The sequence below is a fragment of the Amblyomma mixtum genome, chromosome 1 (assembly GCF_055824585.1).
Source record: "Amblyomma mixtum isolate Tamu chromosome 1, ASM5582458v1, whole genome shotgun sequence".
NCBI lineage: Eukaryota > Metazoa > Arthropoda > Arachnida > Ixodida > Ixodidae > Amblyomma > Amblyomma mixtum.
Window position 1 is genome coordinate 217,336,740 of NC_143012.1, and position 71,529 is coordinate 217,408,268.

General features: G+C 48.8%; 2 protein-coding genes across 4 annotated transcripts; one reads left to right on the forward strand and one right to left on the reverse strand.

The window, feature by feature from the left end:
- Positions 1-1,853: 1,853 nt before the first annotated feature.
- Positions 1,854-35,384, reverse strand: LOC149370897 (uncharacterized). Of its 3 annotated transcripts, XM_089584201.1 has the most exons (7): positions 35,249-35,384; positions 31,830-31,979; positions 21,008-21,265; positions 19,496-19,777; positions 14,986-15,273; positions 4,325-4,633; positions 1,854-2,094 (listed from the first exon to the last, which is right to left on the reverse strand). In XM_089584201.1, exons 1-7 carry the CDS (start codon positions 35,372-35,374, stop codon positions 1,882-1,884), a joined length of 1,626 nt encoding a protein of 541 aa, XP_089440327.1. In that variant the 5' UTR covers positions 35,375-35,384; the 3' UTR covers positions 1,854-1,881. The 3 variants fall into 3 exon arrangements, with proteins under 3 accessions (XP_089440327.1, XP_089440333.1, XP_089440341.1); XM_089584207.1 differs by lacking the exon at positions 21,008-21,265; XM_089584215.1 differs by lacking the exon at positions 14,986-15,273.
- On the forward strand, positions 8,162-14,852 carry LOC149370898 (uncharacterized). Its single transcript, XM_089567846.1, has 2 exons — positions 8,162-9,107; positions 14,838-14,852. The coding sequence occupies exons 1-2, from the start codon at positions 8,259-8,261 to the stop codon at positions 14,850-14,852; spliced, it is 864 nt and encodes a 287-aa protein (XP_089423972.1). The 5' UTR covers positions 8,162-8,258.
- Positions 35,385-71,529: the final 36,145 nt, after the last annotated feature.

Genomic DNA, 71,529 nt, shown 5'->3' on the forward strand with positions numbered 1-71,529 from the left:
TGCATATATTCTTCATAAAAATTCCTACATTTCAAGGCAATTACACAAATTATATCGCCTCTTCACATGTACACAACTCTGCTCCAAGGTTCCCTACCACGTCTGTTTGATGTCATTATAGTACGTATTCAAAAAATTAGAATTTGCAGTTTTTAAAGCGCTCATGCTTTTTTATAACCTTAAAACACGAAAGCGTCTGCTTTGGCAACCAGTTTCTTCGCCTATTCGACATGCACGGATTCAAAGGGCGCCATGAGGCTGTCGCGAAATGTTTCAAATATAAAGAAGTCATTCGCGGCACATTACATGACAGCGATAGTCGGGACCGAAATATAAACAAGTTGAGCGTACACCATGAGCGGAGCCGATAAGCCAGTCAAAATCTTCTAGCCGGCTATAGTTTTGAAAAATAGGGGGATCCAATGTACAGCCACAAAGTTTGAAGAGACGCGAGAACCTTCTGGGTACATGGCTCGAAATGAAGCTACACCTTGGTTTATTGTAGCTGAACGATAGGCGACTACTGTCGCACCATCATCAATGACGCCGCGGACATGTCGAACACACTTCCCCGCATAACAGTGCTCAACGCAGAACCAGCTTTATAAAGCGTACGCAAGAAACAACCACACTGCGACCACTTCGATGCGCGATCAGAAGCAACGACACAACAGCATTGTCCAAAGCCGCCATTTATAAGGCATGCACAAAAATAGTCCCTTGAGACCACTATCATTGTTCCGTGAGACTCTCGTGGTCATTGCCGAACTGCGGGTCAAGAACAGACCGACGAACTCCACGATGTACCAGTGTGCACTCTGAGCAATCACTACCAAAATGTGAGGGTCAGCGCACAGTACACTCTCACAAATGTCGAAAGAATCCAGCTGTGAAGTTTTCCGGACAAAGTGTCCAAGATGAGCAGCCAAGCGGTTCCTTTCGAGTCCTTGTCCAATGAATTCACCGCTTTGCGATAGACCCCGGTCCGGACAACAAGATGCACCTCAGTTTTCCACATAGTCCGCTTTGTAGCAGGCATAGCAATAGCCTTTCGATTATTTATAGGGGCGGTGACCTTACAGAACTCCACACGTCACGTACAAACGGTAAAATTGTGGACGACAAAATAAACTCAGTATAATTGCAGTGTTACCTTATAGCGTAAGACCGGGCACAACCGCTCTGAGCAAGCCAAGGGCACACACAAAGGCCCGAGCCGCAGGGAAAATGACGTTACGCACAAGATTACGATAGACACATGGGCGCAATCCCGGGTACTACTATATGGCGAAAATTTAGACTGCAATAGGCTAATCATCTTCTTTCAATTGTATTTAAACTCGGTGTAATTAGTAAATATTATCTCAATAAACCCAGCAAATACACAGCAGTTCTGCTCCGAAAATAATTCAAATAACAAAAATAGGCGCAGACAACACGGGCGTTATTTTTCATGCATCCTGTGGCCTCTTCATCCCCCATATTCGTGTCACTGCAGGTTAAGGTGTGATAAATTGGAGATTCATGCCTTGGGATTTGTGTATCCTAGTGTATCATCGTGCAAATCTGTGGCTCTTCAAAGTACTTATAATGTGGGGCAGTGTGGTTCTGTGTGGTGCGTTTTGACCAGCTTCGTATATCTCGGTCAAGTACAGTGTTGTGTAGCGCTGCAGCTTATCGGAGTGTAGTGTGGTGCAGTTCAATCCAGTGTATTGAGTGCTGTTTGCGGCAGTGCAAGGAACAATATCTCGATGGCTTGGTGTAGTGTAGTGCGCTGAAGAGCAGAAAAGTGTGCAGTGTAGTCCATCTGAGGTGCGATGCGGTGTATGTTTCAAAATGTCCACTGGTGTAGTGCAGCTCCGGAGCCGGGCGAACACGGCACTACATCGGGCAGACGGCGCCACCTGTGGAGTTGGCATCGCAGTTGTAGAACTCGGCGAACTCCTCCATGTTGTAGAGCGGTAGCACGCACTTCTCGCGCGGCGTGAGCGGGTCGCCCGCCTGGCTTCCGCTGCACCAGAGCAGGCAGAAGCGAGAGAAGAACACACGCAGTGCCTCGGGCCAATAGTCGTTGAACACCTTGACTGTGCGGGACTGCGAGCAAACGCGCACAGAGACGCAATCGGTGGTGACGAGGAGCGGCAAGGAGATATTAACGGGATATGTTAACACGATAGCACCAGGGGTCCCGTGACAGTCGCTTGACTTTGGGACCCTCGCCTGTATACTGAATTTATGTAACCGATTTGTACACAATAAATTCTTATCTTATCGTAAGGCTACGCCAGCCATGTGAGAAAATCGAATTGGTTGTAAAGACAGTGACATCACATGTGAAGCGCCGGATTTGAAAAGGTACTCAAGCATCACATAAACTCTAAATATAAGGACGCAATATGAACAAAACGTCATTATGAGATGACGTCAAAACGTCTTACTACTGTTTGTGAGCAAGACGCGCGCCGACATCCATAGTGGTGTGAACGCGCGGAAGAGGTAGAGCCTGTGCAAGAGCTTCGACTGCTTCTACCGCAAGCCTAAAAATTTGTAGTTGTGGGAATATTTCGACTAAAGTTGATTTCGGAATATCTGAGCGATCCCAGTAGAATGCTGTATTTTATGGTTGATTTCTTTTGCGGCCTTAATTAGCGACACAGTTTCCTGCACTCTCGCACTTCGATATAATTCGAAAATATCCGAAGTTTCAGAACTTCAGTTTCAGTTTCAGGAAAACGAACGTTTCGGAGTAGTGTCGACTTCAGTGTATTGTGAACGCATTTTGGGAAGTATGCACCGACGTCGAAGGGGCGGCCATTTTGTGATGCATGTAGCACAGCGAAACGCTGCAAGCATATCTAATCAGCTTATCCCCATCTGCTCCGGTTTGCAGCACTGAAGATGCGCGCTGCGCCACAAAATAATACCCTTGACGTCACACGAATACCTCGGATAGTACGGCACTGAACGCGAACTCGAGGGAAGCGTTATGAGGACATCTGAATGCCTCGGGCTATACTAACCCTGACCATGGCAGGACAGTTGAAGTTCTCGTCATAATTAGGAATTAATCAACCAAGATCTATCTATTCGCAATATGCAAATGTAAACTAAATGCGGCAAAAGCAGCGTAGACGCGCTTTGATACAATGCGCTACTTTTCTGCTACACTCGAGTTCTTGTTTCAGTTTCCGGCATTTAAGCCGTTGCGCAACCTTCGCTTTCTTAAGCAAAGGTCAACGCACGAAGAAGATTCAGAAGGAAGCCGCGGTGATGGGAACGTTTCCGAGCAGCATAACTACTGGTCATTGCGGTTGCAAGCCATCCACTTGCTAGTTTATTATTAGAGTAATTTAGCACCTTTGAGCTTTCAGTCACGCTTTGGTACAAAGTTTACAAATGGGGCATTTCTCTACCTTAGAGTCTCGCAACAAGCACAAATGTGATGAAGCCGCCCGTGGACGTCCTAGAGAGTGCCCTTTGTACCCCTCTCGTCTTTAGCGTCTTTAATCGCTGCCATCATGGCGCTTCCTTCTTGCCTTAATAGCACCAACATATTGATCAATCAGTCACTCTAATAATCGATCGATAAAGGAATCAAGCAATCACTTAATAAATAAGTGAACCGATCTATGAATCAGTAAATCGATCGAACAATTTGTGGGTCGAGGAATCAAGCAGTCGATCAATACAGGGTTTGAGGAACACGAGATGCGCTAAGCACGGATTTCTTTTGAGGGCTAAGTCCGAAATGTCGCCGCTGCAATATTGGGAGAACACTTTGCGCCTTCTAAACAAGTCCAGGATTCTTGGACATATACTTAAATTATGAGGCGACTGTGGAATATTGCGAGGTGCTGGTACAAAAATGGTAATGATCCATTCTTCTTATGCGTAGCTAAATCTTTTTTTCAAAGTTTGTCCATTGCTGGCATCGAGTAGTTAAGACTGCCACAGAAAACCAATCGGGAACGTTCGTTTTTGACGATAGCAAAATAGTTAATATCGAAAAAAAAATGTTAAAGCCTGCCGAGGGGTAATCTGTGGATTATTAGTTGTTATAGTGGAATCTTACGACATATGAAAAAGTTGCGTTCGTGAGGAGCAAAACCTCAAAACAGGACGGGACAGAGACAGGCTACAACGCAGGCCTCTATCCCGTCCTGCTTTGCGGCTTTGCTCCTCACGATGCCCTACCTATTGGGATACAACCACGTCGTTGGAAGTTGCGTTAATAAAAAGTTTCCGTTAAAAAATGCGTTTGTCGAAAAATTTTAGGGTATGCGAATGTTAGCGCACTCCCATACGGTCTCGATAAGACACTGACCTTCTTGCGGAAGACCCTCCTCAGGCCAGAGTAGGCGAGCCGCGCACTGATCGAGAGGGTCACCATCTGCGTCTGCTGCTTGTCGGCCGTGCTGGGTTCGAAGTCGGGGAACCCCAAGCGCCGGCGCCGCTCCGTGAGGCAGCGCAGCAGCTCGCCGTGCTTGCTGACCGTCGAGGGATCCCAGGCGGATTGGCGCTCGTCCTTGACCCCGACGCCCACGGTCTCGACTAGATGGGATCCGAGCAAACCACCCATGGTGCCGTAGTTGAAGTAGTCCGGCACGAGGTAGTTGTACAGGTACGGGTCGCGCTGGACGCCAGAAATGTCGATTCAGGCATATGGCCCGTTGTGGCACTCTTAAAAAAATTCTCTAGATGACCTTTCCTTCTCACCCATGACTACGCGATGCGTGAATATCAGCTTTCAAATTTTTCTTGACGCCGTAAGCATAAGTATGGTTGAAAATTTCAAAACATGCCAGAAATGCTGGAACCGTGTTTTATAGTGCAATCACAAAATGGGAAGTTAATTATTCGAGTACTAAACAAAGCCAGGGCATGATTGTCCGTAAGAATTTGCAAAAAGGTTAGACAGTCTGCCGACGCTATTCATGAATAAACGCATGTCATGTGCTCGATCTTCGCAATCAAGATTAAGCAATTACCGAATATGCTGCTGTGAAAAATGGTGGTGAGGTATAAGATGCAGTTATGCTTATGCGTGCAGGACTTAGTACCGGCACAAGTAAATATTAATAGGACGCTGAGAACAAATTGAACTAAGCCTGTATCAATACACTGTAGCATTCTAACATCAAAGACGCCACTCTCACAGAAAACACCAAAAAGGCCGAAAACGAAGAACAGGTGTCGCCAACACCTGTGACTTTCTCATGTAAACTGCGTTCGTTGGCGCCGAATTTTCAAAAGTGGTGTAGACGGGCTATGCTACGCCACCTTTCATTCGAAAAACGTGGCAACCAGTCCTCCTTTGTGTGGACGTCTCGAGTAAAGATCGAGGGATGTCGTAATTTTAAAATTCAATTTTCTGACCGATAAATGGGATTTTTTTCTGCTGCACGAACGCTAACATAGCAAAGAAGCATTAGAGAATCAGTTTTTACTGGGAACAATAATTGCATGGAGTTGTTTTTTTATTGAGAAGTTTCCTTCAGTGTTCTTTTAAGCCCTTTGAAGGAGCGCTTGTGCCTGGTGCAAGCACTGGTGAAACTATTCTTTAATTACAGGCACCGTTGCTTATATTTGGGAGACGCTGGTGTAGCCCCCAAATGGTCGCTGCTTTACCTTGTGGTGCAACGAAGTGATCTAAGACAAGCTTATGACGCAACCGAGAAAATTTTGTGCTGCATTTTTGCCCGCATAGCCAAACGTGGCGCTTCTTGCTCTTGGTGTAGCCGTGTTTTCGAACCCAATGAAGATGGTGCCAGCAGGGTGAGCGGCGAGGTCGTGTGTCTAGTGGTGCTACACATCCAAATTTTGAAACATAACGACGTTGACTCGCAAGGATCACGGCAGTCTTCGAAGAGTGGCGCAGGTGGTTGAAAAAAAAAAAAGTGAGAGACGATTACGATAGTCGGTTATGCGAAAGTTGGGCGCAGCTGTTCAGCCGTGGCAACTACTTCCTGCCAGAGCTGGCAGTGTTGGCTTGAGTTTTCGGAGTGACGTAGCGATACAAGGCGTAGGAATTTCCTCACGTTTGCTGAACGATTGTGGATAGACCAACACCTTATGTAGTTGGCTTACCACATGACCGAGCTTGAAGCAGCCAACTGCTTTTGTCTCAGTAGTTCCTACTGAAAACTCTTTCATGAGGGCTTTGCAGTGGCGACATGGATGATTTCGACAGTCACGCTATGAGAGCGGGAAAAGAATTTGAGTCACACATCTAATCGTGCGTGCAGGACATGCTTGAACACGGGGATCATAAAGAGCATCTTGAGAAGGTGTAAAATCCACTTTCTGGTGGCAAAATTATGTTGTATGGAACGGACTACAGTGTGCTTTAAGAAGCAGGAGACATTAAGGAGATAATGCAAGAGTGCGTGACTGTGGCGCAGTTTACCGTAGAGTCAGTGGAAAGGTTTCAGAGTACCGCATTGCCTCTCTCTATATTGCCGGACAGAGCAATGAGTATTGTTTTCTCCACCAAGTAATTGCCTATGACAAACACCTTCGCAGTATTTTGTGCGCGCTCACAACGCTGTTATCAGAGTATAATTAATGATGCTGTCAGTTGATAAACCTGTACAAAAATTGAAAGCAGAAAATGTCTTTCGGCACAGAGGTTCAAAAGAAAGTGATTAAAAAATTTTCCAAATCCCTCTAAAGAGCAGGTTCTGCAGCAAAGCGCATTTGCAGTTCAACAAAAGCGAATTCATTGAAAAGCCTCGGCTACGTGAAAATATACAAGGAAGTCTGAGCTAGTTATGATAGAACATTATGCGGTGGTACCATATTGATTTCAAGACTGACGGCGAGTAGAAAAGGAATGCCACATACTGAAGAATTTCACAGTCACCGCACACTTTAAGCCGAAACGGTAAAACTTGTGGGGATCCACGTTGCCCCTCGCCCGCCGGGTGCACCCTTCTCTCTCTCGTGGCCTACCGCGGCTCTTCCTCTGGCGGCCCCCGACCTGGCCCCCGACTAGGCGCAGCGGTGGAGGGAGCGGAGGGGAGGTGCCCGCGACTACGCGTCGTCACGTGGGCAGCCCTCCTTACCCACCCCTCTCGGTTTCGGCGGCCGCGCGGGCCGCGCCCACGAGACAGTCGGATGGAGAGTTGACAGCGAGCCTTGAGAGAGAGCGGACGCGACATCAGCGGCGGCCCAGGTGACCCGAACTGTTATGTGCCTGTCTCCTGTGCCTGTGTCCTTGTGCCTGTTGCCTGCCGCTGCTGCCTGCGCGCGACCGAGGAAATACATTGGGAGATCCCAATTAAAGGTTTTGCCTGCGGGCTTATTCCTCGGAGGTGTGTTCTTCGCGGCCACAGGTGTGGTCGAGCTAGCGGAGTGGCGTTGGCCCTGAGTTCAGGGTCCGAACCGTGCCAGTAACCCCACATTTTGGCGCCCAACGTGGGGCCCCTCTGGAGTTCCAGGTGGGGTGCTAGCTCACGAAGAACAGCATGACCAGCCCGCGCTACGGGCTGCCGGACCTAATGATGTTGGCCGATGTATGCGGCGAAGCACGGGAGATCTCGAGCATCTTTTCCGTGGCCACATCTAAACCGACCGCGGATGCGGTAGCGCAAGGTCCGTCGGCCGCTATGCATGAAGCCGCAGGCGCGGCTGGCGTCCGAAATATTGCGCCAGGAGGTCCTGGTGAATACTCCGAGCTGGAGCAGCCAGATGGCTGTGGCTACAGGAGTTCCGTTCTGCTGAACGTGTCCCCAGGCGCTCCCGCAGATGCGGGTCGCGCAACTGGTTGCGCGCTGGGAGATCCCGGCCAGCAAGGAAAGCCAAAGTCAGGTGTCAGTGGCTTCCAAACGCTCCGCTATGTCTCAGGCGCGTCCGCAGATGCGGTTCGCAAACCGAGTTTCCACCCAGGAGATCCTGGACTGCTCGTTGAGCCATTGCCAGTTGGCGTCGGCTACTCGCTCCTTTCAACTCCTGCGCACGCATTCAGACCAGGTGGTCTAACTGCGTCGACGCCCGCAGATGCGGGCAGCGCTCCCCACCAGATGGCAGAGGGTGACGCAGCGCACCTTGCTCCGGGAGGTCCCGAGCACCACTACAAGCCACCGCCAGTTGGCGAAGGCAACCCTTTTCCCGCCTCAGACAAAAGCTGGCCAGTTGGCCCCGCTCTAACTACGCGCGCAAATGTGGGACGCGCACCCAGCCAGGTGGCTGAAGAGCGCGCAGTGTGTCCGGCGGAAGGAGAGAACATCGCAAACGTCCTCGCAAACGCTTTGCAGCAGATGTTGCAATTAGCGCGCTCGCCCGGCCCTCGGATCGGAGTGCCGATACCGAATTACAGTGGCTACAGCGACAAGCAAAGTGCGAATGACTTTCTGCTGGCCCTGCGCCGGTACGAGCTAGCGAGTGACCTGAGCGAGAGCGAGATTCTGAGACGAGTTCTCCCCGTCGCACTCGTTGATCAAGCCGCCCGGTGGTACCAGTTGGTTGACCACACAGCAGGCAACATGGCTGACTTTCGACGCTTGTTCAGGGAGGAGTTCCTTCCATACGATTACAAGCTGCGTATGCGACGAGAGCTTGAACTGCGGACACAGGCCCCGGATGAATCGCTGGTCGAGTTCGTACGAGCGATGCAAGAGCTGTATGAATATGCAGACCCAGGAGCTCCGAGTTCGGAGCGAGTGGAACGTGTCATCCGGCAGAGCCATCCGACATTTTCCCTCTACTTGAGGGGCTGCAGATGCAGCGATATGAACGAGCTTGCCATTGAAGCGCGCCGAATCCAGGCTCAAATTTCAGCGGCCCGTAAATACCGGCCCCCACCGCCGGCTGAGGAGTGCCTCGAGCCAAGGTGTGCCTGGAGCGGCGTTGCAGCGGTAAGGGGTGAGATCACTCCCACGGCAGGTGCGTTCACGAACGAGCGGATGCCGTTCGAAATATCGGATCGTGCTCTGGATCCCTACAGGTACGGGCTGCGGAGTGCTGATACACAACCCCCGGAGATCTGCGGGGTACCGCGACAAAAGCCCACACCTGCTCAGAAAGCACCCACGGAGATCCGTGTACGGCTGGATGGCCGAGGTGCCACTGAGACCCCCCGAGCGTCGCAGCGAGAAGCATGGAGATCTGTGCGCTGCTTTAATTGTGGCCAGAATGGTCACATAGCCAGACACTGCCCCTCGAGATCGGGAAACGAGGCAGGCCGCCGGTAGCAGCACCGGCGGAGGCTACCAACGCTCGGGAGCCCATCCCCGTCACGTCCGTATTCAAAGTTGGAGAACCAACTAACACGCCTGCTCCTTTCATGGACCTCGCAGTTGCGGGGAGAACCTTTAAGGCGTTGCTGGACACGGGGGCAAGCATCTCGCTAATAGGAGACGAGGTCGTTTCCCAGCTCCGGCGGAGATCCGTTCGGTTGCGACATCGAAGGACGCCACTCCAGCTAGCTAGCGGAGAAGTGCGGTCCTGCGGTGACGTTCGCCTCGCAGTGCGCTGGAATCAGCTTGTGCGCAGAATGCGTTTCGTTCACCTGCCTGGTCTCACAGTGCCAGTTATTCTAGGCCGAGAGTTCTTGGCGAAAACTGGACTGGTTGTAGACATCGCCCGTGGCGGATATCGGGAGAGCCCGTGCGCCCCACTGAGGCCCTTTGTCGACCCGCCGACTGCAACGAGATCGTTGTCAGAACGCACGGCCGACACGCCCGCGGAGGAGCGAAATACCTCCCACGAGTAAAGCCCGCACCGCCAAATGCCGGGATCGGCAGCAGCGGCCCGCTTCAATGCGCCCTCTCCGAGGTCGGAGAAGGGAAAGCAGGCTGTACCGACAGATGTCGGCGAGCTAAGAGACAGCGGGTTTCCCCGCCCAATGCCGAGATCGGCAGCGGCGGCCTGTCAGCACGGTTTTCCTCCGAGATCGGGGGAGAAAATGCACAACTTACTGGCAGATGCCGGTGCGCTGACACAGCTCGAACGTGACCGCCTCTTGTCGTTGTTGGATGACTTTGACGAGATATTCACGGACCAGCCGGGATGCACTAGTTTGGTGCAGCACCGCATAGATACGAGTGACGCGCTGCCCTGGAAATGTAACCCAAGGCCCGTCAGTGCTGCCAGACGGCAAGCTATCGACGAGGCGCTCCAGGAGTTGCTCGATGCTGGTCTCATATGCCGCTCTTCCAGTCCCTGGGGGTTCCCAGTGGTTCTTGTGCCGAAGAAAGATCGCACGTGGCGCTTGTGCGTTGACTATCGGCGGCTGAATGCGGTCACAAAGAAAGATGCGTACCCCTTCCCGAGAATAGACGAGATCGTCTCAAATCTCGGCGGCGCTAAGTTCTTCTCGATTCTTGACGCAAGCAAGGGGTACCTGCAGGTCGAAATGCGACCGGGCGATGAGTGCAAAACGGCCTTCACGTGTCACAGAGGTCTGTTTCACTTCACGAGAATGCCTTTCGGTTTGTCCGGAGCTCCGAGAACATTCCAAAGGCTGATGGACCGTGTACTCGGAGACGCCAGATGGCATCACGCTCTCGCATACCTGGACGATGTGATCGTCTACTCTCAAACTTTCGAGGAGCACCTCGATCACCTGAGAGATGTCCTGGGAAATCTCAGGGCGGCTGGCATCACGCTCAATCCCGCAAAGGTGCAAATCTGCCAGGCTCAGGTGAGCTTGCTTGGATATCGAGTAAAACGGGGACAGGTGTCTCCTGATCCAGAGAAGCTTCGGGGGATCCTGGAGTTTCCTGCGCCTAAAGATGTGAGCGGTGTTCGCCGTTATCTTGGCATGGTGGGATACTATCGCCATTTCATTCCTAACTGTGTGCGACTGCAAGCGCCCTTGGCAAGATTGCTAAGAAAGTCTTCTCCGTGGATATGGGGAGACGAGCAGGAAAAGAGCTTTCATCAGCTCTCGCGCGCTATCGCTGAGACGGCGGCTTTGAAGCTGCCCGACCTGAACCGCCCATTTGTTATCCAGACAGATGCCTGTGATATCGGGGTGGGAGCAGTACTCCTTCAGATGGAGGGGCATGAACTCCTACCTGTGGCATTTGCGAGCCGTGCCCTGACGCCGGCAGAACGCAATTACTCAGCGACAGAAAAGGAATGCCTGGCCATCATCTACGCACTTCGAAGGTTCGAGATGTACGTAGAGGGAACAAAGTTCACGGTCGAGACCGACCATATGGCCTTAACCTGGCTGAAACGCCTGCGTGAGCCCAGCGGGAGGCTTGCGCGATGGGCCCTGACACTGCAACGCTTCGAGTTCGAAGTGCGTTACCGCAAAGGCACTGCAAATGTAGTCGCCGATGCGCTGTCACGGGCGCCGGTCACTGACACCCAACCGGCCGGCCAGGACGAGGAGGAGGCAGAGTGGCAACTGTCTCCCCCTCTGCGGAAGGAGCTCGTTGCGGGGAGTGCCCCGTTTTCGAAGCCCCGAGAGCACGTGCACCTCGTTGGAGCGGGGATCCCTCTCGAGGTTGCGTTCAGCAGAGAAGAGCTTGTCAAGGCTCAGCAGGAAGACTCATTCTGTCAGGAGTTGATCAATAGTCTTAGTGAAGAGACAGACACTCCGACGAGTCAGGCCAAATTGCGCTGTGAAGCCACTGGTAGTGTGGTTGGCGCTAACTCTAGTGTCGCTGGTATTGCGGCGAGTGAGTTGGAGAACTTCCTGCTGGACCGTGATGGAGCTTTGCTAAAATACGTGCCAGGCAAAGAGGCCTCGGATGAGAGTTTCAAAGCCGGTATTCCGCGCAAACTGCGGCGCGCCGCTATGCGGCACTATCACGACGCAGACGGTCACGGGAGCGCTCCAAAGACATGGCAGAAGCTTTGTCGGTTTGCTACCTGGCCGGGAATGAAGGCTGACGTATGTAGATATGTACGAACATGCCACGTATGCCAAGAGAGAAAGCCTAGAGGTGGAAAGGCACCCGGCTTACTCCAACCCGTCATAAGCACCAAACCCTGGGAGATCCTGGCGTGCGATTTGATGGGGCCGCTGCCGCGCAGCAAACGAGGGTACAAATACGTGCTGGTAGTCACGTGTCACTTCAGTGGGATCGCTGAATTGTACCCGCTGCGAAAAGCGACTGCCCGGGAGATCCTGGCAAAGCTGTGTGAAGTGTTTTGCCGCTACGGCTTCCCAAAGCGGCTGATCACTGACAATGCCACGTATTTCACATCGAAAGTTTTCCGTGATACGTGTGCAGCAATGGGTGTCCGGCAGCAGAAAACCACGTGCTACCATCCCCAGTCCAATGTGAGCGAGCGCCGAAATCGAGATATCAAGCCGCTCCTGGGCGCATATGCGAGATCGCACAATGATTGGGACGAGCACTTGGACGCCATCTCCTTCGCTCTGCGCACGAGCACAAATCGCTCGAACGGCTTCACGCCGGCTTTTCTCATGTTTGGCAGAGAGCTGAACACGCCTATGGACACAATTCTCATGGAAGGGTCGGAGAGTGTCCGCGAAGTCACGGCAGATGTTGACGACTACGCAAGGCGATTGCGCGAGCGTTTGGCAAATGCCATTAAGGAGGCGAACCGCAGCCGCGCGAAGGCCAGGGCAAGTCAAAAGGCCACTTATGATCGCGCACACAGAGACGTGGACTTTCAGATGGGAGACCTCGTTCTCAAGCGCAATCACGCACTCAGTGATGCAGCCGCAGGTTTCGCGGCCAGTCTAGCGCCCAAATGGGTGGGACCCTTCCTGATCGCTGAGAAGCTTTCGCGGCTCAACTACCGGCTGAAAGACCCGAGATCGGGCCGAATCAGCGGACCCATTCACGTGGGAGAGCTGAAACAGTACTTCCAGAGGGAGGTTGCTGTGGAAGCAGAAACGCCACCCGCGCAAGATTGCGCCGAGGCGAGCGAAGCCCAGAGAGATCTCTACAGGCATCGCTATAATACCCGAAGCCAGCGAGCTCGCTGGGGCAACGGGAGAATGCCGAAAGCGTGAGATCACGCACATGGCGGCGTCGGTTGCCAAAACAGCTCGAGATCGAGCAAACGGCGAAGGAACGCCAGACGCGCGAGATCGCGCACGGTGGACCTCATGCAAGGAGATCCTTGCCCCCGACGTCACAATATCCGAACTGGGCGAGATCGCCGAATGTGACCCATGCCGACCACGGCAAAGCCTGGTGCGAGGGGTCTCGTGCCCACCCTGCCTGTGTGGATACACAAGCCGGTGTAGTTCCTGTGCCCGGAACCGTGCAAGACGCCCGCTCGGAGGAGCCGAGCCCCCTCCGGCTGCCCTGATTTACGGCCCTGGCTTCAGCGACGGCACGGAGAGCGGCGCGCGGCCGGGGTCGAGCCGCCGAACTTCGCCCCCACACCATCGCACGGGGCATCGGCGGCGGTTCCGGAGCAGCACGGGGCGAGCTGACGACGGGCGGCCTGAACGCGGAGCAGGCCGGCTTTCGCGGGCGCCATCCTGGTCTGGCCCGCGCCCCAGGCGCAGAGCTACCATCCCGGGGCCCAGTCTCCGGAAAGGCGGCATGGACCTGCTGATCCGCCGAGTTCGCTTCAGCGGGTGGAGGTCACTATTGAGAGAGGGAGGGTGTGGGGATCCACGTTGCCCCTCGCCCGCCGGGTGCACCCTTCTCTCTCTCGTGGCCTACCGCGGCTCTTCCTCTGGCGGCCCCCGACCTGGCCCCCGACTAGGCGCAGCGGTGGAGGGAGCGGAGGGGAGGCGCCCGCGACTACGCGTCGTCACGTGGGCAGCCCTCCTTACCCACCCCTCTCGGTTTCGGCGGCCTCGCGGGCCGCGCCCACGAGACAGTCGGATGGAGAGTTGACAGCGAGCCTTGAGAGAGAGCGGACGCGACATCAGCGGCGGCCCAGGTGACCCGAACTGTTATGTGCCTGTCTCCTGTGCCTGTGTCCTTGTGCCTGTTGCCTGCCGCTGCTGCCTGCGCGCGACCGAGGAAATACATTGGGAGATCCCAATTAAAGGTTTTGCCTGCGGGCTTATTCCTCGGAGGTGTGTTCTTCGCGGCCACAGGTGTGGTCGAGCTAGCGGAGTGGCGTTGGCCCTGAGTTCAGGGTCCGAACCGTGCCAGTAACCCCACAAACTGCGCTAGCTGCGCAACTTACACTCCTTGTGACGAAAGCTTAGTTCGTGCGAAGAACTGCGCTGGCATCCCTTTGCAGTTAATCTCTAAAGGAGTGATGGCTTCTCTTTATGGGAATAATTGCTGTGGAAACTGTCTTTAAAGGAGTAATGATTTATCCTTCACGGACAATATGTTCAGTGGTGTCTAGTAAAGGTCTTCTTTCTCTTATGTGTTCCTTCTATTTTGCGCTGTTTTTCATCATGCTCATCCATCAAGTTGTCCAATCTTCTGCTTTGCTGTGTATTCAGTCTATGAAACGGGACCTTCTTTCGCAGTTCTTTTTACGAGATTAATAATTTTGTGGTGTATGGGGTTTAATGTCCCAAAGCGCCTCAGGCTACGAGGGCTGCCGTAGTGGAGGGCTCCGGATGATATTGCCACGTTTCCACAAGCTGCCGTTGGGAGGCTGCTCTTCGCAAGTCGCGTGCACCGGCGAGTGAAAGAAGAAGATCGGTTCCGGCCTCCTCTGGGTGCTCTTGGCTTGCTCTCCGGTGCCGTCCACGTCAACACCCCATTAAAGCCTTTCGGTTACGAGCCCCAACGGCTACGTAACAATATCGACCACCTGGGGTTCTTTAACCTGTACCGACAAGGCACAGTACACAAGCCTCTTGCATAATAATTTTGGCAACGTTGTAGGTATCGAAGTGGATGATAGGTTCTATTTAAATGGCTAATGGGGGTGGGAACACAACAAATTCAAGAGACTAATGAGTTCTCGACAAAGGACTAATGCAGTTTCTGGCAGCGTAGCCCTCAAAGAGAATACAGATTACTCTTTTAGGGGCGATAGACTCCAGCAGCGTACTGAGTTCCCGAAAGACTGCTATGGTGTAGTACTTAGTCTATTCTTGTTACGAGCGCTTTCTGAGCGCTCCCAACGCACCTGGTAGAGCGTGGGCACCACAATGTATTCCATGGTGGGGATGAGGGAGAGAGCGCCTTTAAACTCGAGCTCCGAGACAAGCATCTCAACTCGTGTGGGTGGCTTGGCGGCCATGACGCTGTGGTGCAGCTTAAGTGCCGTCACGAGGACCTTGAGGAAACTATTGTCCATGTCCACGTTCACGTCTGGCTTATTGTAGTCGACGCTGGTCACGTTGAAGGCCCTGCCCGCGATTACGTGCACAGACAGCTTCGACAGCGCCGCCGCAGTCTTGTTCCGGGTGACCTCCTGCGCATGAACAAACCAAGGCAACCACAGCAAGCTGGTGCCACTTTTTAAGACCAGCCTGTACACAGCACAAAAAGATCAGGGGGAATATCCAATAAGTGTGAAAACATTGATAACTGGTTCGATTCAACACGGACGCCTGTGAAGATACTTTTAACAATTGTGCCGCCGCGGTGGCTCAGTGCTTATGGTGCTCGGCTGCTGACCCAAAAGACGCGGGTTTGATCCCAGCCGCGGCGGCTGGAATTTCTTTGGAGGAGAAATTCTAGAGGCCCGTGTACTGTGCGATGTCAGTGCACGTTAAAGAACCCCAGGTGGTCGAAATTTCCGGAGCCCTTCACTACGGCGTCTCGCATAGCCTTAGTCACTTTGGGACCTTAAACCCCATAAAACCAAAACCAACTTTTAACAATTGTAGGCAAAACGCAATATATCGGCAGCGCTGCGCAATAAACTAGAAAAATGCTGCAATTTCGTAAACCTGAATATAAATTACCTTTTTCCTTTTGGTGCGGACTGTGCACACTTGACCAATCTAAGCAAAAATGATGCAGCGTTGTTAAAATCAATAGCGGCTCTGCGCAGGGACGAGAACACGCACAAACAAGGAGGCGATATATCCTTTGCTCTCCTACCCATGTTTCTCTAGTTACATAAGCTTTTGCAGTACGTGTGCACGTTTTACAGCGTGAGTCGTTATCGGGAGCCAACCACCAAACCGTCGCGTGGATGAAGCCCGTCCAAGGTCATCGATTGGAGAGGCCAGGAGAGAAAGGTGAGATAATGAACTAAGGGGCGACGGTCGGAGAAAGGGGGGAAGAAATATGGGACGGAAATCGAGGGGCCCTGCTGCAGGCAGAGAGAGTGAAAGAAGAGAGAAGTGTAGCGATAGCTATCGGAGCCGCGATAACCACCTGCTATGTGAGCCGATGTAATCGATTCGGTGTTTCTCTCTGTCTCCGGTCGACTGCAGCTCGGAAGCGAAGTGCTCGGCGAGAGGGTGCTCTGCCCAAGATTCCCTCTGCGGACGACCGGAGAAATAAAATAACAAGCGGGAACACCAGCGAGACTCACGGTCGACAAAACCCAGTTGTACTAGCTGCTGAGCGAGCAGCAGATCGGTGGCGTAGCTAGACCGAGGCACGCCGGGCGACGATGACCTCGCAGCAGCGCGAGCGAAACTTGAACTTCCAGAAGTGCTGTTTTGGACGAGGTTCGTTCTAGGAGGGCTGCGCTGGAGCGATAACTCAGGAAGCGTCACCTCAAAGCGGTCGCCGCCGCCGCTGCCGCGGCATCTGCTCTAGGAAGGAGAGTCGTATTTCGTTTCCGTCACTGCCGGAGTGAGCTGGAACCCATAGCAGTCTAACTGATCCTGAATTTTGTGGCGGTAATTTGGGTAGAATTTTGAATGTGTATTCCTTACGGGGCCTTTCGCAAAGCTCCGTATTTAAGTTTTAGAGTCGCTTATTATAGTTTTGGAATTGGCTGCAGCAATAGCCGTAGCTATGGCAGATTGTTCTACTTCTGATGGGTGGGTCATATTTCTAATTCAGGCGCCACTGAGCAGTTTTCTCGTGTGATCGACTAGCACTATAGAAAAAGTATTTTGGCTGGAGTATGCCGGTTCTCAGGTAGAGGTTTGACTTGTAGCTGTTTGCGCATGTGATCTGGAATGTTTCGATAGAGCTGATGTGTATTCTGATATCCTCTGCAGGCTTTTTCTAACGTAAATCGACCTGTCGGCGTTGAGGGAAGCCTTTTGTACTGGGATGTTATATGAGCTTCTATTAGCTCTTGAATAATATTGCGGATTTCTAGCTGCAGATGCTTGTCTCTGCTAGTCTAGTGGGGAAGGTTTATTGACATTTTCATTGCCCTTTTACAGGCTTCAAGGATCAATATGTTTATGTCCTCTAGTTCCTTAGTTATGAGCGGCAGGTAAGGGGCCGAGTATATAATTCTGCTATGCAATTCTGCGGGAAGCTATGTAAGAGTCTTCTAGTGTTTTCCTAGGAGTGCTTTCTTTACAAGTGCTTTAGAAGTGTAAGTGCTTCTAATGCTTCCTTTCATTTCCGTTTTTCGATTCGGTATTGTTAGGATTAGGAATGCTACTTGGTTTAAGATGGATTATAAGTTGTCTAGGGTGGTGAGGTGTTTCCCATCCGCTTGGATGATTGATCATCCCCGAGATTCTGACGTGTTTAACTTCTAGAACCGCGTGGGAGTCGGTCTTAATTCTGACTGAGGTTCCCGTTTTCTTGCTTTTGGCGGGTCGAATCTTGAGCTGCTGCGACTTTTCTGACTAAATCTGTAAGCGTCCTCTAGCCCTATGAAAGTAGCTTTTTGGAGGTTTTATTAGCATGCTTAGCATGGAAAATCACGTGCTAAGTATGAAAAGCGCAATGGACCTAATATATCAAACACTCAATCAAATAAACACAAGTCTAAACCGTACAACTCCCAGACAACACCACTATGGCAGAAGGCAGCCAAATAACAATTGGCAATGAAACAGCAGGGTGTTTCGTCACGAAAAAGCAGACCTTCAACTACATCTCACAAAACACGTCACACATTCCTTCTTTTATAGCGATTTAGGAACCGCGAGGGAGGTTAAAAATGCTAGGTTACATAACGATAGTCCCTCCCAATAATGATAAACACTAGGTTGCCACACATGCACAGAAACTGCTTTTTCCTACAATACGACCTGGGAGACAGAGATCTAGACATAGACATAGACATAGACATAGAGATCTTTATCGAACGCCCTACTCTCTGAACCAAGACTTCTCTATATGTACTTAACCTCTCAAGCAACCACAAAGCAAAATACCCAACTACAGTAGAAGTTATTTTCAAAGACAAAACACATAGAAAACCAACACTCCCTCTTTGTTAGAAGATGGTTTCAAGCTCAACGTTCAATGGGGATACAAGTACACGCAAGTCAAGGGAAGGAAATTTGTAGAATATTGCCAACAGAATTACATAACCATCTACATCGATGGGGATTACCCAACTAAAGTCAAAAATAGTGTGGAGAACAACACATGCGCCGACTTAAAACATTGCGAATCAGTATTGCAGACCTCAAGTGCCACAACACGGGTCAATATCTAGGAAATAACGATTACAGCATAGAAACCTAACGAGAGAAATATTTTTTTTTGGTACATTAAATCTAGGCTGACGGCAGATGTACTGTTCTTGCTTCAACTTATGACGGCGACGGAAACTCTATCAGCTCGAAAGGAGACGGAAGGCTTGCAGGTTGTGAGAGTGACCGCTCTTTGACTGGCTGGAAATTGCCCCGTCAGCTTCACCATGAAACTTCATACCTGGCCGCGAAGAAGGGAATTAGGCAGCTTAGTTAAGGTAAGATGGTGTTATTAGTTAAGGTAGTATCCGGAGGGCCATATGTGTGCTCATTGTGTGCATAAAGATACTGGAAATTCCAATGAAGCAAGAATTCTTAAATGCCGGTTTAAATTGCAAGCAAAACTACAAAAAAAAATGCTCCGAGATTTCTAGGCAGCTACCGAGAGGAAGAAATGAGAGCTTCTGGATTTGACTTTCATCTACTTTCTCCTGAGAATGCCTACTCCCAAGCACAGGGGGTTATGCTGCCACAGATTAGCCGTCAGGTGTGAGCGATCTGAAGGCGACCGCATTTTCCCAATAAACCATAGGCAACGATGGCTACTCGCAGTTTTGCTTGGGATAGGCAAGCATTCGCTGCGTCCACGAACGCTGCATGGCTAACTAGGATTATTAGGAGGCCTTAACACAAAACGCATTGATTAGTAAGTAACGAGTCACCCACTCCCCCATCCCTCACCTTCACATATTACACACCCTCCGGACCATCCCACTGAACACATTCATGAGTTAGCGCGCCTACACCTCTACCACTATACCACAATTGATCTGATCCGTCTGCACCAACTACACTTCGCCATATGCAAATTTGGAGCACAATCTTTTTTACTATTTTCAAGCCGTAATCTCCTCATAACCATAACATCGTCTCCCCAATTTGTGGGAGTGGTTGTCGCTGTTTACCACCGCCGACCATAACCCTCGCCGTGGCCCTCATTGAGCATAATTTCGGCGTGGTTCTTTTGGCAGAGGAACACCTACAAACTTCTTATCGCACCCGCCCATGAAGTATTCTTCTCTCTCTCTCATGTCTGCTCCATACAGTACCACGCTGGCGCACCTCCATCCAGACAAACGCATCCCGGTCCTCGCTGACGGACTCCTGCATGGCACCAAGGATGTCCTGGAGTACGCCGACGCTCCGAGGCTCGGCGAGGTGTCGTGCTGCCATGAAGGCCCACGTGAGCGTCAGACACTTGTACGTGAAGCCGAGGCAGTACATAGCCTTGTACACTTCGCTCTGAGCTATCGTGTCCTTCATGGACAGGATGTACACCACGTCTGCCTCCAGGCTGGTGGCAAGGTAGAAGGCCGCTTTGCGCAAGCCGCGTTTAACCACCATCTGCGTGAGTTCACAGAGCAGGAGAAACAGATATATGGTGTGGAACGTTCACAGTATCTAAATTTTGAGGTTAAGTATGCAAAGTATGTAAAGGGTATAGTAACCAATAGAAAGTGTGTAAACCGCACAAAAAGAGGTTTGTAATAAGGGAGTAATTACTCATTGGCATCCACCCGAGCGCAGCCATACGGCTACAAAGGAAAGCTATACAGCTTCCTCAGAAACTTCGTAGTTAAAGAAAAATTCGTCCTGGTCCGGGGTCCTGGTCTTTAACTACGAAGTTTCTGAGAAAGCTGTTTAGCTTTCCTTTGTAGCCGTATAGCTGCGCTCGGGTGGATGCCAATGAGTAATTACTCCCTTATTACAAATCTACTCCACCTTCGGGGATTCCCCTAAACATTTGACTAAAAAGAGGTTTCACCAGCAGTCTGTGAAACGAAGTTTTTTTTCCCGGAATTTTCATTATGCACTGTAAAGCGTTTTACATAAATGAAAATTCATTTCAAATAAAACGTCCGCAAGGTGCATGTGCCGGAGTGATGACCTCTGGACTAACTTCGAACACATGGGGCTCTTCGACTTGCACTGATGTCACGCAGGACACGAGTGTTTTTGCATTTCGCCTCCACCAAAACGCGGTTGCCGCTCCCTGAGATCGTTCAGACGACGTTTCGCTCTCTTTTCAGAAGCTTTAGGCTCAAGAGCCGAACATCGACCCCGTGTAGCGGGTGCCGAGGAGACCACAATTCGTGACATCACAAATTTCACTGCTGAGGAAAGATAGCCTCCTGGCACATTGATGGAAAGCGCATGTGCGCACAGAACATATCAGAAAGACTGTCTGCTTTATGCACGCGGTAGCAACACGAAATGTGTAGCAGTCGTTTGGTGTGTCTGTGATGCATTGCAATTACCATAATACATATTTTTACGGTAGCAGCACCTTGGTTCGTAATAAGCGAACGTTCGTTATATCTGCTCCCGTTATGAGTGGGCTCGACTGTGCTGCACTTAGGTCTGTTCCAGCAAGAAAAGAACTGTAGTGCAACCAAGACGTACACAATAGAAGACCACACAGGACTAGCGTTAGTCCTGTGTGGTCCTCTCTTGTGTACGTCTTGGTGGCGCTACAGTTGTTTTCTTACAACATGCACCATCTAGCCCAACAGAAAGTTCTTCTAAACCGTCTGTTCGAGTGGCCGCAGTGTCGGACATCTGCGTGCACTTCACCTGCATAGCCTTTTTGAAGAGTTCGCTTCCCTGCGTGATGATCTCGTCCCCGGGCTCAAGTACGGTGACCTCTCGCTGCGAGCTCTTGAAGGCGAGCACCCACTGTTCGGGCGACACACCAGACACCATGCGGGCCACGACATTCCGCAGGGGAAGCTGCTCCTCTTTCATCGGAAGGCTGCCGAAGATGTCGGCCACCTTGGCGTCGATTTCCGACAGCAGTTTGAGGTCGGCCGCTACATCCTTGCGGCCCCCGAACTTTCATGGTGCAGAAGGAGGTCAAGCAAACAGTGAGAATCTAAGAGATGCTGGGCTCTTGTCGCTTCACAAGCAGATCTGCCACTGCTCGTTAAAATGGAAATTGATGTTGTACCTTTACGAGTTCCTTTCATGACGAAATGACCCGCCGCGGTGGCTTAGCGGTTACGGCGCTCGGCTGCTGACCCGAAAGACGCGGGTTCGATCCCGGCCGTGGCGGCTGAGTTTCGATGAAGGCGAAATTCTAGAAGCCCGTGTACTGTGCGATGTCAGTGCACGTTAAAGAACCCCAGGTGGTCGAAATTTCCGGAGCCCTTCACTACGGCGTCCCTCATAGCCGGAGTTGTTTCGGGACGTTAAACCACAATAAACCAATAAACCAAACCAATCATGACGAAATGAATAAGAAAAAAAGTATGTCAAAGAATTTGATTTGATTTATTGGGGTTTAACGTCCCGAAGCGACTCAGGCTATGAGGGACGCCGTAGTGAAGGGCTCCGGAAATTTCGACCACCTGCAGTTTTTTAACGTGCACTGACGTCGCACAGCACACGGGCCTTTAGAATTTCGCCTCCATCGAAATTCAGCCGCCGCGGCCGGGATCGAACCCGCGTTTTTCGGGCCAGCAGCCCAGCGTCGTAACCACTGAGCCACCGCGGCGGGTCATATGTCGAAGAAGTTCCGGTAGTTGTCGTCAGTGCGGCTGTATTTCTCTTGTTACCACGGAACAAAAAACTACGGCAGGAATTTCTGCGTAACAACATGTAATTCTGTCGTAACACGTTTTGAAGAAAAAAACAAGCAGAATAAGTTCTCCATTCATGATAGGTGAAAAACAACCTTACTTTGTGACTAGCTTTATGACGGCATAAAGGTACATTCTGCGTTTGTAGTACTATCTTAGGGTCATTCCATGCCAAACGAACGCGAGTCTGCGCTCGGCCCCACTCAATCTTTTGCGTAAAATAGGTGGCTCTTTATTGAACCGTCTGAAGTAATTACCCTGAATAAGTTTGGGGAAAAAAGTTTCTTGGCCATGTGACAGTCCTTTGAATTTCTCAGACGAGTTGAAAAGTTTCTCAGGTATTTTACTTCTGCGCTCGAAAAGTTTTTATAGAAAATGCACATGCATTCGAGTTTTTTATCAGAAAGCTCGGAGTTTTCAGCATGAGGTTTTTTGCGTTGTTTTAATTCATTACTTTACCCCAATAAGCAGAATTTATGCTGTTTATGAGAAAATCTTTTGCGACATTCGTGGGAAACATTTTGTTATTCAGCGGCTTTCTGCTGCATGTACGACCTCATGAAATGGTTTAAACTATATTACAGCTCAATAAAGTTAAGAAAAAATGTTGAACTTTCGTACAGAGGCGTTCCTAGTAAAAATATCGAATGTACCCCGACTGGCAGCTGGTTTCATTGTAGTTTTGCTCAATGAATTTTATCCGAGCCATTTTTGTTTTAAGCGAGAAAAAATATTGAAGTCCAGCGCCGCACCTCAAGCCGTGATTTCCCCGTACTGCCGCTCAATTGCAGAACACGGCCATGGCGCCACTCAGAATTCCATGTTGGTTTTAATTCCATGTTGGTTGAGTGAATATGATTACCTCAGGAAGCAGACGTTTCGTATTCACCTGCTGCCAACCACCTTTCAGCCAGAACTGACGCAATTATCTTTGCTCTCAAGTTTTGTAACTGTAGTTGTTCACCTAATAAGGAATATGCAATTTTAAAGTAGAAATGTTATAGCGCAAACAATGACACGGACAAGACAGACGAGGATAAGGACAAATTATGGTCGTCAAGCACTGTCTTTTCAAGTTAGCAGAATTCTCAATAGAAGAGATATAAATATGAATTACAGTAAACCCTTCACCACTTTCAAAAATGAATGTTTGGTTTCGTTTGGTTTATGGGGTTTAACGTCCCAAAGCGACTAAGGCTATGAGAGACGCCGTAGTGGAGGGCTCGGGAAATTTCGACCAGGGAGCTCTTCTCTGTAGCGATGTCACCTATAGCAATCGCTAAAATTTCTCATGCAAGCATGTTGTAGTCCATTTTTTTTTGTTCGCAGTTACTGATTCGGTATTCGCATCTCTGTACTCTTGTTTGTGCTTATATGTCCATAATGCCTAGTTTTTCAGTAGGCTAGAATAAGCCTTAAGTAGAACTTTGTTATTTGATGTAGTGTTTCATGTATGTCTTGGTCTTTGTTTCTTATCTATATACTCATCGTACATTTATGATGCAAATTTTTTTCAAGCGCTTCTGTCTTTTTTTGCTGAGTGTGTATGTATTTTCCTCTGTATGTATTTTCTTCCGTATGTATTTCCTCTATATAACGCTTACTTTTGTGCCTACTTTTCTTTGATTTTGTTTTTTTTTCATCCTTATCAACGATACTATTTTGTACCGGCCCGCCGGACTTTATAATTTGTAATTTGTGTGTTTGTTTGTCATGTATTAGGGGGCTGAGACGCTGTCAGGCAACACTGTGCCTTTAGCCTCAGCCCCTTCTTAGGCAAACGTCTAAGCAACAAATAAAAAGAAAGAAAGAAAGAAAGGAAGAAAGAAAGAAAGAAAGAAAGAGAGAAAGAAAGAGAGAAAGAAAGAAAGGAAGAAAGAAAGAAAGAAAGAAAGAAAGAAAGAAAGAAAGAAAGAAAGAAAGAAAGAAAGAAAGAAAGAAAGAAAGGAAGAAACACACACAAGCACTAATGTGTGTGTGTTTCGTCTCTCTCGTTCGTGTCTTTGTTCGCGCTACAACATTTCTACTTCAAGATGAACTACCAACACGCCCAACAGGAAGTTTTAACGAAGTTTATTTCTTATCAGTGGGCCCATCTTTCTGTGTTTCTTCACCTTCTTCCATCTCTGACCTTCTACTGAGTCACATCGTGGACGCTACATGCCGGGCAAAACGTTACGTCTTTTGCATTCGGAAGGGGCTTGTTCCTGATGACTTAAGTGCGATCATAGCGCTTGTGTGTGTGTTTCGTCTCTCTTGACCGTGTCTTTGTTTGCGCTATAACATTTCTACTTCAAGATGAACTACCAACTCGCCCAACAGGAAGTTTTAAGGAATATGCAATGTAGTTATTATTCCAAAAAACAGAATAAATGCGTTTTGCCCTCTCAGTGGAGCAAGCAGTGAAATCAAGTGCTTTATTCCAGTGCTTTCCCATTTAATAAGGAGCAGTCTTATCTCTCTAAAGTTTGCTCCAGCGCACTTCCCGACCAGCGTGTGAGTCTCGGGAAGAGGCGAAGACTCGCAAAGGAGTGCAGTGACAACGAGGCAACCGTGGCTAGAGGTGTGGCTTTAAACTTCAATTTTTTTCCTAGGGTAAAACAAAAAAGGCTCCGATAAAAATCTCTGAGAAACATTACTATGAAACTACCTATCAATCGAGTCACATTTCATATATTTTTTAGGAACGCGTCTACGAAATTTGTGGCCTAAAGCGCGGCACAATACACTTTTTTCGAAGTTAAACATTCTTTTATGAAACATATTGTGTTGTATTCCCACGTATCACTGTAATGTCCGTTCGTTCGCGCAAGGCCGCACGAAAGGGCTGTTATCATTTTTGTTAGTGACGCGAGAAGCGACCGGACTGATCTCGATTGATCACAGCCACGAAGAGCGGCATCTACGTGTTTCCAGATTACTCTAGATGATCTCGACCTGTTATCTCGAAGTTTCCTTGCCGGCTTTAAATTGAACGATGTCGCGAGCAGCGGGCATTCGTAGTTCGACGACCGACGAGTACGTTTGTTGCTTACGCCGCCGCCGAGTGATTCAGTTTTTTTGCGGACGCAAGCCAGTCCAAATAAAGAGCTTCGTTTCCAAGACTGGTTGGTGTCTTCCTGACCGTTGGACTGCCGTCACTACAACGTGACATCTGGTGGAGCCCCTGGGCAGCACCAGTCGTCCTAGTGAAAAAGAAAGACGGCACCCTTCGCTTTTGCGTCGATTACCGCCGCTTGAACAGCATTACGAAGAAGGATGTCTACCCCCTACCCCGCATCGACGACAGATTGGATCGGCTATGCAACGCTAAGTACTTCTCATCGATGGACCTGAAGAGCGGCTACTGGCAAATTGAAGTCGACGAAAGAGATCGCGAGAAGACTGCGTTCATCACGCCAGACGGACTCTTCGAGTTCAAGGTGATGCCATTCGGCCTCTGCTCTGCCCCAGCGACGTTCCAGTGAGTAATGGATACGGTGCTCGCAGGCTTGAAGTGGCAGATGTGCCTAGTCTACTTAGATGACGTTGTTGTCTTCTCCTCAAGCTTTGAAGACCACCTCAGAGGGCTTCGAATAGTGCTGGAAACGATCAAGTCTTCAGGCCTGACACTGAAACCAGAGAAGTGCCACTTCGCCTACGAGGTTCCTTGGTCACGTCGTAAGCGAGGATGGAGTTCGGCCAGACCCCCAGAAGACGGCTGCGATCACAGAGTTTCCACAGCCAAATGACAAGAAAGCTATACGCAGATTCCTTGGATTGTGCGCTTATTACCGGCGATTCGTCAAGAACTTTTCGCGCATCGCTGAGCCTTTCCCAACTTACCAAGGCTGACGTGCCTTTTAAATGGGAAAGGCCGCAAGAGGAAGCTTTCAACGAGTGAAGCGCCGCTTACAGTCCCCTCCTGTGCTCGGGCACTTTGATGAAAACGCCGAAACCGAAGTCCATACCGATGCAAGCAGTGTGTGCTTAGGAGCGGTCCTCGTTCAGAAAAATGGCAGACAGGAGAAAGTTATCGCGTACGCTAGCCGTTCACTGTCGAGAGCCGAAGCTAACTATTCGACGACAGAGAAAGAATGTCTCGCCATTATTTGGGCCACGTCCAAATTTCGCCCCTACGTATACGGACTTCCATTCAAGGTTGTGAGCGATCAGCATGCTCTGTGCTGGCTGGCCAATTTGAAAGATCCCTCCGGCCGCCTTGCTCGTTGGTGCCTGCGTCTCCAAGAATTCGACATAACTGTATTCTACAAATCTGGCCGCAAGCATTCCGATACAGACTGCTTATCGCGAGCCCCCGTAGACGCAGCACCGGAAGAGGAAGACGACGACGCTTTCTTAAGGCCGAGTCACACTGCGGAAACAGTCAGCCAACCCGTCCGACAAAACAGTGTTTTCGTCGGGTTGGCGATCCTGTCACACCGCGTCAACACGAACAGTAGGTAAACATGTCGCAGTCTCCTGCCAGCCTGTGTTGGCCACATGTGCGCCGCTTGTTCAGAAACACCCTGCCACACCAGAAAAACCACTTCAATCGCGTTCCCCGGCGATTATCTGCCTTCGTTCGCGCGCTCTCCTCCGTGCGTGCGCACGACCGCGGAAACTGGAGACACCTTGCGCTGTCGTAGCTACTGGTGGTTTTTCAGAATATCGGACGAACCATGATCGTGCGCGGCGGCTGAGGTGCAGCCTTGCTCGATTCTTACCCGGACGACCAGCCGCCACCGCAGAGAAACCGCGCTGGATGATCGACAGGGTGAGAAAGGCGCCTGAGCGAGGCGTTTTCGAAAAGTTTATGCGAAAGAATTAAACACGGTCTACACGCGTCTACTTTCTGTGCCCTGTGTCTACTTCTACACATTTTGTGTTTTGCGCTGCTGTTCCACAATGCATTATCAACCCGGCCGGTCACTATAAATCACGCCACAATCTCGGCAGATTCATCGAGTTTGTTCCAAGCTGTCAGAGTACTAAAAAAAGGGTATAATTATACGCATCATTCTTGCAATGAAATTGGAACCCTGTAAAGTTATTCTGATTGCTATCTCAAAGCAAAAAATGCAGCACTGCTTCCTTCTTCATCTCAAGTTCAAAAATAGCAGGACAGGTAACTGGTAACTCGCTCTCACCTGTGAAATACAGTCCCAACTAGCGATCTCTTGAAACACAGATTCCTTCAGACAACACCGTTGATATTTTGGGTCTGTTATATTCCATGGAAAACGCCTCTCTTCAATAATCGCGATCAGGTCACTTTCCTGGCGGCACGAGTACGACAGCGGCATGTTCACGCGAGCAACTGGCACACTCATATGCCGGCTCCTGCTCGGGTGGTTCTCGCGCACAGACCCGTCAAGAAACTGCTGGAGCTCGCGGCCGAGGCAGTCCCTAGAACAGGACATTCCTTTTGGCTCCCTACAGAACCGCGTTCGTCAGAAGTGTACGCTTGCTCACAAGAATGCGACGGGGAGCGAACGTTCTCCACGGCGGCCGCATCCGCCAGCCGACGGTGGCCACCGCAGCCTTCCCGTCTGTATGCACCCACCTGCAAGACGCCGTACCGCAGCAGACAGCATTACCACGAAAGGAAGCGCTCTTTTTTGCACTTTGCAAAGGACGTGTCCAAGCAAGAAAGGCACAAAAGCGGTGAATCACCGCAAAGTGCTTGGTTTGGTTCGTGCGGTGTCGCCAGGAAATTCACACGGCCGGCGAACAGCGCCAACAGTGTCCACGAACGCTGTTTGTTTGTTGTTCCGGTTCCCGGAAGCTGTCATACTGAGGGAAACCTCCAGCAACCTGTCTCGTTTCCCTGCCGTTCGTGCAGTGTGACAAGAAGTTGTGGGACGAGTTGGTTGGGCGACTTGTTGACGGCTCGCTTGCGAACATGTTTTGTTCATGTCGTTGTTGTGTTTCCGCAGTGTGACTCGGGCTTTAGGACCGGTAAGCGCCAGCAGTTTCGCGCAGCAGCAGCGCTCGGATCCTGAGTTGCAAAGCCTAGTTGATTATTTGAACGGCAAGACCGCATCACCTCCCCGAGGGTTCCAGAGCCAACTGTCGTCCTTCGTCCTTCACAATAATATCCTCCTGAAGAAGAACTTCGCGCCCAACAGGACAGTGCATCTTCTTGTCGTGCCCAAAAATCTCAGGCAAGAAATTATGCAGGCATGTCATGATGAGCCGACTGCAGGGCATCTCGGGATTGCTCGTACGTTGCACCGCATCCAGGAGAAGTACTATTGGCCGCGGCTAGCTACCGACGTTTCCCATTACGTGAAAACGTGCCGTGAGTGTCAGCGACGCAAAACGCCTCCGACTAGACCAGCCGGACTCCTGAACCCCATACCACCGCCAACTAAGCCCTTTCAGCAAATGGGGATAGACCTCCTCGGCCCCTTTCCGACTTCATCAGGTAACAAGTGGATCATCGTGGCCACCGACTACATGACCCGCTACGCCGAAGCAAAAGCGTTGCCTAGTGGTACCGCAACAGAAGTTGCCAAATTTTTGTCGAACAAATTCTCCTGCGACACGGCGCCCCCGAAGTGCAGACAGAGGAACGGCATTTACAGCTGAGCTGACGCAAGCCATTTTAAACTACAGCCAGACAAGCCATCGGAGGACAACTGCCTATCATCCACAAACCAACGGACTCACAGAGCGTCTGAACAAGACCATCGCAGACATGCTCTCCATGTACATCGACGCCGAACACAAGACGTGGGACTCCATTCTGCCCTACGTTATCTTCGCCTATAACACTGCCGTCCAGGAGACAACCAGGTCTACCCCATTCGAGCTTGTATACGGCAGGAAGCCCACGACAACACTCGACGCAATGCTCCCGCACGTTTCAGACGAAGACAACCTCGACGTCGCCGCCTACCTTCATCGCGCCGAGGAAGCCCGAAGACTTGCGCGGCTTCGCATAAAAGACCAGCAGCACACCGACGCCCGACGCTACAATCTGCGCCGACGAGACACGCATTACAAGCCAGGTAACCGTGTTTGGATATGGACACCAATTCCCCGCCGTGGATTGAGTGAAAAGTTGCTGCGGCGCTACTTTGGCCCATATAGGGTTCTCCGCCGCATCGGTGACCTGGACTATGAAGTCATCCCCGACGGAATGACAGCATCTCAGCGACGACGCACACGCCCGGAAGTCGTACATGTCGTACGTCTTAAACCCTATTATGAACGCTAAAGCACTCGAAGTTTGCATTATCCGTGTTTATTTTCATTTTAAAGCATCGAGACGATGCTTCTTTGGGAGGGGGGTAATGCCACGTATCACTGTATGGTGTGATCATTTTTGTTTGTGACGCGAGAAGCGACCGGACTAATCTCGATTGATCACAGCCACGAAGAGCGGCATCTACGTGTTTCCAGATTACTCTAGATGATCTCGACCTGTTATCTCGAAGTTTCCTTGCCGGCTTTAAATTGAACGATGCCGCGAGCAGCGGGCATTCGCAGTTCGACGACCGACGAGCACGTTTGTTGCTTACGCTGCCACCGAGTGATTCAGTTCTTTTGCGGGCGCAAGTCAGCCCAAATAAAGAGCTCCGTTTCCAAGACTGGTTGGTGTCTTCCTGACCGCTGAACTGCCGTCACTACAACGTGACAGTATTGTAGCTTAAACATTTAGTGAAATAGTGCATGCTGTAGAGAGCCGCCGAAAAATATGATGTTGCTCAAGAATGCCGCGCAAGAGTTTTTCAAAAATAGCAAAAACGATGCTCCTTGGGGTAAGGTAAGGAGTTAAACGTACGCAAAAAATTTTGTGTTGAGTATTTCTTGCTGTGCAATAAAAAAAACCCAATGCATATGCATTGTCTATAAAAACTTTTCGAGCACAAAAGTAAAATACTTCATTTATTGTAAATGTTTTTTGTGACAGCAACTGTTGCATTCGTCTCAGAAATTCTAAGGGCTCTCACAAGACCAGAAAATTTCTTCTTCAAAGTTATTAAGGGTAATTACTTGGGATGGTTCAATAAAGAGCTACTAATTTGATGGAAAAGATCGGAGGGGGTCAAGCGCGAACTCTCGTTCGTTCGGTATGGAATGACCCCATAATGAGTTCTCGATTTTTGTAGTTAGCTTCTTTTATGAGTCGGCTAGGTAATGAACTTTAAAGTTTAATGAACTTTAGTAATAAGCTTTAATAATGACTTTTAACTTTTTAATTTTTAATTTTTTAACTTTTAATAACTTTAATAAGTTTAATAAATAAATAATAATAACTTTAATAAACATTAATACGAAAGTAATAAACTTTAAACTTTAAAGGCTCAATAAGACAGTCAGCTCCAGAATGTTGTGCAGGAACCTAGCAGCAGTTAGGAACCAGGCCATTATAACTATGAAAGACCCCAATGCGCTCAATGCTTACAAGGTCGACATAGTGAGTTAAAGATGCCCTCACGAAGCCCTCAACTTTAATAAAACAACCCCGGTCTTTTCAAGCCGGTACTATCGTTAGGAGGAGTTCTTAAATTTCGTAAACACCGCCAACTACAAGATTTCCACGACGGCGGATAAAAGGCGGGCACTTTAATGCCTACCAAGTGGCTGACATTGAAGTTGTTTGTTCAAACAGATGAGCCGAAGATTGTACGATGGAGAATAACATTTCTACACCCATGCAAAATTATACATGCCCAATTTACATAGGCCATTCATCTCACTTCGCACATTCTTTCGTTTCGCGCACAATAACTGAATAAGACGCTGTACAGTCATACAATACCACATGATCTGATCCTGCTAAATTGCTAGAAATTCGATTCGCACATCCACAGCTCATCATAACTTATACCCAGTTTCTAATTTTAAAGGTTTTTTCGCCTCTCTTGAGTTTCATCGTTTCTTTACCTACTGTTTCTGATACATTCTGCTGCGATGTTTATTTTTCCTGACTTGATATTTGTTCATTCTTTATTCTAGATATCATCACATGATTGATTTTTCAATATTTATGCATTTCCTGTCTTTCTACCCTATGTCGTTTTCTCGTAGTAAGGACTTCTGGAGGTATTCTGAATAAATTGAATCTGCCCCCAGTGCCCGCCACTAATTGGCGCTTGTGTGTCCCCGTTTCCAGCATGCGGCACGCACGTTGCCTTGTCACGTTTACGGGAATGTTGGTTACCTCGTCATTGCGATTAAGAAATCGCGGGTACAGGTTGCCATGACTACGATCACCGCATAGTGCCGGTCTGCCGCTGGCGCCATATGCACGCGTGACTCACCGTGATCGCCTGTGACAATCTGCCGGTTGTGTCACAAGTGGCCAGCGCACGATGGATGTGTTTCCCTGCCAACGTTGTAGCTATTTGGGGCGCCTATCACGGAGCTATTGACGTACCTTCTAAAGGTGTAGTCGCAATATATCTAAAATGTGCTGACGTTGACTCTATTTTATGGTGAATTAAAGGTATAAAGTGTTTTATCACTTCAGTTAAGCTTTCAGCGAAAGTAATTCCGTCGAGATCTTAATTAAGTTTTTATTGTTTACAGCTTGCTGAAGAGGATCTTAACATAACAAATCATGGCTAGATTTCATGTTCTCCTTATTATAGTTATCTGTGCGCTGCGTAACATTAGGATATGAAAACCGCAGCAGAGCCACATTGAGAGCTAGTACTGAGGGCACTGAGAAATCAGCATGCAATTTTAAATTGTCAGTCACTGATTACTAAGAGCTCAATGCTCATGGCCACTACTCACTGAATATTTAATATTCCGATCTGAATATCTCTCAATCCTCAATGCGTTATGCACACAGTGTCTAGTGGTAAAAGAGTGGGCCCTACCTTGAGGATTTGCTCGAACCGCTCTCGAGCCTCGCCGACGCCGAACGGAACGCCAAGCTTTTCCTCCAGGGTGTATCCCCGGCTCATGAACAGCGCAGTGCGTCCGCCCTCGTGAACGAACATGGCTCTGAAGATCGTGAACACGCCAATCTGCGGCAACAAGGCAGCATTAAAGCAGTGCGGGAATGAAGAAGCAATTAATATGGCCATGGACTCGCTGGGAATACGTTAAATGCTATCTTATTAATTTATTGTCAACAACAAATTGGAAATCAGAGTAGCACGGCAGATAGCAGTTTGTTAGACCCAAAACTTGCGCAGGTACTGGCAAGAATGTACCCTTGCTTGGAGGGTACTTTAGTGGCAGCATATTCTCTTGCCGGGTACTCAGCCTTACCTAAAGTAAATGAAAGGTAACGAAAGAAGCCTTAGCGCTATACTAAATAGTAAAGAGACATCTCACTGTCATGCCCTCCAAGCTGAGGTGGCAAGCAAAAGGTTGCGTATGCACTGTATCGTGTTATGATCCCGGATATACCGCCGATTTTTAGAGCAAGAGCTTTACTTCACGACCAAACCTGCAATATCTAGGGCAGGGGTTCTCAAACTTTTTTGCTTGGAGGAACCCCAAAAGCCTTCAATAAGTTCCAGGGAACCCCCCCGCTTTCACTTACCAGCAATGTTGTCGAGTGCATTTTTGCAAAGAGAGAGTTGCAAAAGTTAAATGTTTATTGCACAGATTAATACAAATACTGATGTGATGGGTGGTACTGCTTCCCTTTTGAGAGCAAGTCAAAGCGTGGCTCAGTAGCACTCAGAGCCAGTCTCGTATCAGCTGCCGGGTCAGGGCCGGTGAGGGTTCTCGCGGAACACAAGAAGACAGCCCGCGGAACCCCTGTGTTCTGCGGAACCCAGTTTGAGAACCCCTGATCTAGGGCATCGCCGAAGCCTTGTCCTTGAATAAATAAATATATGTTGCCGCGACTGGGACTAGGGCAGCGATACCAAAATGTGGGTTTCAGGCACTCTGCAGGCAAAACTCAGTTGCTTACTTCAACGATATTGCAAGTCAATATCGGAAGGAAAAAGTAGTTTCCTATAGGCAGAGTTTTGGTCGATGAAGCAAGGGAGCAGATATTTGTAGGTTTGGTGTTGTTTTTATGTGGTTTAACGTCCCAAAGCGATGCAGGCTACGAGACGCCGTAGTAGAGGGCTCCGTATAAATTAGTACACGTGTCTCTAGAATTTCGCCTCCATCGAAATGCGACCGCTATGCAGTGACCATACACCGGAGTACTAAGAAAGAAATTTGCAGGATAGTAACAATGGGTTTAATTGAGTTTCACGGGTACTGCTGTGGTGTGAACCGCAAGAGATGATTATGAAACAGGCCTATTCTCTTGAGGCCTATATTCTTGAGGCTGAAACATGGAGTCTAAAAAAGTGTTGGAATTGAATTAGGAAGAAGTTATAGAAAGCAAAGAGGTGAAGCTACCATGATAAACAAAAAAAAAACAGTGGTTTAAAGAATAAACTCTAGTCGATATCTTGACGGAGCTAGAAGTGAACAGGACTTGTTATACGCAAAAAAAAAAAGTGATGAACCATTTGCTCTCTTTCATTGTTGCCCTATCTCACTCGAAAGTTTAATGTTATGCGAATGAAATGACATCAGAATGTTACGCTGTAAATTCACGGCTGTAGAGAAGTAAATTAGCTCGTTAGGTTCGGGTGACATTCGAGATCGAAGGCATGGTTTTCACTGCTGCCTGTTGGAGGTGAGCTAGCATTCGGTTAGAAATCGAATGCGAATAAGTTAGGCTTACTTATTCGGTTTTGAATAGAGTGCTTGCTCTACTCCCGGTGTCAGAAGTGAAAACAAACCTTTCCCAGGAATAATCTGCCCTGGAACGAAGAAAAAAGATCCATTCCGCTACATGACTCTCAAACTATCGTGTGGGAAAAGCTATCCATAGTCTAAACTTTCAGAGTGAGCTATTAGTCTTGGACTTGGTAGCATATGCGCAGCATGGCAGCGTCGTCATTGCATTTTCTCATGCTGCTTGCTTGGATGAAGTTTTTTTGTCGCTCAACACGATAGCCCCTCTTAGGCGGTATTCACACAGAGGATGCACCCCTCCCTCGGCAACTGACCGCGCATCACGTGATGGAAACGTCGCGCCTTCGATAGGCGGTGTGTTGACGTCGGCTTCAATGGCGACGAAGGGGCGCGTTTGTTCGGCCGGCGCAAACATCTCATGCATGATAGGAACTCTCCTCATTGTTAGCTCTATTTTCTTCGTATGAGTAGCAATCATGCAGCTGGGACCCTATGTGATGAACGCCGCGGCATCGAAGTCGCCTCATTGCTTTTAGAAGGTGGTTCATCTAGTAAGACGAACCCGTGTCCGTCTCCACTCCAGGCCACCCTTACGAATATGGTGGCGTTCCGCCGTTTGGAGTCGCCATGCACATCCCTCTGCTACCACTCCCCTTGTGAACTCCGCTTCAAGCTCTCCTGTACTTTACTCTTCTTCACATTTTCTGTTGAGACGCTTGATATTTTCTCTCTATGCATATCATACTGAACTCAGCACCTGTCACACTATTTTTCGCGTGATCACTACTACACTCTAAACATGAATACGCTTCTAAGGGGTTAAAAAAGGCGTAAGCTGTCTTCTAGCGCACTCCCTTTCATAAAAAGGAGTACATGTTACTCCCATATTACTCCTTTCTGTTTGGAGTGAACGCTCACTGGTGCCTCCGTACCCGAACGGAAACAACTAGTACATCGCTGGGAACGTTGACATATTGAATGCTCAAATAACTACAGCGAATATGGTGGGAATCTTGATGGAAATTTTTTATCTGCTCGAGACCTGCGGAAGACATACGTTACACCCAAGGACAGCCACAATGTATATGCATATCGATTCGTATTTAAATATTCGTCTGTTGTGTTTAGGGGAGACTACAAGTTGGGGTATGGCTTGAAAAAGTGAGTCATGGTCACTGTGATCCACTCAAGAGCAGCCGCAAGATTATAGAGCAAAGCTATACAGCTTACGTCTGCAGAAACTTCACAGTTAAAAAAAAAATTCGTTCCGGTTCCGGAAGATATTTTTTGTTCAGTTGTGAAGTTTCTTTGCAGGCTGCGAAGTAGCGGTACGTACCCGCACGGCTGCTCTTGTGTAGAAGTAATGAGTAAGCGCTCCCTCATTGAAAAATTTTCTCCCAGTCTAGGTTTCCATATATGTACAATTTACTCACACTGACTACCGTAGAACTACCTTGAACTAAAGCTGTGTAGAGAAAAAATTCTGTTTTCTCGGTACCACGAGTGTGGTAATTAACGGTGCTTATCGCTACTCCGGTTCCCGCTTACGCGTGCCACCGACGTGAGCACAGTGGCGCACCTGCATCACTTGGCGCACAAGGTAGCGCACCAGGTCGAAGAAGTTGGCGGCTCTGACGAGCTCGTTGATTTCGAGCAGCTCGTGTGCTTCCTTGAGGGCGTCCTTCAGCTCCAGCGACTGGGACATGTACCGGTAGCAGGACCTGCGTCACCCAAGCGACGCGGTCTTCGGGTTGAGTTCTTGTTCGATCCGGTAAGATCATGGCGATAGAGCAAAGTAAATTTCGTAAAGCTTTAGTTGTCCACATCAAGGCGCCCCAGTTAGTCTGGTCCGACCACGATGAGCAATGGTTACATTCTGTAGGCGGGACGTTGACAAAGTTTTGAGATAGACAAGTATGGAGAAGAAACTTTAAATCCAGACATGCACTCTTGGGCACCAAGTCACACTTTCCACGTTCGCACTTGCTTTAGAAATAAAAACTGACTAAAGAGGTCCTTAGTGTACAAGTCGTGTCTAGAAATTTTTGCAGTAGTTCGTAGTGCCATGTCAAGGCTTCTCAAGAAATGTATCAAAAAAGGCTGACTGTGAGTAACTTTGGTGAAACAGAGCCTGTTTTACACCTAAGTGAAAGGTGAGACGGAAAAATTTTAATGAATATGAGAATCTTTTTTCTTGTTTTCATCTTTCGTCGAAGCCTAATACAGTATTGCTATATGGTAATGAGATTTGTGCTTTAACATTCGAAAACTACGTATGGGCTATGAAAGATGATGTCGTGGAGGGCTACAACTTAATTTAGACCATGTGGATTTTTTTCTAACGTGCACTGACATACCACAGACCACTGGCATTTTCCCACATGACATCCATCGGAATGCAGCACTGTGGCCGCGATTCCATCCCGCGACCATCGGCTGAGAAGCCGAAAGCCCGCAACAGCGGTAGAGTTCAGCCCTTAATATGTTTGCGGGCCTATTGTGCCGTCCGTCGGCCTATTAGCTTGCTATGTCGTGCATGCAAATAGACCTTTTAATGGACCATCTGAAATATAATGTTCATCCACCGTTATTGTTTCTGTGATCAATGTGCTTGCTTAACTGCAATACTGAAACTAATCCTCTGGTGCAGGTTTCTCGAAGGGCCTATTGCATTCTATTTAATTCCACGTAAATTTGGCGCTCTTTTTACACAAGTGCGGCATTCAAGAAGGCGCATGCCTATATATCGCCAATTCATCAAGTTCACTGAAATTTGTCCATGTGCTTTAAACTGGCATCTGTCATGATATTTATCAAAAGCAGTAGTAGATGAACGAAACCTAATACTTGCTGGCTATCCTGGGCTAAATATAGCTGCACAACTGTCAGCTTAGAACGCCGTATAGAAAACGACAAGCCTTCGCGGTTTTAGTGCTCTACGTTTACAAAGTAATTACATTTTCAATTTTATTTATTGTGTTCCTTACAGATAGACTTTTAAAGGGCCGGCATTGGCGCTTTAGAGGCGTGTCCGAGTTTTACATTTATATAGTCACACAGTTGCACATTTACACAGTTATACATTTATGCACTTTGTGTTATCCGTCTGGCGACAAGAGGAATGTACACATCTAACCATTCTGGGCGGTGTGCGTGTCGTCACCAAACAGCTCCGAATTTTACTAGCTAGTCTCTCTTTATCTGTACCAAACAATCGAGATGACTGGCATGAACTGCTGCGACGTGAAGTACGCAAATAACAAGTGTTCCCCCGGAACAAACTCATTCAGCTTCTCGCGATGCCATGGCTTGAGCATCAGCGGCACCGCTGCATGCCTTATAGGCATATACGGCATTTACTAGCGTAATCACTCATAGAGGCAGGAACACCTTAGACTTCAATCAACCAAATGATCAAGCAGGCTTTCGTCACGGGCACTCGAAAAAAGAGCATATTCACATTATCAATTAGATGATAGAGAAATTTGCTGAGTACAGAAAGTCCCTATATATAGGTTTTATAGATTTTGAGCAAACATTTGACTAAGCATTTGACATGTAAAAATACTGGAAGATATCTATAGCGGGTGCACTGCTACCATAACCCTCCATAAAGTAAGCATAAAAATTCCAGTAAGGAAGGGTGTGAGGCAGGGAGGCACGATCTCGCCAATGCTATCACTGCATGCTAACAGGAGGTATTCTGAGGCCTGGATTGGTAACAGTTGGGGAAAAGAGTTAATGATAAATACCTTATTGATCCGCGATTCGTTGAAGACATTGCCTTGGTAAGTCACTAATGGATTGAAGCGCAAAGCATGATCAATGAGTTAGACAGGCAGAGCAGTACTGGGTCTAAAAATCAATATGCACAAAACCACAACAATGTTCTACACTCTTAAAGGAATAGCAGTTCACAAATGGCAGCGAGGTGCTGGACGTGATAAGGAAATGCGTCTACTTAGGGCAGGTTGTGACCGCTGACTCAGATCACAAGAGTGAAATAATTAGAATAAGGATGGAGCGCATTTGGCAGGTCCTCTCAGATCGTGAATGGCAGCTTATAAATAGCCCTCAAAAGAAAAGTATATAACAGCTATATCTTACTAGTACTCACCCATGAGGCAAAGGAGTGGAGGCTAAGGAAAGGGTTCAGCTTAAGTTAAGGAAAGCGCAGCGAGCCAAAGAAAGAAAATTGATAGGTTTAACGTTAAGAGACAGGAAGAGGGCAGAGTGGGTCAAACAAGAGTAAATGACATGCTAGTCGAAATCAAGAGGAAAGTGATGTGAAGACGTTTACTTTTTGTATTTTGCATCTGAGCCTTGTATTTATTGCTGTATTTTGTGTTACAACTTGTATTTAACATTTTTTCATTTTTGCTAAACCTGTTCTTTTTTGCATATATTATGTATTCGCCCCTCCTGCTTGGGCCTACTGTAGGCCTGCAGTATGTTCTAAATAAAAATAAAAAAGACAATATAACGGATGGTCCTTAAGGGCAACAGACTGGATTCAAAGGGAAGGGAAGCGTTGCAGGGGGCGGCAGAAAGTTAAGTGGGCGGATGAGATTAAGTTTGCCAGCATAGGGTAAGCGCGGGTGGCACAGGACAGGGTTAATTGCAGAGATAGGAGAAAAGCCTTTGTCGTGCAGTAGGAGTAGTCAGGCTGATGATGGCTTCGTTGCATACATAGTGTTTGTCACTTCAAGGCAGTAGTAGTCGGCATAGTCCAGAGTTCGACGAAAACTCGTCTGGCGAGGAAATGACATCATTGTGAAAAACCTAACACTCGCCAAGAAATTGAAGAACAGGATAAAAAACAAATGACGTTTCGGGACCCCTACGGATCCCTTGTTCACATATGAAAACGTAAAAACGGATCGGCCGTGTTTATACAGATCAAGGTCGCTGTAAGGAGAATGCGTATGCTGCAGGCAAGGGCCCACGTTTCCGATTAATTGTGTGCGGAGTTGGTTGGATATGGAATGACTCTAGGAGTAGGCGTGATGATAATGATTTCTCGGTGAATATGATACTGGCTGCGTCCCAGGCGATAATGTGACCGGGGCTTTTATGGTGATCTGCCAAGGTGTTTTCCTCGGTGCGCCCCTTGGCAACGTCAATTTTATGCTCCCTGAGCCGTCTCCCTGAGCCGTCTCCCTGAGCCGTCTTCTTGGCGAGTGTTAGGTTTTTCACAATGATGTCATTTCCTCGCCAGACGAGTTTTCGTCGAACTCTGGACTACGTTTTATTCCGCGACAAGTACGGACCGGCCGCCATAACAAGGATCCGTCAATTCGTCAGTCTGAAAACCAAACTGGCTTCATTCCAGTGCCACCTGCGCTTCAACCTACGATGTAAAGCTCATAGCCTCATACCAAAGTCCCTGAAGCTCCCGCTCCTGGTCCGGACACCATTCGGCAGGCATGTGGTCGCGCAAGCCGAAAAACGCCTCCTCCAAACACGCATTCTGGAAACAAAGGCTACCATCAAGCGCCTGGAAAACGACGTGTTGTTCGCCCAGCACTACTTCGAGCATCATTTCCACACCGACTACGCCGACTTACTCCTGCATGCGAACAGTGTGGCGTGTTCTACACGTCAGAAACGGCAAGAAAGTCAGGACGCCAAATTCTCATTGTTACTCCAAAGGAACGGCCATCCTCCTGCTTCCAATGGTGTCATCAACCTTTCATCACACCAGTTGACCCCAGTTGAGCAGAGTGTCCTCAGCCGCAGACTGAACTTTAACACTGGACGAGCACCAAATATGGGAGCGATGGCACGTGCCGTCGAGCAAGCAGTCCGCAAAGTTGAGCACTGCCGCCAAAGTGAAGTCCGCACGCGCGCCATTGGAGCTCTTTCCAAACTCCCGAGAGCAAGCAAGTCTGTTTCGTTACCGGCAGAAACAACGGCTATCAGGAGCCTAAAAAAGACTGAAGACATTGTGATCTTGCCGGCTGAAAAAGGTAATGCGACGGTTGTGCTGGACCGCAAGGATTACATCACAAAAATGGCTCAACTACTGAAAGACGAGACCACATATGCTAAAGTAAAACGAGATCCAACAAAGAAGATTGAGAGCGAACTGCAAAAACTGCTGCCGGACGTCTTCAAATTTGTTCCGCCGCAAAGCAAGAATTTATACTACCGACTTTTATGTCATAATGGCTCAGCTCCGGCCATCTACGGTGTTGTGAAGATACATAAGCCCGACGTGCCTCTACAGCCAATAGTAGACTTTACCCGGTCCCCCCTGCATAGGCTGTCTCGGTACCTGCACAGCATCCTGCGCCCCCTGGTTGATACAAAGGAGACGTATGTGAAGGACTCCAGTCACTTCGTCAGGATGTTACAGGACGTCGACATCCAAGAAGACGACATCATGGTGTCCTTTGACGTCAAATCTATGTTCACCTGTGTGCCAATCGACTTCGCTGTCCAGTGCTGTAAAGGCGTCCTTGAAAACGACGAGACCCTTGCCAACCGCACTCCGCTTGAAGCTGTGGACCTATGCCACCTTTTAAAATTTTGCCTGCAGAGCACTTCGTTTTTAATGACGAGTTCTACAGGCATGTGTTTGGAACCACCATGGGCGCTTCTATTTCGGTTACGTGCGCCAACCTTGCCCTGGAAACCATCGAGGCACTCGCCCTTGCTTAATTCCCTCGTCGCCCAAAAATATTTTTGCGCTATGTAGACGACTGTTTTTGCGTGTTGAAACGGGAAGACACGCCTGCACTACTACATCATCTGAACTCCATCCAGCCAACCATCCAGTTTACCATGGAAGAGGAGAGTTCCGGTCGCATTGACTTTTTCGATGTTTTAGTGCAGCGCACAACGAACGGCCTCGTAACGTCGGTCTACCGGAAAGCCACACATACAGGCCAATACCTGAACTTTGCCTCTGCGCATCCGATTGGACACAAGCGCTCCGTGGCATCAGCGCTCTTCAAACGAGAGCAACGCCTATGCTCATCCTCACAAGCGCGAAGGGAAGAAGAAAAAAGGATAAAAGAAGAACTCTCCAGAAATGGCTACCCAAGACAAATCCTAAACTCGCAGGAACGCCGATGTTCAAATCCACCCACGGCACCGAAGAAAGAGCGGAAGCGAGCCGCCATTCCCTACGCGGTTGGTGTAAGCGAAACACTGGCAAGAATCTTCAGTGATTACGATATTCAAATCTCTCACGTGCCTACAAATAAGCTCAGACAGCAACTTGTGCGAGTGAAAGACAAGCTGGACAGCGCTAGATACCCCGGGGTTGTATAGAAGATCCCTTGCCAGGATTGCGACGCAGCCTACATCGGCGAAACGGGGGATTACAGGAGACGGCTCAGGGAGCATAAAAATGACGTTGCCAAGGGGCGCACCGAGGAAAACGCCCTGGCAGATCACCATAAAAGCACCGGTCACATTATCGCAGTGTCATATCCACCGAGAACTCATTATCATCACGCCTACTCCTAGAGTCATTCCATATCCAACCAACTCCGCACACACTTAATCGGACACGTGGGCCCTTGCCTGCAGCATACGCATTCTCTTTACAGCGACCTTCACCTGTATAAACACGGCCGATCCTTTTTTTCGTTTTCATATGTGAACAAGGGATTCGCAGTGGTCCCGAAACGTCATTTGTTTTGTACCCTGTTCTTCAATTTCTTGGCGAGTGTTAGGTTTTTCACAATAACAGTCGGCATGTTTTAAATTTTCTGTGAATAAATTAATCGTAACCACTATATTTAATACATTTAGTTGTAGCTTGAAATAGACTATCATGTCGACATGTCAGTAACTTTACGATCGAATAATTATCGGAATTAATTTCTGAGCATTTCAAAAATATACATAGGTTTCTTTACACGAGCCACTGCCCTTGCAAACTAAATCCTCAAGGGCAAGTGTAGCGTCTTTGTCCTCGTCATCGTCTTTTAACGCCCCAACATCGGCCATTCTCTACTTTGCATTCAAAAATTGCTGGGAGTCCTAATACCACATGGAGGAAGAAAAAACTAGGAGGAAGCATGACGTCAGAATCTTGAAGCCTAGTCATAAAAATTATAATGGAAAGAATCATGGGAAATAGGCCCTCACGTGACATGGCAGCGGTAGCTCTTAGCCGGATTTTGGTTTCGGTTTCGCTCTCTTGCTCTACGAGCAACTGCGCGACCATCTGCTTGTGTTCATTGACGGCTCCGTGGTGAGCGCAAACTGCTCGCTCGCTGCAGCAGCCACCATCCCCGAGAGACGCGTGCGCTGACTGCGGCGCAGTGGAGATATTGGAGCACATGCTCCTTCGCTGTGCCGCTTCTGCAGTGCCGCGTCGCGAGATGCTCGCGGCCTACAGGGCGCTGGGAATCATTCCGGACAGTCTCGAAGCGCTCCTGTGGCTGCGCGGCAATGCGCGCACCCGTGACATAACAATGGTGAGCCTCTGTGCGTTCATGAGCAGGCGGACTTGATTTCCCGCTTGCTCTTCGTCAGATAGTGCACGCGTGACACGAACGCCCCGTGGGTGCTACCTCGGAGGGTATACGCGGCCGGGCGCCCCACCTCAGCCGCTAGTGCAGTGTGCCGCGCCCGCGATTAGTCCGAGACAGGACGCTGCGTGCGCGCGGCTACTTAGCATACATACAGTTTACTTCTTTTTGTAAGTGATTGTGCGCAGCGGCCGGGAGACCCCGCGCAGGGCCAGACGTAAAGCCGCCGGCACTCTCTTTCGACAGCGAGAGACAGAAATACTTCACTGCTGCATTTCACGTCGGAATCGTGTATGTGCGCGAGCGTACTCGTGCCTCGAGAATAGCGGAGAACGGCGGACCCATGGGCGGGCCGAAGTCCGCCTGGCCGAGAAATGGAATCTTGCGCAGTACGTCCGTGCGCCGTGGGCGCTCTGGAAGCCACTGCGCCCTTTTTTAGAAGCTCGTTTTCTTCGCCTACTCTCGAGTTCTCCGCTTATAGCATGCGCTGAAATAAACGCTCCGTATGTGTTTATAACGACGAAAGGAATTCTTCTCTATTCTCTTTATGAACCACAGCTGAACAGTGACGAGGTCGCGGCCGCACCCTTTGATGAAAAGTTTACCTGCAGTTTTCTACAGTGCACCCAAAAACTCGAGAGTGTAATCAACAGAAGTGTTGAGACGCGGAGCTTTCAGGCAACCTCGAGCTCGGTACGCATTCCGCCAAAGCTGCAACACAGGCGCTGCGCTTCTGCGCTACATCGGAGCACGGACGTTCACTAAAAAGCACCGCTGGCTGGCAGTCTGGTAACTGTGGAGGAGGGCCTATTTCCCAAGAGTCAGTGCGCAAAAGGGCCCTCGGCAGCGGCGTCAGAGGAGGATGGCTTGCAGAGGCTGAGCGCACTCTCTCCTAGTTTTTTTTCCTCCATGTAATACCACTCCTGGCGTAGTAGTGAAGCGGTTAAGCGATGCGCCACTGCCATGCGACTTTGGAAGTTCCTGCCACCAGTGAGGCTTGTGTGGCCCAGGTTGCTCTTCCTGGGCAACCTCTGGCGAACAGTCAATAGTTTAACTGCTATCTGTAACGGTGGGCAGTCTGCTCAAATTTAGGTCGGCAGGGGTTCGCTCCTAGGGATTCACTTAGGGCTTCACCGTGGTTACTCATCCGCCAGTTTATCCATGACATGTCCTCTCTAATGCGTATGCATTAAAAATGAGACTTGTCTATGGCGACCGCCAGCAAAAGTGCTTTCATTTCAAGCCGCGGTAACTTAGTGGCTATGGCGTTCGGCTGCGAATCTCAAGGTCGCAGGATCGAGTCCTGGTCGCGGCGGAAACTCGCTCTTGTGCTATGCAATGTCAATACAAGTTAAGAAGCCTCAGGTGCCCGAAATTAATCCGAAGCCTTCCACTAATGTACCTTTCATCCACTTACGAAACCATAACTACATTGTTTTTATTTTGGCTCAACCATACATGAACTTTGGCTCTACATGGTGTTCTGAGTTGAGCCCGGGGCGCCATGACTTCTACAAGGAAAGCATGGCTTTCTTCTCTCTAATATTATCTACCACACAATGTCTTACTGCTATAAAAGCAACAAATGATCATGACCCTATTTGTAGTACCGTTCAGGAGGAAAAGCAGTCAGTATCATCCGGTGCGATAAATTGAAGTGCTTTACTAACATAACTGAAATTATTCGCAGTGGAAACAATTTTATTTTCTCCGCTCTGATTTTACAGTTTTTAAAGACATGCATTTTTCTGTTCAGAAATCCTGGAGTGCTAAACATGCAAGCAATCGCTTCTACTGAAACACATACTGTCGGCAAAGCTATGAGCTCAATATATTTATGTGGGCATTTATTGATCTTTAAATAGACTCATTTGGTTGACTGATTAATTACTCACTGCTAAACGGATCGACCTAAGGATAGGTACAATTTCAACCTAGTTCTTGGAGGAGTGAATCGATTTATTATTAACTTTAGAAGGCATCGAGAGGCGGAATCTATTCGAAGAGCGCTCGCCTGTACACAGGTCGCAGGAGGTGGACGCCGTAGCGCTTGTCCTCGTCGCGCTTCACCTTCACGTTTTGGAAGAGCGATTCATTCATCTTTGCCAGCTGTCTACCAGCTATGCCGATGTGGAAGCTGGAAGTCGTGTTGCTCCACGAGTCACAAACGTGCCCGTAGAAGTCGGCACACGGCTTCTTGGCGTCGTTCAGGAGGTTGTCCAGGTCTTCCTTGGCCTTCAGGCACTCTGCGCGCGCAGATATGTAGGCGTTAACCAGGGTTAATCGACAGAAGATTTTATCTCGCTTTTTACTCGCGCTTTTAACTGAAAGTCCAATAAAATCCTTACGCACTTCTGACAATCCTTTAAGGCTATCAGTTGGCTGAGAGCAGGGCTATCCTCGTCCTCGAGAGATTTGATGCTTAGTGCCACGAGTTCCATGCAGTGTGGCTCAAAACGCGTGGCTTGAGCTCAAAGGATCTGTAAGTACAGATACTGCTGTGAACACCTGTGCCAAACTCTTGAGTCGTCCAGTGTGTTGTTACGTTTCGCCTTTGTCGTGGGGAAGAAAACGGCATGGCTGCAGCGGAACGCCGACTAACCCTGAGAGGCGCGTTGGGTGAGCGCCTGGATTGCCACGGAAGCCGCGTCCGTCTGCCCGGTTGAGCGAGCGTCTCCCCTACACCGCGTGCGAACGCACGTTCGAACGCATGAACTGCGCGGGAACGCTCTGCGCTACGTGGATGGCATCGTTCCCCCTCTCCCAGCGCGTCATGGCGGTGTGATCCCTCGGGAGTGTGTGTGTGTGTTTGTGATTGGTGCCACTGAGAACTTCCTTCCTCGGCAGGCCCGGCCCCCATCTAGGGAACCTAGGGAAAGGGAACTCTTTAAAACCTCGGCAGCGGTACGGCCGAGGGGGCTCAATAGTGCAAGCGGTATCTGTTCTCGCTTCGGCGAGCGCGGCTTCGGCCGCTTCTTTTTGAGCAGCGTCCGCTCCGGCCGATGCAGTTGTTGCTGCGACGCGCGTCTTTCCTTTCCTTTTTCTCTTTCCTCTGATCTTTTAACTCTCATCTATCTGCACGTGGCAGCGGTGGTGGCTTGGCTCGAGCCAGTAGCAGGCCCGTGCAATTTCCTCTTCATCCTTCTCTCAGTCACAACAACAACAACGGCCGAGGGGCTTTTTCATCTGATGGTCTCATTGTGTGCTGTCCTCATGCAGCGTTCCAGCAGTGAGCGTCTCGTTACCGAGCTCACATGTAAATAATGTAAATTTTTGCTGTATAAAGTTTTCCCTCCTTGTCTTTTCCCGCAGCCTCGTCTCCGACCTCCTTCATTCCCTCTCCGGCGCCCGACCATGCTACCCCATCTTTAACAGTGGTAAACGTAGCACGGAATTGTATAGTGTAGGAGAGATTTGTGTACCTGCTTTGTGAACAGTAAGTATTTAGGACCCCGCCGCGGTGGCTCAGTGGTTACGGCGCTCGGCTGCTGACCCGAAAGATGCGGGGCGATCCCGGCCGCGACGGTCGAATTTCGATGGAGGCGAAATTCTGCAGGCCCGCGTGCGGTGCGATGTCAGTGCACGTTAAAGAACCCCAGGTGGTCGAAATTTCCGGAGCCCTCCACTACGGCGTCCCTCATAGCCGGAGTTGCTTCGGGACGTTAAACCCCCCATAAACCAAACCAAGCCAGTAAGTATTTAGGGTACGAAACTCCGCTAATTTTTCGCACCACTTAAAAGTTAAAGCCAAAGATTGTTAAAGGTCACAGGACTCTTCAAAAAAGAACTCTCTCGGCGGCGCCATATTGTTCGTTGGACTTTCCCAAGGACGACGAGCTTTCTGCGCCTGTTCGCAGCAGCCAAAGAGCAGCTGCTTCTAGATCTGCCCCTGTAAGTGGGCCGATGACCACGCACCGTCGGAGATGCAGGCGACGGCGATGGGGAGGTTGGGTCCTGTGAAGAAGTAGTAGAAGAGGAGGCCCACCAGGAAGCAGAAGAAGAAGGCGCCCAACGTGCCGACCAGTATGACCGAAAGCTCCCCCTTGCTGCTGAGAGAGCTCTCCGATTCGTCGCCCGCGCCTTGCCCTGGGCGGACAGGCGACGACGGTGTTGCTTGAAATTCTCCGATGAGTTCACTCAAGGCAGCATCAGTTACTTGGGGGATCGAACAACACTAAAGAAAACGATTTCGACCAGTTGGCTACGCGAAAGAAATACTTCTCATTTTCCATTGATAAGGGCACTAATGTGATAAGCTAGTTTCTGCACTAGTTTCTTCACGACGTGTTCAAGGAGTATTTTCTGGTTAAGAAGTTTTCGATCTACAATGTGGCCTAAAAAGAAAAGAGAATCTTCAAGAGCTTCCTGAGAATGTTAAGAGTTAGCAGGGAATATGAAAAACAAAATTCGCCTCAGATTTCGCCTCTGAAGTGACCGCCACAGGTTTTCGTGGCAGCGTCGAAGCAATATTTCAAACGCAGGGCAATTCCGCTGGCACAGGGTTGCAGGACGGTGGCCGTCCACCCATTTCCATGGCCGGAGGGTGGCGGCTATATAAGCACGATGTTAAAGTTCGGCATAATACAGATCGTTTAACAGGGCGTGGCTACTCAAAATCGCATTACACCAGGGGTAAACGTCCAGGGAATCCATAGGCATACCTCTGTGCCGAAGGAAAGCTGCGGTCTACCTATGGTCACTCACGGCGCATAGTCCTGCGAAGTACTTTGGCGATGCCTGCGGGGACGAGCAACGACTTGCGCCTGTTGGTTTTGCGGCGACGCTCGCGGCGACGGCTGGCCTCGCCGCCACTGATGTCCCCGACGACGCTGCTCTTGTCGCCGTCTTTCGGAGCTGCGGGCGAAGTGACAACTTCGGCGGCAACCGCTTCAGGAGCATCGGCGACCTTCACGTCGGCAGCGGTGTCTGGGACTGCAGCGCCGCCACCATCCTGGAACAGAACAGAGGTCGACGGATAAGCCAGCTTTAAAAACGTTCCCTGCGGCCCTGAAGAAGACGTTATCAAGATACAATACAATACAATACAATACAATACAATACAATACAATACAATACAATACAATACATCTTTATTTTCCAGAAGACAACTGGATGGTCTCTTGGGCTAAAAGCTGATCCGCGTAGCCCCAGGTAACCTCTTTAACGTTGGCTAAGCCAGCCAGTTATACTACCGAGGTATAAAGTGAAAGTTAAAGTTGACGTCCAAGTTAGCCACTCATATCAATCTGGAAGAAGAGGAAATCTAGGTTATGACAACAGATCAGCAAGCAAGAAGCCAGCAAACGAATTGTTACAAACAGAGGGCTTAGGAAGACTCCTCGCATATACATAACAAGTGGCGAAGTCAGCCACCATGAAAACCCTCTAGCATGAACGGGAGAGCAACATCCGGTAGAACTACGACTGACAAAATCTTCAGCACCAAGACCCAACAGGGCAAAGAGCATCAAAACGCAAAAGAAGACAACAAGAAGAAGGAAAGAGAACGTAGAAAAGATATAACTGAATAAGCGTCAGCGGATCCCGGGGTCCGCTCCTTCGGCGGGGAGGTGCTGGATACTCCAAACCTTCTTATTTTTCTCTTTGCCTCCAGCTTAGAGCTCAAAATTTAAATTTTGTATAATTTTTAAAGCCACCGCAGCTTTCTTCGCTGTTCTAGCTTTTTATATATTTTATAATTGGCTTCTTTGAATCACCCCGCGATACTGCTGTGGTGAAGGCTGAGGCAAATCTCCATCTTCAGGCTCCCTCTTAATGGTTGATTCTCATCTTACTACCTTTACCATTCTCTTTAGTACACAACTGTACACCTTATACATCCCCAACCCCGTTTCGCAAATGCTACGAACAGTCGGGCCATGCTACTCATCCGCATGCACTGCTGTTGCTTGATGTGGAAATAGCAGTCCCGCGACGGTGGACGTTGAAACACTCGCTCCTGACTGTGGCAATATGACAAAATTGTAGCCACTCCTCTCTCACATACTTGCTCTCACCCAGGATGGCGCACATAGGTCAACTTCTTTATCCTCTCTGCAGGTCGTGACGCTTCAACTCCGCGATAGATACGCCGATGTTGGCTAGACGCATGCTCTTAGTCAATTGGCATTCTCGTAGTTACTGGCTTAGGCCGATAATGTTTTCTCAAATTATTCCTCTCAAATATTTTTTTCCTCATGTCCTTTTTACGTTGGAGAGCTGGGTCACTCATCCACCGGAACTTCGTCCCATTCCGTCACCTCGCTTACCGACTATGTCCTAGACCCACATCTACCACTGCCTTCCCACATCTACCATCTCAGGCGCTCTACCCTCTACCATCAAATGTGAGTACCGGGATTTCCCAACACGGCGCACCATCATCTGGGCCCCAGCACATGCGAGGATAGAGGGAAATAAGGTAGCGGACGCTACCGCCCGCGCGCTTAACCACCGGGCATCGCCTCTTTCGCCGCCTGATCCGGTTACTGATTTTAATCCGGCTATTACTTTTCGGGAGATCTGTCTCCTGTATCAAACCGCTCACGGCCGATAGCCACCCCCCTGTAGAGGCCTCTAGAAGGCAGAGGAGCGTTGGCTTCTTCGCCTCTACACCAACACGGTACTGCGCCCGGCAGTGCTTAAGCATTTCAATTCGGCCTTTACGGGCGAGTGTCCACACTGTGGGGAAGTGTTTGCGGACACGTATCACATGGTGTGGGCATGCCCTGCCAATCCTGCTTTCCCAACCCACCACCACCCCACCCGAGAGGACTGGGAGGATGTCCTGCTCGGCTGCTCAACTCTCCAGGACCAACGAGCCCCGGTGACAAGAGCCCGGGCCACCGCGGAGGCCACAGGGGTCCCGGACTAGGGATCCCTCCTAGTGATTGTGAGGGCCGGGACCTTCAGGCACGGTCCAAGCAATACCTGTTTTGTATATAGCATAATAAATGTTTTACACCACCACCACCACCCACACTCTGTGTGACCCACAAGGGCACCTACTCTTCACAATGCAGACGTTGGTCTTCTATGGAAATATTCTCTCCCTCTTGAATTCCTCGTTTCGGCGCATGCGTCTAAAGAAGTGACACTGTATATCTACACTTTGTTTTGCTTGGATTTTCGGTGTCTTATGAGTGAGCCGTGGAGGTACAACCTTTGTTCAAGATACACGCATCACGGTTGGTTTCTCCGTGGTGCTAAGCCGTGCCGTGGGGCTTTATTTAGATCCGTGGAAGTCCTCATCTCCCTAGGTGAGGACGAGGACTGCAGTTACTTTATAGAGGTATGAAACGTTGGCGAGGAACGAGCCAAAATGTATGGCCCAAAACCAAACCCAGTGTGCTGCATATTGTTTACGTACTCGCGAACAAAACTGTACAATCTCCAAATTGTGAAGCGTACGTCTCCATGGTTCTCATCTGGGCGATCTGACTTGCCAAGCATAAATGCCATTTGGTTTTCTTTATACACGAAAAATGCATTACTTTTCTCGAATATATTTTGCTACTGCATGCTTATGCTACAAGTGTTGGATACCTCACCTGCGAAGGTTTGCACGCAGCGCCCTTCTTTGCTTTGTTTTTGCCGGCACCGGTACCTGCCTTGGTGGACACTTCACTGCTGGCTTTCGTGGTCTTTGCGGCCTCCGTGGTTTGAACTTCTTCTTTACAGGCTTTCTTTCCTTTTCCCACCTTCGCAGATTGACCTTGATGCAAATCACAGAAAGACATATTTACTCCTGGGAGCTTGCACATAAAAACTACAAACTCCTGATAAACCCTTCGGAAGCCTGACGGGACAGCATTAGAAGTCACAAGCCGCGTTTAGATGAATGTCACAGCAGCACATCGCATGTCCTCGCGTATATCGCGGAGCCGATGCGCTACTGGTTACATGTACATACCTCATCAAGTATGGCGGGACAGTGACCCTTCACCCATCGCAAGCTGCAGAGAGGCCCAATCACCCCCATCTTTAGTGAAGTATGCTTTGTCATCCGGCTGGAGGTGGGGGGGGGGGGGGGGGGGGGGTATTGTACAGCCATGACAGGAAACAGGAAGGACACTTTCAAGCCTGTTTCCATTCACCGCTGAAGTCGACTTGCCGTTCTCGATCGACCCCCGTCTGGCGCATTGATGCGACGCGCTTCCCTAACCCCTTATCACCGTTCACATGAATACGATGCGCTAAAAAGTTGATGCGATGCATTGATGTCACATTCACGTAAACGCGGCTACATAGCACCGCTTCGCAACTCAATAAGCATCATTACGGTACGCACGCAACAGTCACGCAACCTCATTCTTTCTGAGGAGCGCACCTTCGCCGTACTCTGCCCCCAAAAGCCGCGCCACGCACCCTGTCACATGACTCGACGAGCCAAGCACAGAGCCGTAAAAAACTTTCTACACGCTCTGAAAACTGCACAGCTGGCTCCCCCGCCAATCCCTCGACTCGCCTTGTCTGACGCAATGCCTCGCTCTCATTGGTTGACTGAAGTGTGACCTCACGACCGCTTCCGACCTATCGTGAGCTAATGACGTCGCGTTAATGCCTAGGAATAACACGGAGCGCACGAGAGACTGATACTACCGTATTGAGTGCTTATTTTCACGCAACTAGCGCTTGGGAAACAGGTTGCTGTTGTAAGCAATAAAACTGAAGGGCAATAAAAATTTAGTGCGGCGAGAACTTCGTCGACCTTACGTGAAGATAGGTTAATTTTCTCGAGAGAGAAAGTAGGATATTGTAGTGGGAAGGAAATTATAGCACAAGAAATGTTTCATTCCTTGCAAATGCGAAATAATGAGAGATGAAGCGGTTCCGGTTGCAAAACAATATTTCACTTCAATGATGATAGTAGTAATTTGGTAGTTAATGCCGACATAGAACTCAAAGCTGGGAGGCCGTTTCACTGCTCGAGCGATGTGACAAAATTGAGAATGCTGGCCGATGGCCATTGTCGTACACTTTCATTCCACTTAACCGGTGTTGTCGAAATAACTGAGTCCTGAATCAGCAGCAGGCACTCTCTCCGCGAATATCTTAATTTCATCACTCTTCCTGATCCTCCCCTGCATGCGATTCCTTTTTCTTTTCGATTCTTTACGGTGGGCTAGTCCCGAACCAGGCGCTCAACTACTTGTTTGGAGAAGCCGCTTGGTGACCGATTTCCTGAGACATGATATATTAGAGAGTTTTAGAATTAAGGACCTATGACTCTGGGCCCCCAAGCCGCGTAGCGTTGTTGCTCTTGGGTTTAGAGGAGCAGCACAGTTTGAGAATTGGGTCAAACGCAGACAGCGTTGGGCCGAGCGCTCGTTATGCCGCAGTGGGGAAAATAGAAAGGGGCTTGAAAGCAACAAAAAAGAAAAGCTTTTCTTGCAAGTGGAAACGAACAGAATGCATTTTTGAGCAAGAAGAGCGAGCAATAAAATTTCACAAACGTAACCGTTTTCCTAGTACTACGAATTAAGCAAAAAATTTTAGATCAAGCAAAGCCAATCGCAGCCAAGTGCTCTTAAATGATGTTTTTTTTTTGGTGATTCAATTCAAAACTGCGAGTTCACCTGTGTAAAATGGCAAAAATCAGTCGAAGGACAGCAAGTTTGCTCTGCGATCATCTGTTGTACGCTGATTTCAGTTGGGCTGACATCGAATATCTATTTCTGCCGTTGCCGAAGCGATGGCAGGCGGCAGTGTACAGGGTCAATCACACTTAGAGGGAACGCGGCTCCGCGTGGCCACTTACCAGCGGAGTGCCATTGCATCTAACCCGTTCATGAATCAATGCAGAGTGGCGCACGAGAAGAGGGCCCTTGACGTGGTGCTTCCTTGTCATCTGCCCCTTTGCACGGATTTGCCACCGGCTTGGTCGCAATAGTGCTCCGCATGTGCGCAGCCACGCAGAGCCGTGTTCCCTCTAAGTGTGATTGACCCTGTACGTACAGCCGGCCAAATCTTTAGCTGGCGTTCGTGACGGCCGCGTTTTCCGGGCTCCTGAAGCTTATGACAGAGCAAACTTGCCAAAATATCAAATTTAAGCCCAGGCTCACTAAGCCCGTGCTTAATATTAAGCTTTCCGCACGTTTGCTTCACCCCAAAGCGCAGGAGCACAGAAAAAGCGGCCGTCTCGCACGCCAGCTAAAGATTTGGCCGGCTGCACGTCTCGCAAAGAATGGCTCGACATCGGAAGCGCTGAAGACGACGTCTTTCGGAGAATGTTCCATTTTAAGAAGGAAAACATTGATGAATTGTCATCTGCTCTCTTAATTCTCTCTTCTGGCTATCTCGCGATTTCTCTTCACTCGCGAGGGTGACCCAAGATGGCTTGGGGGCCCACGCTATAGTTTTCGATTTTTGGGTCCTAGGTAAACGCGAACGCAAGAGCCCAAGACTGGCTTGGGTTCTGCGCAATTCTCTTGGGACCCCAAGCCGCTTGGGCCTTCAATTCTAAAACTCTCTATTGTCGCAGAGCCAGTCAGCGAATTTCAGGCCCTGCATGAAATGACACGACATGTCACGGCTTCTTCCGTCGCCCGGAAATTCAAGTCACTGCGTGCCGCAGCCGCCCGCCGCAAGCCCCATCTTGGCGCCCATGCTGATGCATGAACATGAAGCAGTTTGATTTTTTGTATGCCCTGCTGCTTGCTTGTGCGTGCTGCTATCATTTCTGATTGTTCGCTCTCATCCTCTTTTCCCCGCCTTATTTAAAGTGTGTGCCTCCCATCAATAAAATTCAGTTGGCAGTCAGCGCTTGTGTCTCGTTCTTTCTTCTTCAGTGGTTGCACGCTTTATTAAGCTGGATTGTTGAGCTAGTTGGTGCATGATCACTTAAAACCAGCAGCAGAGAAGAAGGAAAGGAAGAAACACCTCGTCCACGTCTATTTCTTTCTTCCTTGTGTCTGTTTCTTCTCTGCTGCAGGCTTCAAGTGTGCATGCTTTAGAGCTGCTATTTTTTCTTGGATTCAGTACTGGCCGCTGAGACCGTATTTCGATGTATGCGAAATACAAAAACGCCCGTGGGAAGTGTGATGTCAGCGCACGTTAAAGAAACCCAGAAATTCTAAATTAATCCGGAGCCCTCCACTGCGGCGTCCCTAATAGCTTATTTGTCGCTTCGGGACGTTAAACCCCAAAATTTTTAATTTCATTCGTCTTGTCGCTTCATCATGTAACATTCAATAGAACGCTTCAGTTGTATGCAAACAGTTCGGTCAGTATAGAGAGGGAGGGCTGGAAGTATCTCAGAATTTTGAGCCAATCAGGATCATTGTGGATGTCTGTTTATGAACACGGATTACGCCATCTTAACTGCACAAAACTTCACGAAGTTTTGAAACACGTCGGGGTAGAAAAATTAACTTCCGTTTCTGTTCTAAAACTTTTTTATTCATCTATGCCAGTACCTTTTTGCTGATAAAATAAGTTTCCTCTCCGAGAAAAATATCAAAATTGTTTGCGGCATGTAGTGAAAGGAAAAACGAACTAACGGCTCGTTCACAATAGCTGCTCGTGGATAACAGCACCGCGTCCCGCTGTTGCAACTTACGGCTCGTATCCGCGGCTGGCTTGTCCCCGGTGGGTGCTGCGTCATTAGCATCATTGACCGCTGGTTGGGAATCGCCGGAGCTGCCTGTCTTGGTGGCACTGGTCTTCGCTCGGGGACCAGCCCCGCCATCCGCTTGAGTGCTGGTCACTGCTGCCGCGGAACTTGCGAGCTCCTTGAGGGCACCAGCTGCGTTGGCATTTTACAGAAGTGGAGTTTGCAGTGAACGATGCAGAGGATTCGCTCACGTGGTGAAGAATAGCTTCAGCGTCAGCTGCGTGTGTGAGGGGCAATGTCAGGTCAGCCCCTCCTGAATGCTGAGACCTAACCCCGGCTAACAAAACGAGCCCTAGGCTGTCATCAGGGAGCCGACTTTTTGCCTTCTATTTTTCTAAGTTGCCAATTTGTAACGTGATATGCTCTGATGCTCCGTCCTTACATTTTTTTTCCTTCAAGGATCAGTCAAGCCGCGAGCGGAAGATCCTACAGCGCCAGATAATATTGAAGTTGGTGGTGTTCCTGGTCGTGACTGAACTATTTACCACCGCCATCGTGGAACGGTTGAAGGATCCCTCTTCACGCGGATGATTGATAGGACAGTAGCGAGAGGGAGTTATCGATATTACCGTTGCGTTGTTAAAAAAACATGTAAAACAAGTGCAGCGAACTGCAGAAATGGCCTAGTTGAAGTCGAGCATTTAGACCATAATAGCAGGACACGGTAGAAGTAGCAGGAGCAAAAATGATAAGGGAGGGAGCAGCGACTACTTGCACAACAATGTACAGGAACCCCCTCCAACAACCTCCCACCCCGCACCGCCCCACCATATATATACATGCATAAGTAAAAAGTTGGCTACTCGAGTGAAAGTGTCCTACTGTCGATGTTCTATACTGTCGTGGGGAGGGAGATAGTTAACTTAAATATGTACGCAATCTAGACGCTCGTAAAACGAGAGATCGCATGGGTACAGTATCTCGTGATCTAAAACTGCAGTGTAGACGTGATAATTATCCATGTCTGCCTGTGCGTCGGTCCATCGAGGTGTCTTCTGTTTCGTGCGCTTCGTCGAAAAGTTCATCTGCAACGCGGTCTTAATGGATTGAAGATTTCACTTCGTAAGCCCTGGAGACCACTACTCGGGCGCTCTACACAAGCACGCTTAGGGCCGTAGTGCGAAATATGTATATTACGGTGAGCAGCAATAAATCACGTTTTCAGTTTCAGTTTATTGCGAATTTAAATTTTATACAGCGAGCTTCGACCTAATGAAAGGAGTGCCTTTCAGCCAGCTCCGTGGAGGCTTTGCTTTCGCTTTATTTTGTTTTTTAGGTTTCCGCGAATAAATAGTTTCATTCGCAGATAATATAGCCGCAAAATAAGCCTGCAGAAACAAGAATACGCGCGGACTGTTCGCTACTACGGATTACTACGTATTACTCCGCCGATGGCAGAGCGGCAAGCCTCGACGGAGACTTAAAGCTCGACTTCGATTGCACCTCTTTGTAGAAGGTGTTGGCAAGTATGAAAAAAAAATGAACAGGACGGAGGAAAAGATTAGATAAGTGAGGCTCACTTATGCCCCTCTAAACTTTAAACAGAAGGAATAAAAAAAGGAGTAAGTTGTCCTCTGCCGCACTCCCTTTTATTAAAGGTCCACTGAAGAGGAATCTGAACTCGTCTTTTTGCCGCGGGAACTCAATCTGCACGTTCCCAGCATTCTTAGAAACTTCGACTTATTGCCCTGTGCGGCCGATTTCCCTAATTAAATCGAATTAACGTCCGGCTCCCGCCTTTATTTTTTAATTATCCCCGTACGGTAGGCGGAGTCGACCAAAGCGTGGAGTACCTTTCAGCAGGCTCCGTGGAGGCTTTGCTTTCGCTTTATTTTGTTTTTTAGGTTTCCATGAATAAATAGTTTCATTCGCAGATAATATAGCCGCGAACTAAGCCTGCAGAAACAAAAATACGTGTGGACTATTCGCTACTACGGATTACTACGTATTACCCCGCCGATGGCAGAGCGGTAAGCCTCCACAGAGCTGGCTGAAATGCACTCCACGCGTTGGTCGACACCGCCCGCCGTACGGGGAGAATAAAAAAAAAGGGCGGGAGCCAGACGTTAACCCGATTTCATTATGGAAATCGGCCACAGAGGGCAATAAATCGAAGTTTATAAGAATGCTCGGAGCGTGTACATCGAGTTCCCGCGGCAAAAATACAAGTTCAGATTCCTCTTCAGTCCACCTTTAAAGAGAGTGCGCAACAGGACACCTTACTCCCTTTTTAACTACAGGCGTCTTCTTGATTAGAGTGTAGGCACAGCCTCAGAGACGCTCACGTGTCTTCAAGCTCCATTTCCCAATACGTGTGGTATACCAACATGTCCGATTACCCACCTTAGCCTTGCGAAAGGGACACGAGTTAACGGCTCTTTCAGGAAAGCTGCTCGCGGAGTGAAGCTGATAGTTGCAGCTCACCGGTCGTTTCCCCTGCAGGCTCGTCCTCCGTGGGCTTTGCGGTCTTCGCGTCGCTGGCCTTGGACGCCCCGGCGCGGCCACGCTTGCCCTTCGCTCCCGCCGCACCGCTCGCCTTGGAGCCGAGAGTCACTCCGGCCGAACTCGTTGGCTCCTTGCTGGCGCCAGCTGCGTTGGGATTCAGGGGAGGCCGAGTGAGCGCACAGGAAACGCGCCAGCTTCCTTGAGACGTGGTCCGCAGTCAGCGTTAATGATTTCACCCAGGCTAGCAGTCTTATTCAGGTTCGTCTAAACTCATGTTCAATTTAAAGTATAGCCAGCGTAATACTATCGCCCTCTGCACCATTAGCAACGCGTGAGAGGGGAGCATGCACCGCCGCCATTCGAGGCACCTGAGAGCTAAAGGAAAAGGTTTCTGCTTATCCAAGTAAGCACGCCACCCGCTGTATTAGTAAGGCGAAAGCCTTTAATGGCTCACAGTGTCGTCCGTCCGTTAACAAAGCGTGTCACACGCATTTAACTCGGGAACTACAAAAGATAGAAGAAAAAAAAGGATTTCATCAGATAGAGGAGAAAAAATAAACCCAGAAGCCAAGTTTGCTCACTGTAGCTTAATTAATTATAGACAAAAATGACAAAATTGCGTCGAAATAGGGTGGACGTCGATATAGCCATCGGAATGGTGCGACATCACATCCACCGGAAGTCGCCGTGACATAGTGAAAATTTTCACAGAATGGTCGGAAAAAACATCGGATTTGTGTCAAATTAGATGAGAATGTGTGTAATTTAGTGTAATTGGCACTTAAGATCCCCGAAAGATGTATAATTTGGGGTAAGAATATTGCCACGGGAATGGTGTGACGTCACATCCACCGGAAGTCGTCACGGCATAGTGTGGTCGGCTTTCGCCTCTCAACACTTTAGTTGCCAAAGAGTGCTTGCAATTTTTTTTCTCTGCTTTCTCTTTCCTTCCGACGTGATAAGACTGTTATATCGATGAGCGTGTTTGGCGTGATCGACGAGGCTTCGTTTGGAATGTCATGATAGCCAGCTACTCGCTTACCAAACTAGTCAATCGCAAGTTTCGTTTTTAAGTGAAAAATTGAAGGAAATGCATGATAACAACGCAGTGATGTAATAATGAAGAAAGATCCGTGACCAAGCAGACGCCGCACGCACTCCAAATGCTATGAACATATGGTAATTGTCAGATAGGGAGTAGTGCTCGACAGAATTTAAGAAAATAGGCGCCTTATTGAGGCTAGGGATGCTACAACCTTCGGAGATATTGTCTCCAGTAAACGCTTTCCCATTACCATCAAAATTTACAGTGACTTCTTTCATTTTTTTCGTATACATTTTCTTTGTAATTTCAGCTTCAGAAGTAACCAGTTGCACTCTGTACGATGAACCCCTCCATCTCCTTCACCCTAGCCGGACAACGCATCCCCCGTGTCGACTCTTGTCGCATCCTGGGTATGCCACTGACCTCCAACACTTTCACCTCTGCCATCAATCAGTCCCTACTCACATGCCACTCAATCACACACTTACTCCGCCGCATAGTCCTAAAACATGCCGGCCTCTCCGAGACACATGCCAGCCGCCTTGCTCAAGCGCTGGCCCTGAACAAATTTCTGTACTACATACCTTACTGCCCTCTTACAAGTACACAACAAGACAAACTAATCTGGGCCCTCAATACACTATACAAAGCAACACTAGGGCTCCCCCCTCAGGCTTCTACAGGCACCCTGTACAGAACAGGCCTTTTCCATCCCCTTCCAGCCCTCCTTAACCTGCACCGAGAGAGACAAATCATACGCCTGTCCAGTTCATCAGCTGCGCGGTGGATACTATCACAGACTCCCTACGCACCCATCTCTTTCCCAGACCCACCGCAGTCTCCGGTCTACCTCTCTAACCTCCACCTCGCGCCCATTCCACTCAACATGTCCGCCCACACACACTCAGGCCGCCGCCAGGCATACGCATGCAACCACAAGCCACCCTTGGGCGCTGGGGCGGTGGCCTACACAGACGCCTGTCTCACGGAAACCGCGGGCTCCACAGCAGCCTTCTTCCTCCACCCTTGCCTCTCTACAACCAGCTCTCACACAACCGGTCCATACACCTCCCCACCCTCCAAGCTCGCCCTAGAAATACACGGGATCGCCAATGCCATCACATACTTTGCCACCCTACCCCCCGCCCCCCAATACGCTGTCTATACAGACTCGCAGGCAGCTCTGCGTGCCTTCCATGAAAGAGCCCTCCCTTTCCCTACCCGATCGGCCTTAGATGCCGCCCTCTTAGCATTAAGCCCACGACCGGTGACCCTTCGGTGGATCCCTGGTCACATGGGCATCCCCGACAATGAGCTGGCTCATCAGCTTGCCTGCGATACTATACACCGGGCTCCGGGCATCCCATGGACGAGCCCACCGACGGAGCAGGGGGTCAGGGCTTACAGACACACTGTCGACGAATACTACACGCAGCACAAATTGGACTAAGCTGATTTACCACCACCACACCCATCCTTATCGATCCGTGAAGCTCGCATTCTTCGCCGAATACAGTTTAATCTCCTACATACACCAGCCAAACTTTATCTGTACCGGCACACTTCCACACCTCAGTGCCCAAACTGTCCACACACATATGCAGACTTAGCACACTGCCTTACACAGTGCCACGTAGCCTTCCAGCCCCCGCCTATCCTATCCTGCCGCACCCACCGTGACCCACCTGGCTTGCCTCCCGGGACCTGAACCTGCAACGCGCCCTCGTCGCCTTGGCTTAGGACCTATTGAACGCCTAACATAAAGGCTGTTAATAAAAAGTGTCACACCACCACCACCACCAGCACCTGAACAGATTAAAAGCGTTCATAAAGGTGTCTACTTCTGCAGTGCGGAAATTTGCATTTTAGAGGCTTTAGAGGTTTTAGAGGTAAAAAGATGTTCGGGAAGGAGCGTGAGAACCCCCTTTCCTAAACGGACATGCAATTCCACTGTTGTTTTTGAGAGTGCACTTCTAAAAGAGTGGAGGATGGGATTACAGGTGTGAGTCAAGGACACCATGGCGCACATAACGCTAAGCCGTGTAAGGTGAAATGACCGCCACAGTTTCTCTTACTGTTTGTATAATTCCTCAATGATACATAAAAGCTCTTCCAGCGCTATTAAATTGTTTTGTCGATGATCCTATTCGCAAACCCTTGCTAGGAGAGGATGCCGATTATGAAGGCGAGTGAAGAGGCCATCTATTAGCGATGTACTCATGGATTATGGGGTTCAACGTTTTCGTCAATAATCCAGACATAGATGCGATTCAGAATTGTAGATGCCGTTTCAAACAGAGTTCAAAAATTCTCGTACGTTGGCTTCTCCTGCGGCATCGCTGCATCAAGTGCGAGTGTGTGAGGGCTCTTTCTCCGAACCTTACCTCACTGGCCACCTCTTTTTTTTTTATTACGGGACCGCGTCATTATTTTACATTAGCTTTCGTTTTTTTTTTTTTTTTGCACGGTAAAGGAGCCGCCGATTGAGGAAATTCGTCGTCATGGTATCGTAACAAATCTAAGGAAGTCGTGTGGAATTCGCCTACACACTTATCGGTGCCTCGACTTTTTAGCGATTCAGACGGGAGAAGGACGCGGGGGAGCAAAGCTTAGGGGCTGACGCTGACATTTGGAATAGCAGATCCCTCTTCTTTTCGCTCTGAGGCACGCCGCAAGCCAACGCCTCCAATTTTTCCCCGCATTGCAGTCCGGTCACCGATGCGCTTTGCGTTGCAAGTCATACTGATGGGAGCCGCTGTGGTGGTTGACTGGTTATGGTGCTCGGCTGCTGACCCGAAAGACGCGGGTTCGATCCCAGCCGCGGCTGTCACATTTGCGATGGAGGCGAAATTCTAGAGGCCCGTGTACTGTGCGGTGTCAGTGCACGTTAAAGAACTCCAGGTGTTCGAAATTTCTGGAGCCCTTATCACTACGGCGTCCCTGATAGCCTGAGTCGCTTTGGGACGTTAAACTCCATAAACTAACCAAACCAATCACACCAATCGGTGTAACGGGAATCACGCACGTGCCATGCCTGGTGCGGCTATTCATCGTGCTCGCTTAGATTAGATAGGCGCCTTGGTTGCCACACCCCTTCGGCTATAAAAGCACTGTACGTTCAGCAATAAAGGGAATTTGTTCGCAGGCCACCTCGACTGATACAATCGGGATAGTATGTATGTGCCAGCAGTATCAAAAGGAACGCTTTTGGGCGGTCTAAAAATTTTATTTATCGACTGAGGTTGAAAGTTTCTCGCGGGTGTTTATCCGCTGGTGGAAATATAAAAAAATAAAAAATTGGTTCTCACTAACACTTAAACCATTACCAGGAATTCAGGATAAGTGCTTCTAGTTCCTTGGCTGCAGCATTGTGGCGCATGGCCTGAACATTTTCAGAATAGTGCGTTGACAACAGCCGTGACGCAAGAATGAAAGAACGACCAAGTGGCCGCAGAACAGAACGCGGTAGATCGCTAAGCTTAAAGGCGCTGGCTGGTCACTGTCCCCAATTCCTGGTAATGTGTACTTATAATTTGCTATCTAACATTCAGCATGGGTTTAGGCACGGTTTTAGTACGGTAACACAATTAACAGAATTCACTCATGATATATTACATAACCTCGATGTCGGCAACCAAGTTGATGCCATTTTTATAGACTTCTCGAAAGCATTCGATACTGTTCTACATTCCAAGCTTCTTGCTAAACTAAATGTTATACTAAACAATCCTCACTTGGTTGATTGGATTTCTAGCTTTCTCTCATCTCGTTCCCAGTTCGTATCCTATAATTCTTCTCATTCTGCTGCTGTTTATGTAACGTCAGGAGTGCCTCAAGGCTCCGTCCTTGGACCACTAATAAATGACTTGCCACATAACATTTCTTCTAACATTCGTCTTTACGCTGACGACTGTGTTTTATACGAAGTAATTAATGGCCCTAATGATCATCGTCATCTCCAAGAGTCATTTGTTGTTTTGTAGTTGGTGTAGTACCTGACAAATGAGAACTAATTTCGACAAAACCGTCCTCATGTCTTTTTGCAACAAATCTTCCGTTTCCCATTTTAGTTACTCTTTCAATGGCCGTGTGGTAGATAGGGTCTCTCAGTACAAATATCTTGGTGTCGTATTCACGCATAACATGTCTTGGTCTAAACACATTGATTACGTATGTAATAAAGCACTAAAAAAACTAGGTTATCTACGACGCACGCTACCCAATTCACCAAAAGACACAAAGCTACTGTATACAAATCTCTAATCCGCCCTGTTCTTGATTACGCAGCTGTAGTGTGGAACCCGTACAAGCAATTCGAAATTAACATGTTAGAAGCAGTCCAGAAGAAAGCTGTGCGTTTTATATGTCATCGTTACGATCGCGATTTCTCTCCCTCTTCTACACTTATTTCATTGAATTTAGCCAAGCTGTCTGCCCGTCGCCACACTGAATGATTAAAATTCTTACATTGTATCGTCAATTCCTCAGTAAGGCTCTCAGCTAACCACTACATTAACTTTGCACCATTATCATCTACAAGAAGTCATCATGAGCTTAATTTGATACCGTATTTTGCGCATACTAACTTGTTCAAATTCAGTTTTTTTCCCCGTTCAATAGAAGCCTGGAATTTTCTACCTGGGTCCATTCGGTCTTGTTCATTTCAAAATTTTGTAACTGCCGTTGAAGACGCATAATAGCTGTGTATTCTTACCCTGTCGTTGACAGTTCCTTTCTTGTTTGATATCTCGTTTGTGATTTTAACTTTCTTGCAGTGCTCACTTTGTACATTTTGCTGCATTTTGTTACCTTGCATTTTGTGTTTTTCCCACTCCTGCCATAGCGCATATAATTGCACTGCAGTATGTATAAGTAAATAAATTAATTAATTAATGCGAAAGCATTACTTGGCTATGTCGACGATTTCGTGTCCGCAAAACGTGTCGGCAGCGATTTCTTCTTTCGTATGAGAGTTAAGCGAAAAAGAATGATTGTGTGCGATAGAGAATCATGTGAGGATGATCCACGTTAAAATTTGGTCGATGTGAACGCATTAATTAATTAATTAGAGCCAAAAATGTCACCTAAACGTCAAAATAGTATCGGATGTCGTTATAGTGCGAGGGCATGAAAACAGTACTAGGCCTCAAATTGCGGGGGAAAACGCAACCACGTTACAGAGGATGATAAAATGTCGTTGTGCAGCAAATTTGATTGATCTGGAGTAATTAATTAATTAGAGGCCAGAAGGTCATTTAGACGTCAAAATAGCCCTGGACGTGCATGTAGCGCGAGGACGTGAAAATAGCGGTAGACGTCAAAATTGGAAGAAGCAAAAAGAGACGCAAACAGTCACAGGGGAGAAAAAGTGGCAAAAAGAGGGGCAGACAGTCTAAAGTGAAGCAAACACAGGCGACGAGTGTGAAGGAGGCAACAATGCTTTCGCATTCTCCCAATGCGGGTCACCGCAGTCATCTCTAACGTTCAATGCTCATTAGTCCATCCTTCGAAAACTACCGCTGCCTATAACTCTGGTTATTGATTCTGGTGGGCTCTGAAGCAGGTGCACTTTGGGAGAAGGGGGTTGGTGTAGGCCTAGTTTAGTCACTTTACCCAAAAAGAGGGCGCTGAGAGCACCACGCTGCACAAGAGTACACGTGTTGCTCGTGCTGAAGGAAAGGCCGTTAAGCGCACTAAGTTCAGCAGTGAAGAAACGATGATGATCGTCGGGTGACGTGCACACAATGATCTTTTCAGCACCAGAAAAATGAAAAATCTATGTCGAACTGTGAACTCTGAGCCATGGTGAAAAAATTATCTGGGGTTAGCTTTGGTTAAACCTGGTAGGTTGCGTAAGCATCCATAGCGTTCCATTCGGGATCATCACCGGTTGTAGACGATTCGGTTTCGATAGAGGCGCGGTGCGCCCGTCTAGCAGCGTCTTGAGCTCGCCGCTTAGCAAGGCGCTGTTCGCATTCTTAGCCCGTTGTCATTTCCTGGCTTCGTCAAGCCGACATAGCCTCCCTTTCCGTTTATCAGGCGGCATAACGACGGAGCAGGCAAGCGAGCGAACGTATTTTATATCCCCCCTATACCCCCCCCCCTTTCTCCAGCCTCCTCTCCACACTCCCCAGCTGGCGAGAGCGCGGCGACGGCGCGGCGGCAGCTGTAGTGCGCCGTGCCTCGCGCCGCCCTTCAAGGTCAAACGTGCCTCGGGCCGCCCCGACGCGACGGGCTGAAACCTGCCGTAATATTGCTTGCGCAATAAAAAAAATCACGTCCGTTGAAAAGTCACAAGAACGGTTTTGTAGAATCGAAAGGTGTATGCTCTAATCTCTTGCCAAGAGAAGTATATTCATGGGAAGCGGGCAGATGCACGAGTGAGACTTAAACAAAACCATTGTAGTGTTCACGAAGCCACTTCGGGATATCTGGGAAATCATCGTAGTGTTGGCATTGTGTGCCAGATTAAAGAAGTAATGTGCTTGATGGGAGCAAGGAGGAAGATGTCTGTGCGTAAAACTATCAAGTCCACCAACCGCAAAGCAACAGCAAAAGAACTCAACCTCTTGAACGCAGCTTGACATTTATGTCTTATACGAACAGTGTCATTCGCCCATGATTTGCATGCCTGTCGACGTGTCGTTCAAATAAACTTCGTTGGAAGTCAGCGCCCGTCATGCATGCTTCCCGGGTTCATCGTCTCTGTTTCTCTGTTGTTCACTCTAAATGCAAAAATGACATGGCAGACATGCTGCTATGATTATGAACGTACCGCCCTTGCCAGTGCCAAAGCAACTGAGCAACTTTGTTTCTTAGCCCTGTAGCGGAGAATATAGGCGCCCCTTAAGCTCTAATACTGTTTAAGATACTGGATGCTCACCTTTCGAGATCATTCAGTTTTTACGGTAGCCGCAAGAGCCCCAGCATACGGCTTAGAAGCTGACGCCGTTCTTGGCTAATTTTGACAAAGCCTGTACGTAGTCTCATTATCCGTTGTATACGTAATACAGCCCCGCCGCGATCAGAGCGATCTGTCAAAACTACGAAAAAATTGCTGGGGTTTAACTTTGGTTAAACCTGGTAGGTTGCGTAAGCATCCATAGCGTTCCTTTCGGGATCATCACCGGTTGTAGACGATTCGGTTTCGATAGAGGCGCGGTGCGCCCGTCTAGCAGCGTCTTGAGCGCGCCGCTTAGCAAGGCGCTGTTCGCGTTCTTCATCTGTCTCCGAAGCCCGTTGTCGTTTCCTGGCTTCGTCAAGCCGACGTAGCCTCCCTTTCTGTTTATCAGGCGGCATAAAGACGGAGCCGGCAAGCAAGCGAATGCATTTTATACCCCCCCCCCCCCCCCCCCGTTCTCCAGCCTCCTCTCCGCACTCCGCAGCTGGCGAGAGCCCGGCGAGGGCAGCGCCTCCACTCGGCAGCGGCGCGGCTACAGCTGTAGTGCGCCGCGCCTTGCGCCCTTCATGGTCAAACGTGCCTCGCGGCCGCCCCGACGCGACGGGCTGAAACCTGTCGTAATATTGCTTACGCAAGAAAATCATTTAGATAGGGTGAAAAATTTTGACTCCAGATGTTACAAAAATTTATTTCGTGGGAGAGAACAGGCAATGCGTTGGGGAGGAAAACGACGCTGCGTATTAGTAGCATGTTTAATTGTTGTCAATTGAGTTAACTGAGTTGCCCATACGCAAAATTATACTATCTACAGGGAGAGGTGGGTCCAGAATCATTATTTCTTTTTAAATTAGATTATGTAGTAACCATGCTAAATATGTTATTCTGTCTTCTATTGCCTATCGGCTGGTGCCTACTTTCACCTCGTCCCAGACCTGAATTGCGAATTAACATATGAGATCAAGGCGACATTTAAGCTTGACAGCGGTGGAAACAAGCCAAATGAAGCCCACCTTTAGACTTTGTTGACTTCGAGCTCTTTTGCGAAGCCTTGGTATCTGCCGGCTTTGACGAGCTCTCCATGATGATGAAGGTCACCTGCAAGGTGCTGTATGTACAGAAAACAAAGATTCAGTGTATTTTGTTGCCAAAGGTTGGACACTGAAAAGGAAAAAATAAGGAATACTCGGCACACAGCCTTACCATATGCGCGCATCTACTGCAGCAAAAGGGCGTGCCTTGACAGGCGTTCTTAAGAGACTTCACAAATCTCAACGTGAGCAGTTATCATATGTCGTAAGCTCTACAGTAAGAACAGGTTACTGTTGATGAAAAAAAACAACCTTTCTGCTAAATGGCAAAGACAGGTGAGACATTTGTCGGGCACGCTAAACACATCCTTAAGTCGTTCTGCCCAAAATTTGCGACTGGAACCTGTTTCGAGCAATTATAAATACTAAAATTCGTTTTACGAAGTCCCAGCCCAGCCCGGACAGCAAATATTACTTCCAGATTGCGAGGCTTCTTTTCAAATATGGGGCACTTTTTATCCCATTTGTCAGCGTGTATGGGAAAAACGAATCCGCAACCCAAGTGGAGTAAACGGAATTCGTTCGTGTGCTTTCAAACCTACGAGAAGTCGGTGAAATTCGAAAGAAATGACGCGGACGTGCACTCCTGTGCTCAGTGCTTCATGCTCCCACTCCTTGAGAGCCACCGGTTGCAGTGCGCCTCAAGAATTGTGCGTATTATGCGAAGCATACTACTTTAGCTACCACTTCAGCCCTTCACCGCGGTTATGCGCGTCCAAATCACGTGATACATGACGTCACACCACGTGACACGATGACGTCACGACAGTGGAGAAACGGGGGCCCACCTCGCGCCGTCGCTGTGGTTGTGCGCCTTCAAATCACGTGACACGACGTCACACCACGTGACACGATGACGTCACGACGTCACACCACGTGACACGATGACGTCACGACAGTGGAGAAACGGGGGCCCACCTCGCGCCGTCGCTGTGGTCGTGCGCCTCCAAATCACGTGATACATGACGTCACACCACGTGACTTGATGACGTCCCGACAGTGGAGAAACGGGGGCCCACCTCGCGGCGTCGCTGTGGTTGTGCGCCTCCAAATTACGCGACACGATGATGCTTCGCATTCTCCAGGCTTAACCAAGTTAAGCCTCAGCCATTTTTTAAGCATGAAGGGACGCTGGCATACGACGCTCTTTTCCGAAGCTAACACGAAGGGAAGGGGGAAGTTAGCGCTGGGTCTTTGCGCGTTGCTTTTTTGTGCCCTCACCGTTGTGGATCACGTTCTTTCACGACACGATTCGTCGGGCTACCGTGGTGAGCAACCACAGTCTAACATTTAAAAATATAAAACACTAGGCCGGGTCGCGCGCCGCTGCTCGTAGGAAATACTTTATCCCATAGTGTTCAAGTAATATTCATGCAGGTTACCGTAATAGGCCTTCAAAGCTTATGTGTATGAGGTGCGCGTCACGATACGAGCGCTACAAGCAATTCTCTTAACGAAGCGTTCTGTGAGGAAACCTTCTACTAGTTCATTATTGTTGTTGGTTGCGTCAATCCATTTCGTTTGTCACAGTTGTCTGCGTTTGCAACGCATACCCTATGCAGACTTAGAATAGCGCATTCTCTTCGTCATGAGCTCGGGCTCGTAGGCATCAGCTGTATAGTTAACCTTTATCCCTGTATGGACTGGGACCGTGTAAATAGCGGCGCTTTGGCCCCGTTTGAGTATTTGTACCGTGTGCCGTGTTACCGTTACCGGAGTACCGGGAGCCCGCCCACCCCCAATGCGCATGCGCACATCGCCTCGAGGGCGCCAGATGGCGCCAGGTGCCCGGCAGCCGCACAGACGTCGCCGTATCGGGACCAATCAGCGCGTGCTTACTGGCTGTGGGCGGGATCCCGGTACTCCGGTAACGGTAGCACGGTACACGGTATACTAAAGGTGTCTAATAGAGAGGTTGTGCATAACGCGCTCAGCTACCGCTGGCCAGTTCCTCGAGCCAGGTACCAGCTGAACGTGTGGAGATGGCCCCCAGGGGCGCTCTTCTGCCACTGTGCAGTTGCAAGATGCTAGATCTCTCCATTATTGTTTTCTTTTGCCGCCTCTCTACTAAGGCCTTTGTGGCATGAACAAACTTGGATCCCTGTGAAATCGTCGTAGCATCCTTAGTTTCCTTTTTTTTGCAGAAATCTTTGAATTATATCATTTCTCGTGCTGTTTGGTCCTGTGTAAATGTGTGATACTGAGGTTGCACATTGTGGGGATACAAATACAATGATCAGACTAATTAATATCAATATAAAAAAGCGTCCCGGCTCATGACACTAAGTATAATGCGCTTAATTATCCGCTTCGCCTTAAGCGTATAATGTGATAGCTTTAATAGCTTATATGCAGAATTGGTCATTCTATAATTGATATTCATAGATCTCTGGGAGTCCTCATACCGCTCCTGGCGCAGTTTTTTGCAGCGGCTAAGCGATGCCCCGCTGCCCTGATATGGCAGGTGCTGCCGCCGGTGGGGCTTGTGCGACCTAGGTTGCTCTCCGCGAGTAAAAAGTCATTAATTTAACTTCACCTGCCACGGTAGGCAGTTTGCTGGCTATCCAGTGGGCAGGTTGCGATGAAGCAGCAAGGCTACGTTACCTAGGTGGCCCATCTGCCTCCTATAGGTTGGTTTTCTGGGTAGTTTTCGTGGATTTTTTGCACACGGTCAACCTCGCGGACGACGACGCCGAATTTTCTGCGACACGAGCTGCTTAACGCTGTCGCGTTAAAATAAATAACCGTGCTGTAGTCGGATACAATTTAAGTCTGCAGTGAAGCTCCGCCCACATTCAGCCTCCGCGCACAGAATTCCGCCACGACGAAAATATAGTCCGCTGGTTAAACGTGTCTTGTTGCGTAAATAAGAAGCTTATCACAAGGAAAAGACTACGAGGACTAGAATTTTGATATCTGGATTGTTTGATATAGTCAAGCCTTAAAAAGCTCATTTCGTTTACTGTTGCGATCGACCAGCGGAGTAATACAGAACGCCACGGACCACGGCCCAGTGTTAGCAGCTGCTGTTTTTTAAAGTTGTATCCTACTATAGCTCTATCCGTGCTGCACCCATCGGGACGGGTTAATAAGGGGAGTTAATGTGCAGAGAGGTAAATAGTGTTTTCTTGCTGGGCTGGCTTATAGCTAATGACAATGAAGAGATGTGTATAAAGCTGAAGAGATTCCCGGACGCGTGTTCGCCAAATGCAGCCGGTACAGCCAGCGATGACAGCGCCGCCCACCGGCAGGCAGCAGCCACATTAAGGCTGGTTATAAATATTCATTCAGAACGACAGCTTGACATCGCTGCTATGGCGCAGTGGATTAGAGGCTCGTTTTGCGTATGGAAGGTCGGCCGTTCGACTCCGCTCTCTGTACTGTAGTTTTATTGTTTTTTTTTAATTTCATTTTTTCAATTATTTCCCTTTTAGGTCGCAAATCGTGATGCTTAGTGGCATATAACGCCGTTTAAGAGGATTTATTATCCCTTTTAGGTAAGGCGTAGTGACAATCTTCAGTCACGGTGATCAATTCACCGTGGTTTCAAGCCTTGTGGCTGTACAGGCTGCAGTTGGCGAATACGCTTCCCGGACATCAGGATGTCCATTCTTAATAGGGGGTGATGGAGTATTGTAGACGAATAAAGGTAAAATTGTGGTTGAGTATATTGGTTTCTCTGTCAACTGTGGGGATACTCGACGACGTTAGTAGCAGGTGTAATCTTAGTGTTACGTTTGTTAAGGTTTCGGTTTCCCTTGAAATCGTAGCAAGACTGCATTGGTTGTAGGGAGTATATCAGAAAATAAAGCTTTGGCAGGTTTCTTAACAGAAATACCCCTGCACAGGTGTTTTTCATTCGTAGTATGTTCAGCGGTGCCGTATATAATAGTGTCACCGCGTCGTCCGAGAAGCAACGTCTCGTTAAATTGGAAAAGTGTGAAAATCAGCTGAAGGGGTCCTTTAGTGAGCTTTCTTAAATATACACAATCAAAACTGCGATGTTTCAAAGGTAGTTCAAGGAAATTTCGTTCGAAAGCAGCCTGGTTAAGGCTGATAATATTGAAGGCTAACAGCGCAACGACGCCGACAGAGTAGAAGAAAACACAGGACAAGCGCTGACTCACAACTGAAATTTATTCAAGGAAAGCAGTACAATTTTATAAAAAAAGTGGCCAACTTATCAGCTAGTACACAGACAAAACCCATGTTTCTACGTGGCATCGAGGTATGCAACCTCACTGTCATATTTGGCGCTGTTGGCCTTCAATATGTACCACCTACTCGCCCGTTTGGCTATAGTGTTGAGCTGATAATATATTTTGAGGATTGCTGCTGTCAGGTAGAGTTTTTAATTTTCAAGCCGTCAAAAGCACGATAGGAAGCGACAGCTAGAGTAGCTGTCGCCTTTTAATACGGATTTAGAGAAGCTTGCTTCCGCTAGGTAGTTCATTGGGCTGTTTTATGTAGTAACGTGACCAGAAACTCCACTATAATTTTATAAGGCATCATTTGGTTGGCATAAGCTAAGTGTCATGCTGTACAACGTTTCTTGGTCAGGGTGCTCAATGCGTTTGTAGTTCAAGGTTTTTTTTTTGTTTAAGGATTCTGCGGGTTTAAACTGGATCCTGCACTACTCCATAGCTTCGCAAAGCGAGACAAGGCATTCCTGGCGCAATGCGAGGCGTCGGTATATTGGCAAACGGAATATAGTTTTGACGGGACCCCTCCAGCTGCGTTAGGCTTAACCGCAACAAGAGTTCGGCCGACGTGTGTAAGCTGCTGCAAAAGAATCGAGAAACAATGTACCTGTGCAACATGTAGGTTCCGCGGCTACCAAAGGGCGTCTCTTACTAGAATGACAGAGCGTTCTGTGTCGCAGGTTACGTTCATAGTCCTTACCAAAGCCTGAGACTGCGTTCACGCGCGGTCAAATTCGGTGTCCGACTGCATTTCGGCACTGGATGAGAAATCTGGTCCAGTTGAGGGCGTGGAGTAGTGTAAATGACAGCAACTTACCTTCGCTTGTGGAAGTTGGCTAGCCACCACCGTTTTTCCACAACGTAGCTTGAGACGAGAGCTCTGAAGAAGGGAGCAGGAACAAAATCTTCTTCGTCTTGGTCTTCTTCACATACTAAGGCGGCACGTGCCGATTGCCGCGAGCGTGGGTGAAGAAGTGGTTCGATTTTATTAAAGCATTAATTATAGCTTTAAGGCAAAGAAGAGGTGATTTATAAACGCATGAAAAGTGTGGTGTTCGCGAAGGTGGCCGAATGACTCAAGGCTGGCAGCTACGAAAGAGCGTTCATTGAGGAGATACAGGAATTTATATGTTCGGGTCACGTGTACAGAAAAAAGCCAGTGCACAATTAGACGCACACACGGACAAGCAGGAAGAGAAACCACTAAATGAAACCGGAACTGAAGCACACAATACTACATGAAGGTTTGACCAAAAGAACCCCAGGTGGTCGAAATTTCCGGAGCCCTCCACTACGGCGTCTCTCATAGCCTTAGTCGCTTTGGGACGTTAAACCCCATAAACCAAAACCAAACCAAACCACACCAAAAATCCTGAGGGAACCGATGACGTGGCACCCGTATCCAAGCAGCATACGATGCTGCACCTTCTAGCGAGAAATGCCTGTCTATTGCGTGCCGTATTTTGAGTAAAATTGATAAAAATGCGCTCCTTCAAGCAAGTGTCCTTCCCACACCTCTTCTGATCTTGTGCAAGGCGCTTCATGGCGACCGTATTCTTTGAAGATTTTTTTTGTTAAAGGACGCAGTAACTCTCTCTCTCTCTCTCTCTCTCACACATATCTCGATGGACACCTCAACCACGCCGGAAGGGAAGAGGTAAAGGAGGGAGTGAAGGAAGAAAGCGGTGTCATAGTCGAGGTCTTCGGAATAAAATCGAACAATCTCGGTATCTTTAACGTGCACTGACATCGCACAGCACACGGGCGCCTTTTGCGTATCTCCTCCATCGAAACGCGGCCGCCGCGGTCGGGTTCTCACCCGGGTACTCCAGCTCAGTAGACGAGCGCCTATATTGAAATTGGGCCGACACCTCCGAAGTCTCAGACATTTCGAATATGGTGACTTCAAAAGGCCGTTTAGCAGCATTTTCATAAGTGAGGTTGTTGGCTTGCTGAAAACAGGATGGGTTTGATCCAGCCGGGTGAAGCGAACGCTGGCATGAGCTCGAGCCGCCGAGACACGCCCACGGAGCCTCGCGCCAGCGTGCAGAGTCTAGCCATATGCGGTGGTTAATG

What these genes read in the sequence shown, in the direction of transcription:
- LOC149370897 (XM_089584201.1), bottom strand. Translation starts at nt 35,374, where the DNA reads ATGTCCCAGTCGCTGGAGCTGAAGGACGCCCTCAAGGAAGCACACGAG. An exon ending in TTGTGCGCCAAGTGATGCAG is followed by an intron (nt 31,980 to 35,248) that starts GTGCGCCACTGT and finishes TTGTTGCCGCAG; the next exon opens with ATTGGCGTGTTCACGATCTT. An exon ending in GGAGGGTCTTCCGCAAGAAG is followed by an intron (nt 2,095 to 4,324) that starts GTCAGTGTCTTA and finishes GTTTGCTCGCAG; the next exon opens with TCCCGCACAGTCAAGGTGTT.
- LOC149370898 (XM_089567846.1), top strand. Translation starts at nt 8,259, where the DNA reads ATGTTGCAATTAGCGCGCTCGCCCGGCCCTCGGATCGGAGTGCCGATA.